Below are 71,684 nucleotides of genomic sequence, written 5' to 3'. Positions count from 1 at the left end.
AATCAGAGATGAAAAGTCGCAGAAATGTGCGACCTCTAAACACCATCAGAATGAAGTGAAATTTTACACAGAAACTTGTGAGCAGATGACATTTGAGGGGAACATCGATATGACTCGCAATATGGCACTTTGAAAATGTGAAACACCCTACCCCACACCCATTTCTCTGAGGGCCCCTATAACGGCGACTGTGAGGGCCCTCACCGGCGCCCCTGAGCGCCACACCGGCGTCTCTGAGGGCCCCACACCCCTAACTCTGAGGCCCTACACCAATGCCTTTAAAAACCCTACATGGGCGGTTCTGAGGGCCCTTGTCAGTTACCAGCGACCCTGACGGCCCCACACAGGTGACTCGGAGGGTCCCAGCGGCGTCTGAGCGCACCATGCCAGTCTCTGAGAACCCCACAAGGCTCCTGAAGGCACCGGTGACCTCTTGATATCTTCTTGTCGGCCTATGAAGGGTCCGTTCCGTAACAGCAGTTCTGAGGGCCCCACGCGCGCCTGTGATGGCCCTAAAGCAGTGTCTCAGAGAGCCCCCACAACGGCGCCTGTGAAGTGTGAGGGCCGTCATCGGCGACTGTGAAGCCCCCACACCGGCGCCTCCAGTCCGAGGGCCCCACATTGCCATATCTGAGGGCCCCACCACTAGTGCCTCTTAAGGCCCTATATCGGTGGCTCTGAGGGCCCAACATCGTAGCTTCTGAAGGTCCCACAAGTGCGTATGTGACGGCCACCCTGCCACCGGTGACATTTGAAGGCCCCACACCGGCGACTCTGAGGGCCCCATCGGCGTCTGAGTCCGTTCCGGTCTCTAAAGACGACCCCACAGGGTTTCTGAAGGTACCACCGGCCTCTGATGGCCCTTTGCTTGCTGGCCTCTGAGGGCCCGTCGCCGGTCTCTGGAGCCCCCTGCCGGCTTGTAAAGAGTACGCGCCAGCAGCTCTAAGGGTCCGACACACGTGTACGACGGACCCACACCAGTGTCTTTGCAACTTAACGTCTTTTTTCGCCCTTCTTCTTAAAACTAACTTTTCTTTTCTTTACATCTTTATTTCATGCCTTGTAAATTGCGTAATTGTTTTATTTTTAGTAGTGAAATACTGCAGAACAATTATTTTCCTCAAGCAGAGTTAGTGGGAGTTATTTAGGGACAAAATCATTGGGGGTGCCCGGAAAACCATTGGGGGTGCTCATTTGAGCATTGGGGGTGCTGCAGCACCCCCAAAGGTATACAAATCGACACCCATGCTCACTTACCTTGAACCCTGAACTGCCACGCCGATTGCGCTCAAATTTGGTACACTGTTTGGGACTGGTTGATAGGGATGTGTTTTTTTTATAACTCGCATGTGTTTTTTTATAGCGCGGAGAAAAAAGTAGGGATTGTTAGGGTTAAGCAGGGAGTCACCGATGTTAGATCCCTCTCTGGGTCTTTTCATAGGGGGTCACGGTCCTGACCCGAGATAGCTGAGCTGTGTCGCAGCCCTGACCTCAGACAGCTGAGCTGTGCACGCCGTCGGCTCGGCCGTCAGTCGCCACAGCCGCTGACGCCAGTGTCCAAATAGCTCCAAACAATATCCGGCCCTGTATAGCAGGGTAAGCCATCAGAGGCGGGAGTGATCACCGGAACGGGCTGCATGGTACAGGACGGGCTGGGAACACGTCAACTCCAGCATGACGTGTTCCCAGTGTACCTGCATGTAGTTTCTTTCTTAGGTGTTGTTTTTATCCGCTGGGACTGAGAGCGTGAGATGATGTTTTTCGTACTACGCTGGAGTACGAAAAACATCATCTCATGTAGTTTCTTTATTCCTCAGCAGTTGTCATCCCCTTGGGCGTTAGTTTTTCGCGTCCCTCCATTGATCACTCCCGCCTCTGATGGCTTATCCTGCTATACAGGGCCGGATATTGTTTGGAGCTGTTTGGACACTGGCGTCAGCGGCTGTGGCGACTGACGGCCGAGCCGACGGCGTGCACAGCTCAGCTGTCTGAGCCCTGAGGTCAGGGCTGCGACACAGCTCAGCTATCTCGGGTCAGGACCGTGACCTATGAAAGGACCCAGAGAGGGATCTAACATCGGTGACTCCCTGCCTAACCCTAACAATCCCCACTTTTTTGTCCGCGATATAAAAAACACATGCGGTTAGAGTACCTGTGTCAAATTAATTAAAGTTTATTATGTCAAAGTTTCAAAACATCAATCCGGTCTGCATGTCTGACTGCTCGCAGAACGGTTCTAGAGGCAGTGTCAGCGCGCGCGGAACGGTCCTCAGATATGTCCACTTTCAAGCGCGGAACGGTCCTTCTGCGCCACCAGACTCCTCTCCCTCTCCCCTCCCCCTGTCCGCTGGTCTATGTCAGACACCAGTACACCACTGACCTCCCCTACCCTCCCCTGACCTTCTCAGGTGCCAGCTGAGACGCTGGTCGGCCTACAGAACCTGCTCGTTCACCTGCGGGACGTCTCGGCAGAGAACGCGCACGTCTACCAGTACCGACTCTGGGACGCTAAGAGGGTCAAGGTGGAGACCGCCCAGAACAGGGTATGTAACACAGACCGTAACACAAGCCGTAACGCAGGTCGTTACACAGGGCGTAAAATAGATTGAACACAGACCGTAACATAGATCGAACACAGACCGTAACACTGGCTGCGTACGTGCGGGCACTCGGCCGGCCGGAACTGGGCTGGATCCATTGGGCAATGAACAGGTGCTTTCTGTGACAGCGTCACCGCTGCAGGTCAGTCAGGGACACACAGACACTGCACCCGGCGCCCTTGTGCATGGTACAGGGCTCGCGGGTTTTAGCGGTAGGTTTTGCACCTAGAAAATTTAGTGTACTTCAGGTTATATCTTCGTCGTCTTAAGCTTTTAAGTGTTGAAGATGCCATCGACTTGTTGGGTAACAAGCCGGCCATGATCGTGTAAAATGGCTTCATCGTAGATCGATTAGTTTCTGAGATATAACCGGAAATGTAAAAGTGCAAAACCTACCGCTTAATCTCGCGAGACCTGTACCTGAGCCCTGAGCGCGCAGATGTGTCGCCCCCAGGGCGTGTCGCCGGACGGTTCTGTGTGTCGGACTGAAACCTGAACCTGCCTGAGTGTTATGCTATGACTCCGCAGGGCGTGTCGCCGGATGGGGCGGCCGGCTACCGGGACGGGCTGCGGTGGACCACCAACGGCCACCCGCTCTCCGCCGAGGAGGCACAGAAGGTCGTCAGCCGGGTGAACCAGCTCTCCAGCTAGCGGCGATGAGGTCAGTCACCGCACCGGGCGTATTGCACGGGGACCCTAACAGACGCCTCACTCCTTTCCCTCATCTCAGTTGTTCTTTCATTTTTTATTATTATAGATAATGGAGGTAGACCAGAGCATTTTCGGTGCATTTATTAGGGTCATGTTACTCCAACGGGGTTGCGTTGTCGGCACAGTCCTGTCTGGTCTGTGTGCTGCGGCGATGCTCTGCCATCCGGTGACCCAACGCCACTGTCCGCTGACCGAGTGTCGGCTCTCTGCTGACCGTGTAACGTCTGTCCGTCAGGGTGGTGGCCGTGAACGCCTGTCGGACGGCGCCGGAGGGCAGCGCCGGCCGGCTGCTGTCACTGCTGGACCAGCTGCGGCTGCCGGACGCCGGAGCGCTGCCCGACTGGGGTCTACATCCTGGTATGTTACTGGGAGCGGCACGGTGTGTGTTGGGTGCTTCTGACGGTCAGTTGTAGTAACTGTTAGCTCCTCTACTGGCCACCAGGTGAAAAGCGTATTAGCTGTACAGCAATGTAGAGTTGCTTCAGCTTTGGCGTAAACTTTCTCCTCTTCCGCTCACCATTCACCACCAGAGTCAGCAGCGTCTCGGCTGGCGGTCCAGTCAGTCAGAGCGAGTGTCTTCACTCGCCACAGCGGGCCGGACCCATTACAGGGCAGCAGAGTTATCAGTTACCAAGCCTTGGCCTATAAAGAAAACCAGGAAATAGTAGCAATTGCATATATGTAATGATTCTACTCTATTACGTTTGAGCTAGCGAAGCGTATTCCTGTAACGTTTTTAATAGGCTTGTAAGTCAGCAACCGCTGGGCTGATTGACCTGCGTTACTCTTTGTTGCGCGTAATCCTATCCCTTCCATCTCGTTATTGACTACAACTGATGTATCTTGGTGAGTTATTGACTACAACTGATGTATCATGGTGAGCGTCGTGACACGTGCGACGTGAAGGGCCAAGAGTGTTCGTTATTCTGCTGCAGTAGCGATTTTGGGTTGCCGAACCCTGAACTGCCACGCCGATTGCGCTCAAATTTGGTACACTGTTTGGGACTGGTTGATAGGGATGCGTTTTTTATAACTCGCATGTGTTTTTTTTATAGCGCGGAGAAAAAAGTAGGGATTGTTAGGGTTAAGCAGGGACTCACCGATGTTAATCCCTCTCTGGGTTTTTTCATAGGGGGTCACGGTCCTGACCCGAGATAGCTGAGCTGTGTCGCAGCCCTGACCTCAGACAGCTGAGCTGTGCACGCCGTCGGCTCGGCCGTCAGTCGCCACAGCCGCTGACGCCAGTGTCCAAACAGCTCCCAACAATATCCGGCCCCGCGGGAGTGATCACCGGAACGGGCTGCATGGTACAGGACGGGCTAGGAACACGTCAACTCCAGCATGACGTGTTCCCAGTGTACCTGCATGTAGTTTCTTTATTCCTCAGCAGTTGTCATCCCCTTGGCGTTAGTGTTTCGCGTCCCTCCATTGATGACTCCTGCCTCTGATGGCTTATCCTGCTATACAGGGCCGGATATTGTTTGGAGCTGTTTGGACACTGGCGTCAGCGGCTGTGGCGACTGACGGCCGAGCCGACGGCGTGCACAGCTCAGCTGTCTGAGGTCAGGGCTGCGACACAGCTCAGCTATCTCGGGTCAGGACCGTGACCTATGAAAGGACCCAGAGAGGGATCTAACATCGGTGACTCCCTGCTTAACCCTAACAATCCCCACTTTTTTGTCCGCGATATAAAAAACACATGCGGTTAGGCTACCTGTGTCGAATTAATTAAAGTTTATTATGTCAAAGTTTCAAAACATCAATCCGGTCTGCATGTCTGACTGCTCGCAGAACGGTTCTAGAGGCAGTGTCAGCGCGCGCGGAACGGTCCTCAGATGTGTCCACTTTCAAGCGCGGAACGGTCCTTCTGCGCCACCAGACTCCTCTCCCTCTCCCCTCCCCCCTGTCCGCTGGTCTATGTCAGACACCAGTATACCACTGACCTCCCCTACCCTCCCCTGACCTTCTCAGGTGCCAGCTGAGACGCTGGTCGGCCTACAGAACCTGCTCGTTCACCTGCGGGACGTCTCGGCAGAGAACGCGCACGTCTACCAGTACCGACTCTGGGACGCTAGGAGGGTCAAGGTGGAGACCGCCCAGAACAGGGTATGTAACACAGACCGTAACACAAGCCGTAACGCAGGTCGTTACACAGGGCGTAAAATAGATTGAACACAGACCGTAACATAGATCGAACACAGACCGTAACACTGGCTGCGTACGTGCGGGCACTCGGCCGGCCGGAACTGGGCTGGATCCATTGGGCAATGAACAGGTGCTTTCTGTGACAGCGTCACCGCTGCAGGTCAGTCAGGGACACACAGACACTGCACCCGGCGCCCTTGTGCAATGGCATGGTACAGGGCTCGCGGGTTTTAGCGGTAGGTTTTGCACCTAGAAAATTTAGTGTACTTCAGGTTATATATCTTCGTCGTCCTGTGGTGGCGCTGGCATCGCTGCGCCTGGACGCCATGCTGCGGCGCTCCGTTATTTTAGTATTTTTATAAGTTTTTAATCGAGTGTTGGCCAAGTGATTGTTTTCAAGATGTGCATAAGTGCTCTGTGGAGGTGGTGCTTTGCTCTTCTGGTGTCTTTCCTCCCCCTCGGACTTACCAGCCCCGCTGAGGTGTCTCTGCCTGACGCGCCACAAATGTCTCGCCAGGATTTTGTTTACACGGCAGACGCGGCGGCTGGGGGTGCGGCGCCGCGAGTGACCTTGAACTTTCGGTCAGCTGATGCTCGGTCAGCCGGGGCTCTGGCGTGGGTCACGCCGGCCGAGTCGGGCCGTCTGCGAATCGGCCCCGCTACTGGTGGCGTCATCTACACACGCCAGTATCTACTAGAGCTTCGGCGGTTCACCGACACTCCACTGAGTGGCGCTACAGTCGCGCTGCTGCGTCGGCTCGGGCTGCGGAGATGTCGGCGGGGAGTTCGGGCTGGCCGCAAGTCTCGTCGCCCGATACGAGTTCGTGTCACCGAGCGACCGCCGCCCGGCCCCGCGGAGCGAGTGGGAGCTGCTGCTACTGCTGCTGGCGGCCTATGTCTCGCTCGGCCGCCGCGCCTGACGCTCCGGCAGACCCGACAGGCCGAGATCCAGGCAGTGGCGGCCGAGCGCGCCGCACTGAGCGTGGGACACCTCAACGTGCGCTCTCTGATGGCACATATCGACGATGTGAATCACCTACTGTTGTCCCAGCGACTCCACGTGCTTTGTGTCACTGAGACGTGGCTGACGGACGCAGTGGACACTCGGATGCTACAATTCCCCGGCTACGTCATCAGCCGGCGTGACAGACGGGGAGGACGGTCTGGCGGCGGCGTTGCCATCATCTACCGCAACTCCATCACTGCTGACACACTGCGTGTCCCGGCTGCATCGTCCGCCCTCGAGAGTCTCTGGCTGCGGCTCACACTCAAGTCACCGATCGTCGTCGGCGCAGTCTACCGGCCACCATCGAGTCCGATGACACCCGCCCTCGATGACATGCACATCCAGCTGACGAGCGTACTCGGCCGTGACCTGCCAGTCTACTTGCTCGGAGACACCAACATCGACGTCTCACGGCCGGAGAAGCAGGGTGTGACGTCATACCTGCAGCAGCTGAGTGACCTGTCGCTGACACAGCTCATCACCGCACCAACTCGCCCCGGACAGAATCCTACGCTGATAGACCACTTCATCACGAACAAGCCAGAACTAACTTCAAACGCGCGAGTCGTGTCGTGCAACATCAGCGACCACGACCTCATCGCCGCGACGGTCTCTGTCGTCAAGACGCGCCACGTGGTGAACACCATCAACGTGCGGTCCACCAGGCGCGTCAACACAGACGCCCTGTGTCTGGACCTGCTCCAAGCAGACTGGTCACCGCTGTACGGCGCCAACTCCACGTCTGACAAGTGGAGCTGCTTCCTGAGCACATGGAGCCCCATTATCGACGCCCATATGCCGATGCGTGTAATCAAGCTGAAGCACAGACCGTACCCGTGGTTGCAAGACGACGACGTCAGAGAGGCGATGGCTGCGCGTGACCAGGCGCGTGTGGACCGCCAGCTGACTCCATGTGACGCCACCGAGGCCGAGTTTCGGTTACGCCGAAACGCCGTCAAGGTGGTACTAAACCGGGCGTGCGCTTCATACTTCCAGACATCATTCAGGAATTCGAGATCGAAGACGTGGCGTGATATCCGTCAATTTCTCGTCTCGTCAGGGAAGGCAGCGCCCCGGGCAAGCACCGAATCGGGCAAGGACTCGGAATGGAACAGCCGTCTTAACAGCTTCTTCGCGTCAGTGGGGGGAGACGTGGCGAGGTCGCTGGCGGCCGCCGACACCGGGGAGCCGCTGCCGCCGCGCCCGCCGCGGGTTTGCAGTGACGCGTTCTCGCCGCGGCCTGCCCAGCTACCGGAACTGTCTGCCGCGCTGCGACAGATGAGCTCGTCCCGCGCGAGCGGCCCCGACGGCATAACTGTCGATATGCTGAGGAAGACGTTTGCTGTTGTGGGGCCCCATCTGCTACACCTGATTAACTCTTGCGTCACTAAATGCGACATGCCTGACCAGTGGAAGTCTGCCGTCATCATCCCGCTGTATAAGAAGGGCGACCGGCAGGACCCGAGCAACTACCGGCCGATATCTATCATTCCTGTTGTTGCCAAGTTGTGTGAGCGCGTGGTATGTTCCCAGTTGACGTCGTACCTAGACCGCAACGCTCTGCTCTGCCCGCAGCAGTATGGCTTCAGGCCCGGCATGTCCACGGGGGCGGCTATGCTTGACGTTGTCACGTATGTCACTGACAATATCGACAAAGGCCTCGTGACGTCACTCGTGACAGCCGATACGTCCAAGGCGTTCGACAGCGTCGAGCATGGCCGCCTCCTGGACAAGCTGGGCTGGTACGGGATTCGAACTGACTGGTTTTCTGACTGGTTGAGTGGGCGCAGTCAGGCTATCGGGTCGTGTCCGCTGAGCGTGACGCACGGCGTGATACAGGGGTCCATTTTGGGACCGAGCCTGTATTTGCTTTTCACCAACGACCTGGCCCAACATCTGTCAAATGTCAAACTAGTGATGTACGCTGATGATGTCCAGATCCTTGACGCTGACACTCCCAGTAACGTCTTGGCTATCAAAAACCGCATCGAAAGTGACCTATCTGTACTCGTGCAGTGGTTCACTCAGAACCGGCTGAAAATTAACCCATCCAAAACTGAAATGACCATTTTGAAATCCAGTCGTCAAAAAGCTAACACCAGTTTCTCGATCCACTTTGGCGGTGACGTAGTTTCACCTTCACCGAGCGTCAAGGTTCTGGGCATCACCATCGACTCTCACCTGACGTGGGATTCACATGTCACGTCTGTCGTCCAGCGCTGCAACATGATACTTGTTAGCCTAGCGAGAATGCGGAACAGGTTGCCGACGGAGACTAAGCGCCTGCTTATCGAAGCGTTAGTGTTTCCGCACATACAATACTGTATTAGCGTATGGGGTGCCTGCTGCATCGCTCAGAGGAAACGCATCCAAAAGGTGCTGAATTTCGGCGCACGTGTCGTGTCTGGCCTCAGCCGAAGAGGTCACGTGACTCCTGTGCTTAACGAGCTGGGTTGGAAGTGTGTGGACGACTTGATTCGTGACAGTGACGTAGCTGTGGTTAGTCGCCTACTTACTTCGGACAGTGCACCACAAATCCTGCGGAGCAAGTTGGTGCTCAGCTCCGACGAGTCAGCTCGCACCACGCGTGCGACCGAGCGGGGACAGCTGCGTCTGCCCCGGGTCCGAACCGAGTTCGGCCGTCGTGGATTTTTGTTTCGCGCCAGCCAGCACTGGAACGAGTCCTCAGGAGCGCGTCAACAGTAGGTGTGGTCGACTGGTTAGTGTACCGGAAGATGTCTTAGATGTGTATTTTACTCTGTGGTTTTACTTCTATCCGGTTTTACTGCAGTGTTTTATCCAGATGTGTTTTCGCATGTATACGACGTGGTCACCACAAAACCCATGTAATGGAGGGACCTAATAAAATTGTATTGTATTGTATTATTATATTATTGTCTTAAGCTTTTAAGTGTTGAAGATGCGATCGACTTGTTGGGTAATAAGCCGGCCATGATCGTGTAAAATGGCTTCATCGTAGATCGATTAGTTTCTGAGATATAACCGGAAATGTAAAAGTGCAAAACCTACCGCTTAATCTCGCGAGACCTGTACCTGAGCCCTGAGCGCGCCCATGTGTCGCCCCCAGGGCGTGTCGCCGGACGGTTCTGTGTGTCGGACTGAAACCTGAACCTGCCTGAGTGTTATGCTATGACTCCCCAGGGCGTGTCGCCGGATGGGGCGGCCGGCTACCGGGACGGGCTGCGGCGGGCCACCAACGGCCACCCGCTCTCCGCCGAGGAGGTACAGAAGGTCGTCAGCCGGGTGAACCAGCTCTCCAGCTAGCGGCGCAGAGGTCAGTCACCGCACCGGGCGTATTGCACGGGGACCCTAACAGACGCCTCACTCCTTTCCCTCATCTCAGTTGTTCTTTCATTTTTTTTATTATTATAAATAATGGAGATCGACCAGAGCATTTTCGGTGCATATATTAGGGTCATGTTACTCCAACGGGGTTGCGTTGTCGGCACAGTCCTGTCTGGTCTGTGTGCTGCGGCGATGCTCTGCCATCCGGTGACCCAACGCCACTGTCCGCTGACCGAGTGTCGGCTCTCTGCTGACCGTGTAACGTCTGTCCGTCAGGGTGGTGGCCGTGAACGCCTGTCGGACGGCGCCGGAGGGCAGCGCCGGCCGGCTGCTGTCACTGCTGGACCAGCTGCGGCTGCCGGACGCCGGAGCGCTGCCCGACTGGGGTCTACATCCTGGTATGTTACTGGGAGCGGCACGGTGTGTGTTGGGTGCTTCTGACGGTCAGTTGTAGTAACTGTTAGTTCCTCTACTGGCCACCAGGTGAAAAGCGTATTAGCTGTACAGCAATGTAGAGTTGCTTCAGCTTTGGCGTAAACTTTCTCCTCTTCCGCTCACCATTCACCACCAGAGTCAGCAGCGTCTCGGCTGGCGGTCCAGTCAGTCAGAGCGAGTGTCTTCACTCGCCACAGCGGGCCGGACCCATTACAGGGCAGCAGAGTTATCAGTTACCAAGCCTTGGCCTATAAAGAAAACCAGGAAATAGTAGCAATTGCATATATGTAATGATTCTACTCTATTACGTTTGAGCTAGCGAAGCGTATTCCTGTAACGTTTTTAATAGGCTTGTAAGTCAGCAACCGCTGGGCTGATTGACCTGCGTTACTCTTTGTTGCGCGTAATCCTATCCCTTCCATCTCGTTATTGACTACAACTGATGTATCTTGGTGAGTTATTGACTACAACTGATGTATCATGGTGAGCGTCGTGACACGTGCGACGTGAAGGGCCAAGAGTGTTCGTTATTCTGCTGCAGTAGCGATTTTGGGTTGCTAATATATCTTGAACCATGAACTGCCACGCCGATTGCGCTCAAATTTGGTACACTGTTTGGGACTGGTTGATAGGGATGTGTTTTTTATAACTCGCATGTGTTTTTCTATAACGCGGAGAAGAAAGTAGGGATTGTTAGGGTTAAGCAGGGACTCACCGATGTTAGATCCCTCTCTGGGTCTTTTCATAGGGGGTCACGGTCCTGACCCGAGATAGCTGAGCTGTGTCGCAGCCCTGACCTCAGACAGCTGAGCTGTGCACGCCGTCGGCTCGGCCGTCAGTCGCCACAGCCGCTGACGCCAGTGTCCAAACAGCTCCCAACAATATCCGTCCCTGCGGGAGTGATCACCGGAACTGGCTGCATGGTACAGTACGGGCTGGGAACACGTCAACTCCAGCATGACGTGTTCCCAGTGTACCTGCATGTAGTTTCTTTATTCCTCAGCAGTTGTCATCCCCTTGGCGTTAGTGTTTCGCGTCCCTCCATTGATCACTCCCGCCTCTGATGGCTTATCCTGCTATACAGGGCCGGATATTGTTTGGAGCTGTTTGGACACTGGCGTCAGCGGCTGTGGCGACTGACGGCCGAGCCGACGGCGTGCACAGCTCAGCTGTCTGAGCCCTGAGGTCAGGGCTGCGACACAGCTCAGCTATCTCGGGTCAGGACCGTGACCTATGAAAGGACCCCGAGAGAGATCTAACATCGGTGACTCCCTGCCTAACCCTAACAATCCCCACTTTTTTGTCCGCGATATAAAAAACACATGCGGTTAGAGTACCTGTGTCGAATTAATTAAAGTTTATTATGTCAAAGTTTCAAAACATCAATCCGGTCTGCATGTCTGAATGCTCGCAGAACGGTTCTAGAGGCAGTGTCAGCGCGCGCGGAACGGTCCTCAGATATGTCCACTTTCAAGCGCGGAACGGTCCTTCTGCGCCACCAGACTCCTCTCCCTCTCCCCTCCCCCTGTCCGCTGGTCTATGTCAGACACCAGTACACCACTGACCTCCCCTACCCTCCCCTGACCTTCTCAGGTGCCAGCTGAGACGCTGGTCGGCCTACAGAACCTGCTCGTTCACCTGCGGGACGTCTCGGCAGAGAACGCGCACGTCTACCAGTACCGACTCTGGGACGCTAAGAGGGTCAAGGTGGAGACCGCCCAGAACAGGGTATGTAACACAGACCGTAACACAAGCCGTAACGCAGGTCGTTACACAGGGCGTAAAATAGATTGAACACAGACCGTAACATAGATCGAACACAGACCGTAACACTGGCTGCGTACGTGCGGGCACTCGGCCGGCCGGAACTGGGCTGGATCCATTGGGCAATGAACAGGTGCTTTCTGTGACAGCGTCACCGCTGCAGGTCAGTCAGGGACACACAGACACTGCACCCGGCGCCCTTGTGCATGGTACAGGGCTCGCGGGTTTTAGCGGTAGGTTTTACACCTAGAAAATTTAGTGTACTTCAGGTTATATCTTCGTCGTCTTAAGCTTTTATGTGTTGAAGATGCGATCGACTTGTTGGGTAACAAGCCGGCCATGATCGTGTAAAATGGCTTCATCGTAGATCGATTAGTTTCTGAGATATAACCGGAAATGTAAAAGTGCAAAACCTACCGCTTAATCTCGCGAGACCTGCACCTGAGCCCTGAGCGCGCCCATGTGTCGCCCCCAAGGCGTGTCGCCGGACGGTTCTGTGTGTCGGACTGAAACCTGAACCTGCCTGAGTGTTATGCTATGACTCCCCAGGGCGTGTCGCCGGATGGGGCGGCCGGCTACCGGGACGGGCTGCGGCGGGCCACCAACGGCCACCCGCTCTCCGCCGAGGAGGTACAGAAGGTCGTCAGCCGGGTGAACCAGCTCTCCAGCTAGCGGCGCAGAGGTCAGTCACCGCACCGGGCGTATTGCACGGGGACCCTAACAGACGCCTCACTCCTTTCCCTCATGTCAGTTGTTCTTTCATTTTTTATTATTATAAGTAATGGAGACAGACCAGAGCATTTTCGGTGCATTTATTAGGGTCATGTTACTCCAACGGGGTTGCGTTGTCGGCACAGTCCTGTCTGGTCTGTGTGCTGCGGCGATGCTCTGCCATCCGATGACCCAACGCCACTGTCCGCTGACCGAGTGTCGTCTCTTTGCTGACCGTGTAACGTCTGTCCGTCAGGGTGGTGGCCGTGAACGCCTGTCGGACGGCGCCGGAGGGCAGCGCCGGCCGGCTGCTGTCACTGCTGGACCAGCTGCGGCTGCCGGACGCCGGAGCGCTGCCCGACTGGGGTCTACATCCTGGTATGTTACTGGGAGCGGCACGGTGTGTGTTGGGTGCTTCTGACGGTCAGTTGTATTAACTGTTAGTTCCTCTACTGGCCACCAGGTGAAAAGCGTATTAGCTGTACAGCAATGTAGAGTTGCTTCAGCTTTGGCGTAAACTTTCTCCTCTTCCGCTCACCATTCACCACCAGAGTCAGCAGCGTCTCGGCTGGCGGTCCAGTCAGTCAGGGCGAGTGTCTTCACTCGCCACAGCGGGCCGGACCCATTACAGGGCAGCAGAGTTATCAGTTACCAAGCCTTGGCCTATAAAGAAAACCAGGAAATAGTAGCAATTGCATATATGTAATGATTCTACTCTATTACGTTTGAGCTAGCGAAGCGTATTCCTGTAACGTTTTTAATAGGCTTGTAAGTCAGCAACCGCTGGGCTGATTGACCTGCGTTACTCTTTGTTGCGCGTAATCCTATACCTTCCATCTCGTTATTGACTGCAACTGATGTATCTTGGTGAGTTATTGACTACAACTGATGTATCATGGTGAGCGTCGTGACACGTGCGACGTGAAGGGCCAAGAGTGCTCGTTATTCTGCTGCAGTAGCGATTTTGGGTTGCTCATATATCTTGAACCCTGAACTGCCACGCCGATTGCGCTCAAATTTGGTACACTGTTTGGGACTGGTTGATAGGGATGTGTTTTTTATAACTCGCATGTGTTTTTCTATAGCGCGGAGAAAAAAGTAGGGATTGTTAGGGTTAAGCAGGGACTCACCGATGTTAGATCCCTCTCTGGGTCTTTTCATAGGGGGTCACGGTCCTGACCCGAGATAGCTGAGCTGTGTCGCAGCCCTGACCTCAGACAGCTGAGCTGTGCACGCCGTCGGCTCGGCCGTCAGTCGCCACAGCCGCTGACGCCAGTGTCCAAACAGCTCCCAACAATATCCGTTCCCTGCGGGAGTGATCACCGGAACGGGCTGCATGGTACAGGACGGGCTGGGAACACGTCAACTCCAGCATGACGTGTTCCCAGTGTACCTGCATGTAGTTTCTTTATTCCTCAGCAGTTGTCATCCCCTTGGCGTTAGTGTTTCGCGTCCCTCCATTGATCACTCCCGCCTCTGATGGCTTATCCTGCTATACAGGGCCGGATATTGTTTGGAGCTGTTTGGACACTGGCGTCAGCGGCTGTGGCGACTGACGGCCGAGCCGACGGCGTGCACAGCTCAGCTGTCTGAGCCCTGAGGTCAGGGCTGCGACACAGCTCAGCTATCTCGGGTCAGGACCGTGACCTATGAAAGGACCCAGAGAGGGATCTAACATCGGTGACTCCCTGCTTAACCCGCGCCCCGTAGGGCTACCGGCGGACCCTACCACCCGTAGGGGGGGGGGGTGTGTGTTTCGGCCCCCCCCTAAGATCTCGGAAAGTTACCGGCTGATTTTCAAAATTCAAACGGCGTTCGATAGCCCCACCCGGGAACTACCTTGTGACCAAATTTCATTGACCTAGGTCAAACCGATGACGTCACAGGTCGGGTCAAAGGTCAGATTTTCACCGTTCACAGGCAATTTTAGAAATGTGCTGTGAAAGCGAGCAAATTGGTAATTTATTGAAAACCATCGATGGTACATTGTTCGTCAAACACATACTTTGCTATCTGAGGTCACTGATACCAGGTCAGGTCACAGCGAGGTCAGGTCACCGGGGGTCACAATATGAATGTGTCGTGTGATACATGTTTTATGGTCCATTTTACATGACAAATGCGATTATGTGGGTTAGGCAGCCTTTGGGGCCAGCCTAGGTCACGTTTTTGTGAAGGTCAGGTCAAGGTCAGGTCAAATTAGGTCAAATTTCAAAGTTGATATTTTTGCATAAAATGGGTATCGATTCGATGCAGCTCGTCACGGGGAGTCTAATGGTGGTCTTCGTTTTGCTCTACAAGTTCTAGAATTGCCAAAAATTGAGTTTGAAAATTTGACGTCATCATTTTTGAACAGTTTTTTCGCTATAACTTGGCCAAAAAACGAGGTATCGATCTGAAATTTGGTATGTAGATAGAAGATGGTAGGCACTATCACATATATTCCGGTTTTTTCGAAACTCAAAAACTTTTTGGATTTTTTTGGCGAATATATCCAAAAAAATGCTTTTTTGATTTTTGGGGGTCAAAACTCAAAAATTTCAAAAATTCGAGATAGCAGTTTTGTAGCCCTGTCAATTCTACACCTTTTATGTCTTGATCATTTTTCTATATCTTCAAAGCTGTAGTCCTGACAGGTCTTCTCGCGAAGGTCTTTTTTCGGTCGAAAATGACAGAACATGACGTCACTCTGACGTCATTTGTGGCCAACCTATCATAGCCTCTAGAAAAATTTTTGGTCACAATGTGTAAAATTGATGCCGGAGGGGTCCTGAAAGTTTGGTGGCGATATCTCCAGCCGTTTAGGAGATATCGACCGAAAAGGACAGGGGGGGGGGCCGTTTCGGCCCCCCCCCCCTACGGGGCGCGGGTTAACCCTAACAATCCCCACTTTTTTGTCCGCGATATAAAAAAAACACATGCGGTAAGAGTACCTGTGTCGAATAATTAAAGTTTATTATGTCAAAGTTTCAAAACATCAATCCGGTCTGCATGTCTGACTGCTCGCAGAACGGTTCTAGAGGCAGTGTCAGCGCGCGCGGAACGGTCCTCAGATATGTCCACTTTCAAGCGCGGAACGGTCCTTCTGCGCCACCAGACTCCTCTCCCTCTCCCCTCCCCCTGTCCGCTGGTCTATGTCAGACACCAGTACACCACTGACCTCCCCTACCCTCTCCTGACCTTCTCAGGTGCCAGCTGAGACGCTGGTCGGCCTACAGAACCTGCTCGTTCACCTGTGGGACGTCTCGGCAGAGAACGCGCACGTCTACCAGTACCGACTCTGGGACGCTAAGAGGGTCAAGGTGGAGACCGCCCAGAACAGGGTATGTAACACAGACCGTAACACAAGCCGTAACGCAGGTCGTTACACAGGGCGTAAAATAGATTGAACACAGACCGTAACATAGATCGAACACAGACCGTAACACTGGCTGCGTACGTGCGGGCACTCGGGCGGCCGGAACTGGGCTGGATCCATTGGGCAATGAACAGGTGCTTTCTGTGACAGCGTCACCGCTGCAGGTCAGTCAGGGACACACAGACACTGCACCCGGCGCCCTTGTGCAATTGCATGGTACAGGGCTCGCGGGTTTTAGCGGTAGGTTTTGCACCTAGAAAATTTAGTGTACTTCAGGTTATATCTTCGTCGTCTTAAGCTTTTAAGTGTTGAAGATGCGATCGACTTGTTGGGTAATAAGCCGGCCATGATCGTGTAAAATGGCTTCATCGTAGATCGATTAGTTTCTGAGATATAACCGGAAATGTAAAAGTGCAAAACCTACCGCTTAATCTCGCGAGACCTGTACCTGAGCCCTGAGCGCGCCCATGTGTCGCCCCCAGGGCGTGTCGCCGGACGGTTCTGTGTGTCGGACTGAAAACCTGAACCTGCCTGAGTGTTATGCTATGACTCCCCAGGGCGTGTCGCCGGATGGGGCGGCCGGCTACCGGGACGGGCTGCAGCGGGCCACCAACGGCCACCCGCTCTCCGCCGAGGAGGTACAGAAGGTCGTCAGCCGGGTGAACCAGCTCTCCAGCTAGCGGCGCAGAGGTCCAGTCACCGCACCGGGCGTATTGCACGGGGACCCTAACAGACGCCTCACTCCTTTCCCTCATCTCAGTTGTTCTTTCATTTTTTTATTATTATAAATAATGGAGATAGACCAGAGCATTTTCGGTGCATATATTAGGGTCATGTTACTCCAACGGGGTTGCGTTGTCGGCACAGTCCTGTCTGGTCTGTGTGCTGCGGCGATGCTCTGCCATCCGGTGACCCAACGCCACTGTCCGCTGACCGAGTGTCGGCTCTCTGCTGACCGTGTAACGTCTGTCCGTCAGGGTGGTGGCCGTGAACGCCTGTCGGACGGCGCCGGAGGGCAGCGCCGGCCGGCTGCTGTCACTGCTGGACCAGCTGCGGCTGCCGGACGCCGGAGCGCTGCCCGACTGGGGTCTACATCCTGGTATGTTACTGGGAGCGGCACGGTGTGTGTTGGGTGCTTCTGACGGTCAGTTGTAGTAACTGTTAGTTCCTCTACTGGCCACCAGGTGAAAAGCGTATTAGCTGTACAGCAATGTAGAGTTGCTTCAGCTTTGGCGTAAACTTTCTCCTCTTCCGCTCACCATTCACCACCAGAGTCAGCAGCGTCTCGGCTGGCGGTCCAGTCAGTCAGAGCGAGTGTCTTCACTCGCCACAGCGTGCCGGACCCATTACAGGGCAGCAGAGTTATCAGTTACCAAGCCTTGGCCTATAAAGAAAACCAGGAAATAGTAGCAATTGCATATATGTAATGATTCTACTCTATTACGTTTGAGCTAGCGAAGCGTATTCCTGTAACGTTTTTAATAGGCTTGTATGTCAGCAACCGCTGGGCTGATTGACCTGCGTTACTCTTTGTTGCGCGTAATCCTATCCCTTCCATCTCGTTATTGACTACAACTGAGGTATCTTGGTGAGTTATTGACTACAACTGATGTATCATGGTGAGCGTCGTGACACGTGCGACGTGAAGGGCCAAGAGTGTTCGTTATTCTGCTGCAGTAGCGATTTTGGGTTGCTCATATATCTTGAACCCTGAACTGCCACGCCGATTGCGCTCAAATTTGGTACACTGTTTGGGACTGGTTGATAGGGATGTATTTTATAACTCGCATGTGTTTTTCTATAGCGCGGAGAAGAAAGTAGGGATTGTTAGGGTTAAGCAGGGACTCACCGATGTTAGATCCCTCTCTGGGTCTTTTCATAGGGGGTCACGGTCCTGACCCGAGATAGCTGAGCTGTGTCGCAGCCCTGACCTCAGACAGCTGAGCTGTGCACGCCGTCGGCTCGGCCGTCAGTCGCCACAGCCGCTGACGCCAGTGTCCAAACAGCTCCAAACAATATCCGGCCCTGTATAGCAGGATAAGCCATCAGAGGCGGGAGTGATCACCGGAACGGGCTGCATGGTACAGGACGGGCTGGGAACATGTCAACTCCAGCATGACGTGTTCCCAGTGTACCTGCATGTAGTTTCTTTATTCCTCAGCAGTTGTCATCCCCTTGGCGTTAGTGTTTCGCGTCTCTCCATTGATCACTCCCGCCTCTGATGGCTTATCCTGCTATACAGGGCCGGATATTGTTTGGAGCTGTTTGGACACTTGCGTCAGCGGCTGTGGCGCCTGACGGCCGAGCCGACGGCGTGCACTGCTCAGCTGTCTGAGGTCAGGGCTGCGACACAGCTCAGCTATCTCGGGTCAGGACCGTGACCTATGAAAGGACCCAGAGAGGGATCTAACATCGGTGACTCCCTGCTTAACCCTAACAATCCCCACTTTTTTGTCCGCGATATAAAAAACACATGCGGTTAGAGTACCTGTGTCGAATTAAGTAACTGGTTGATAGGGACTGGGTTGATAGGGATGTGTTTTTTTTTTATAACTCGCATGTGTTTTTTATAGCGCGGAGAAAAAAGTAGGGATTGTTAGGGTTAAGCAGGGAGTCACCGATGTTAGATCCCTCTCTGGGTCTTTTCATAGGGGTCACGGTCCTGACCCGAGATAGCTGAGCTGTGTCGCAGCCCTGACCTCAGACAGCTGAGCTGTGCACGCCGTCGGCTCGGCCGTCAGTCGCCACAGCCGCTGACGCCAGTGTCCAAATAGCTCCAAACAATATCCGGCCCTTTATAGCAGGATAAGCCATCAGAGGCGGGAGTGATCACCGGAACGGGCTGCATGGTACAGGACGGGCTGGGAACACGTCAACTCCAGCATGACGTGTTCCCAGTGTACCTGCATGTAGTTTCTTTCTTAGGTGTTGTTTTTATCCGCTGGGACTGAGAGCGTGAGATGATGTTTTTCGTACTACGCTGGAGTACGAAAAACATCATCTCATGTAGTTTCTTTATTCCTCAGCAGTTGTCATCCCCTTGGCGTTAGTGTTTCGCGTCCTTCCATTGATCACTCCCGCCTCTGATGGCTTATCCTGCTATACAGGGCCGGATATTGTTTGGAGCTGTTTGGACACTGGCGTCAGCGGCTGTGGCGACTGACGGCCGAGCCGACGGCGTGCACAGCTCAGCTGTCTGAGGTCAGGGCTGCGACACAGCTCAGCTATCTCGGGTCAGGACCGTGACCTATGAAAGGACCCAGAGAGGGATCTAACATCGGTGACTCCCTGCTTAACCCTAACAATCCCCACTTTTTTGTCCGCGATATAAAAAACACATGCGGTTAGAGTACCTGTGTCGATTTAATTAAAGTCGATTTAAGTCGATTAAAGTCGATTTAATTTTAATTATGTCAAAGTTTCAAAACATCAATCCGGTCTGCATGTCTGACTGCTCGCAGAACGGTTCTAGAGGCAGTGTCAGCGCGCGCGGAACGGTCCTCAGATATGTCCACTTTCAAGCGCGGAACGGTCCTTCTGCGCCACCAGACTCCTCTCCCTCTCCCCTCCCCCTGTCCGCTGGTATATGTCAGACACCAGTACACCACTGACCTCCCCTACCCTCTCCTGACCTTCTCAGGTGCCAGCTGAGACGCTGGTCGGCCTACAGAACCTGCTCGTTCACCTGTGGGACGTCTCGGCAGAGAACGCGCACGTCTACCAGTACCGACTCTGGGACGCTAAGAGGGTCAAGGTGGAGACCGCCCAGAACAGGGTATGTAACACAGACCGTAACACAAGCCGTAACGCAGGTCGTTACACAGGGCGTAAAATAGATTGAACACAGACCGTAACATAGATCGAACACAGACCGTAACACTGGCTGCGTACGTGCGGGCACTCGGCCGGCCGGAACTGGGCTGGATCCATTGGGCAATGAACAGGTGCTTTCTGTGACAGCGTCACCGCTGCAGGTCAGTCAGGGACACACAGACACTGCACCCGGCGCCCTTGTGCATGGTACAGGGCTCGCGGGTTTTAGCGTTAGGTTTTGCACCTAGAAAATTTAGTGTACTTCAGGCTATATCTTCGTCGTCTTAAGCTTTTAAGTGTTGAAGATGCGATCGACTTGTTGGGTAACAAGCCGGCCATGATCGTGTAAAATGGCTTCATCGTAGATCGATTAGTTTCTGAGATATAACCGGAAATGTAAAAGTGCAAAACCTACCGCTTAATCTCGCGAGACCTGTACCTGAGCCCTGAGCGCGCCCATGTGTCGCCCCCAGGGCGTGTCGCCGGACGGTTCTGTGTGTCGGACTGAAACCTGAACCTGCCTGAGTGTTATGCTATGACTCCCCAGGGCGTGTCGCCGGATGGGGCGGCCGGCTACCGGGACGGGCTGCGGTGGACCACCAACGGCCACCCGCTCTCCGCCGAGGAGGTACAGAAGGTCGTCAGCCGGGTGAACCAGCTCTCCAGCTAGCGGCGATGAGGTCATTCACCGCACCGGGCGTATTGCACGGGGACCCTAACAGACGCCTCACTCCTTTCCCTCATCTCAGTTGTTCTTTCATTTTTTTATTATTATAAATAATGGAGATAGACCAGAGCATTTTCGGTGCATTTATTAGGGTCATGTTACTCCAACGGGGTTGCGTTGTCGGCACAGTCCTGTCTGGTCTGTGTGCTGCGGCGATGCTCTGCCATCCGGTGACCCAACGCCACTGTCCGCTGACCGAGTGTCGGCTCTCTGCTGACCGTGTAACGTCTGTCCGTCAGGGTGGTGGCCGTGAACGCCTGTCGGACGGCGCCGGAGGGCAGCGCCGGCCGGCTGCTGTCACTGCTGGACCAGCTGCGGCTGCCGGACGCCGGAGCGCTGCCCGACTGGGGTCTACATCCTGGTATGTTACTGGGAGCGGCGCGGTGTGTGTTGGGTGCTTCTGACGGTCAGTTGTAGTAACTGTTAGTTCCTCTACTGGCCAACAGGTGAAAAGCGTATTAGCTGTACGGCAATGTAGAGTTGCTTCAGCTTTGGCGTAAACTTTCTCCTCTTCCGCTCACCATTCACCACCAGAGTCAGCAGCGTCTCGGCTGGCGGTCCAGTCAGTCAGAGCGAGTGTCTTCACTCGCCACAGCGGGCCGGACCCATTACAGGGCAGCAGAGTTATCAGTTACCAAGTCTTGGCCTATAAAGAAAACCAGGAAATAGTAGCAATTGCATATATGTAATGATTCTACTCTATTACGTTTGAGCTAGCGAAGCGTATTCCTGTAACGTTTTTAATAGGCTTGTAAGTCAGCAACCGCTGGGCTGATTGACCTGCGTTACTCTTTGTTGCGCGTAATCCTATCCCTTCCATCTCGTTATTGACTACAACTGATGTATCTTGGTGAGTTATTGACTACAACTGATGTATCATGGTGAGCGTCGTGACACGTGCGACGTGAAGGGCCAAGAGTGTTCGTTATTCTGCTGCAGTAGCGATTTTGGGTTGCTCATATATCTTGAACCCTGAACTGCCACGCCGATTGCGCTCAAATTTGGTACACTGTTTGGGACTGGTTGATAGGGATGTCTTTTTTTATAACTCGCATGTGTTTTTTTATAGCGCGGAGAAAAAAGTAGGGATTGTTAGGGTTAAGCAGGGACTCACCGATGTTAGATCCCTCTCTGGGTCTTTTCATAGGGGGTCACGGTCCTGACCCGAGATAGCTGAGCTGTGTCGCAGCCCTGACCTCAGACAGCTGAGCTGTGCACGCCATCGGCTCGGCCGTCAGTCGCCACAGCCGCTGACGCCAGTGTCCAAACAGCTCCCAACAATATCCGGCCCTGCGGGAGTGATCACCGGAACGGGCTGCATGGTACAGGACGGGCTGGGAACACGTCAACTCCAGCATGACGTGTTCCCAGTGTACCTGCATGTAGTTTCTTTATTCCTCAGCAGTTGTCATCCCCTTGGCGTTAGTGTTTCGCGTCCCTCCATTGATCACTCCCGCCTCTGATGGCTTATCCTGCTATACAGGGCCGGATATTGTTTGGAGCTGTTTGGACACTGGCGTCAGCGGCTGTGGCGACTGACGGCCGAGCCGACGGCGTGCACAGCTCAGCTGTCTGAGCCCTGAGGTCAGGGCTGCGACACAGCTCAGCTATCTCGGGTCAGGACCGTGACCTATGAAAGGACCCAGAGAGGGATCTAACATCGGTGACTCCCTGCTTAACCCGCGCCCCGTAGGGCTACCGGCGGACCCTACCACCCGTAGGGGGGGGGGGCCGTTTCGGCCCCCCCCTAAGATCTCGGAAAGTTACCGGCTGATTTTCAAAATTCAAACGACGTTCGATAGCCCCCCCGGGAACTACCTTGTGACCAAATTTCATTGACCTAGGTCAAACCGATGACGTCACAGGTCGGGTCAAAGGTCAGATTTTCACCGTTCACAGGCAATTCAAGAAATGTGCTGTGAAAGCGAGTAAATTGGTAATTTATTGAAAACCATCGATGGTACATTGTTCGTCAAACACATACTTTGCTTTCTGAGGTCACTGATACCAGGTCAGGTCACAGCGAGGTCAGGTCACCGGGGGTCACAATATGAATGTGTCGTGTGATACATGTTTTATGGTCCATTTTACATGACAAATGCGATTATGTGGGTTAGGCAGCCTTTGGGGCCAGCCTAGGTCACGTTTTTGTGAAGGTCAGGTCAAGGTCAGGTCAAATTAGGTCAAATTTCAAAGTTGATATTTTTGCATAAAATGGGTATCGATTCGATGCAGCTCGTCACGGGGAGTCTAATGGTGGTCTTCGTTTTGCTCTACAAGTTCTAGAATTGCCAAAAATGGAGTTTGAAAATTTGACGTCATCATTTTTGAACAATTTTTTCGCTATAACTTGGCCAAAAAACGAGGTATCGATCTGAAATTTGGTATGTAGATAGAAGATGGTAGGCACTATCACATATATTCCGGTTTTTTCGAAACTCAAAAACTTTTTGGACTTTTTTGGCGAATATATCCAAAAAAATGCTTTTTTGATTTTTGGGGGTCAAAACTCAAAAATTTCAAAAATTCGAGATAGCAGTTTTGTAGCCCTGTCAATTCTACACCTTTTATGTCTTGATCATTTTTCTATATCTTCAAAGCTGTAGTCCTGACAGGTCTTCTCGCGAAGGTCTTTTTTCGGTCGAAAATGACAGAACATGACGTCACTCTGACGTCATTTGTGGCCAACCTATCATAGCCTCTAGAAAAATTTTTGGTCACAATTTGTAACATTGATGCCCGGAGGGGTCCTGAAAGTTTGGTGGCGATATCTCCAGCCGTTTAGGAGATATCGACCGAAAAGGACAGGGGGGGGGGGCCGTTTCGGCCCCCCCCCCTACGGGGCGCGGATTAACCCTAACAATCCCCACTTTTTTGTCCGCGATATAAAAAAACACATGCGGTAAGAGTACCTGTGTCGAATTAATTAAAGTTTATTATGTCAAAGTTTCAAAACATCAATCCGGTCTGCATGTCTGACTGCTCGCAGAACGGTTCTAGAGGCAGTGTCAGCGCGCGCGGAACGGTCCTCAGATATGTCCACTTTCAAGCGCGGAACGGTCCTTCTGCGCCACCAGACTCCTCTCCCTCTCCCCTCCCCCTGTCCGCTGGTCTATGTCAGACACCAGTACACCACTGACCTCCCCTACCCTCTCCTGACCTTCTCAGGTGCCAGCTGAGACGCTGGTCGGCCTACAGAACCTGCTCGTTCACCTGTGGGACGTCTCGGCAGAGAACGCGCACGTCTACCAGTACCGACTCTGGGACGCTAAGAGGGTCAAGGTGGAGACCGCCCAGAACAGGGTATGTAACACAGACCGTAACACAAGCCGTAACGCAGGTCGTTACACAGGGCGTAAAATAGATTGAACACAGACCGTAACATAGATCGAACACAGACCGTAACACTGGCTGCGTACGTGCGGGCACTCGGCCGGCCGGAACTGGGTTGGATCCATTGGGCAATGAACAGGTGCTTTCTGTGACAGCGTCACCGCTGCAGGTCAGTCAGGGACACACAGACACTGCACCCGGCGCCCTTGTGCAATTGCATGGTACAGGGCTCGCGGGTTTTAGCGGTAGGTTTTGCACCTAGAAAATTTAGTGTACTTCAGGTTATATCTTCGTCGTCTTAAGCTTTTAAGTGTTGAAGATGCGATCGACTTGTTGGGTAATAAGCCGGCCATGATCGTGTAAAATGGCTTCATCGTAGATCGATTAGTTTCTGAGATATAACCGGAAATGTAAAAGTGCAAAACCTACCGCTTAATCTCGCGAGACCTGTACCTGAGCCCTGAGCGCGCCCATGTGTCGCCCCCAGGGCGTGTCGCCGGACGGTTCTGTGTGTCGGACTGAAACCTGAACCTGCCTGAGTGTTATGCTATGACTCCCCAGGGCGTGTCGCCGGATGGGGCGGCCGGCTACCGGGACGGGCTGCGGCGAGCCACCAACGGCCACCCGCTCTCCGCCGAGGAGGTACAGAAGGTCGTCAGCCGGGTGAACCAGCTCTCCAGCTAGCGGCGCAGAGGCCAGTCACCGCACCGGGCGTATTGCACGGGGACCCTAACAGACGCCTCACTCCTTTCCCTCATCTCAGTTGTTCTTTCATTTTTTTATTATTATAAATAATGGAGATAGACCAGAGCATTTTCGGTGCATATATTAGGGTCATGTTACTCCAACGGGGTTGCGTTGTCGGCACAGTCCTGTCTGGTCTGTGTGCTGCGGCGATGCTCTGCCATCCGGTGACCCAACGCCACTGTCCGCTGACCGAGTGTCGGCTCTCTGCTGACCGTGTAACGTCTGTCCGTCAGGGTGGTGGCCGTGTGACCATGTCCATGAAGACAGCAATGCATTCGTATTCGCTTTCAAAAACGTATTCGGCGACCCCTACGATTTCGCTCAAGTTCACACAGGACATTCCAATGGAGGCCCTCATCACACACGTGCAATATCTAAGTGGCATAATTAACCGTTAATGAGTTAGAGGTGTAAATCCAAAATACCCGATTTCCGGCGACCCCTGCGACTTCGCTCAAATTCACGCAGGGCATCCCTATGGGGGCCCTCATTACACACGTGAAATACCTAAGCGGCATAATTATCCGTTTATGAGTTAGAGGTGAAAATCCAAAATACCCGATTTCCGGCGACCTCTGCGATTTCACTCAAACTCACACAGGACATTCCAATGGCGGCCCTCATCACACACGTGAAATATCTAAGCGGCATAATTAACCGTTTATGAATTAGAGGTGTAAATCCAAAGTACCCGATTTCCGGCGACCCCTGCGATTTCGCTCAAATTCACGCAGGACATTCCAATGGGGGCCCTCATCGCACACGTGCAACATCTAAGCGGCATAATTAACCGTTTATGAGTTAGAGGTGTAAATCCAAAATACCCCATTTCCGGCGACCCCTGCGATTTCGCTCAAATTCACGCAGGGCATCCCTATGGGGGACCTCATCACACACGTGAAATATCTAAGCGGCAAAATTAACCGTTTATGAGTTAGAGGTGTAAATCCAAAACACCAGATTTCCGGCGACCCCTGCGATTTCGCTCAAATTCACGCAGGACATCCCTATGAAAGCCTTCATAACACACGTGCAATATGTAAGCGGCATAATTATCAGTTTATAAGTTAGAGGTGCAAATCCAAAATACCCGATTTCCGCGAACCCTGCGATTTCGCTCAAATTTACACAAGACATTCTAATGGGGGCCCTCATTACACACGTGCAATATCTAAGCGGCATAATTATCCGTTTATAAGTTAGGGGTGGAAATCCAAAATGCCCTATTTCAGGCGACCCCTGCGATTTCGCTAAAATTCACGCAGGGCATCCCTATGGGGGCCCTCATCACACACGTGAAATATCTAAGCGGCATAATTATCCGTTTATGAGTTAGAGGTGTAAATCCAAAGTACCCGATTTCCGGCGACCCCTGCGATTTCGCTCAAATTCACGCAGGACATTCCAATGGGGGCCCTCATCACACACGTGCAATATCTAAGCGGCATAATTAACCGTTTATGAGTTAGAGGTGTAAATCTAAAATACCCCATTTCCGGCGACCCCTGCGATTTCGCTCAAATTCACGCAGGGCATCCCTATGGGGGCCCTCATCACACACGTGATATATCTAAGCGGCATAATTAACCGTTTATGAGTTAGAGGTGTAAATCCAAAACACCCGATTTCCGGCGACCACTGCGATTTCGCTCAAATTCACGCAGGGCATCCCTATGGGGGCCCTCATCACACACGTGAAATATCTAAGCGGCATAATTAACCGTTTATGAGTTAGAGGTGTAAATCCAAAACACCCGATTTACTGCGACCCCTGCGATTTCGATCAAATTCACGCAGGACATCCCTATGAAAGCCTTCATAACACACGTGCAATATCTAAGCGGCATAATTATAAGTTTATGAGTTAGAGGTGCAAATCCAAAATACCTACCCGATTTCCGCGACCCCTGCGATTGCGCTCAAATTTACACAGGACATTCTAATGGGGGCCCTCATTACACACGTGCAATATCTAAGCGGCATAATTATCCGTTTATGAGTTAGGGGTGGAAATCCAAAATGCCCTATTTCAGGCGACCCCTGCGATTTCGCTCAAATTCACACAGGACATCCCTATGACGGCCCTCATCACACACGTGCAAGATCTATGCGGCATAAGTATCCGTTTATGAGTTAGAGGTTGAAATCCAAAATACCCAAAATACGGTTCTGGAGATCTATTGAAAAGTCTGGAGGTAGGAGGAAAAAATACCCCCCCCCCCCCACCAGGGCACGGGTTAAGGTATTTGGCTTTCCAATCTGGCTGGTTTGGTTTGGTCGGGTATTTTGGATTTTCACCTCTAACTCATAAACGGATAATTATGCCGCTTAGATATTTCACGTGTGTGATGAGGGCACCAATTGGAATGTCCTGTGTGAGTTTTAGCGAAATCGCAGGAGTCGCCGGAAACCGGGTATTTTGGATTTTCACCTCTAACTCATAAACGGATAATCATGCCGCTTAGATATTTCACGTGTGTGATGAGGGCCCCCATAAGAATGTCCTGTGTGAATTTAAGTGAAATCGCAGGGGTCGCCGGAAATCGAGTATTTAACCCGCGCCCGGCTGGGGGTCCTGGATTTCCACGCCCTGCTGGGGGGGGGGGGTGTTTGAACACCCCCCTTGTAACTCGGCTCCTGGGCCACGTAGCGATACGCGAAAGGCGGCGTTCGAAAGAGCGTCAAAAATAATGACGAAATCACTTCAGTCAATTTTTTGGTCAGGTCAAAGGTCAGGTCACCAGAGGTCATTGAAGGCACAATTTCGCCGATTTCCAGGTTGAATATCGAAAATTTCCAAGAAGCCAACGCATAACTCGGGAACCAATAGAGCTACAGCGCCGCAGAAAAGCGCATTCGATAGCCCTATTAACGCCCTTTCTGAGTAATTCTCTCAGATTTGACCTAACGTCAACGGTTTTGCCTGCAGGCCGCAGGGGGCAAAAACTGCAAAAGTAGCCGATTTTTTCGGAAACAGTTTTTCGGCAATAACTTTTGACCCAAGCCTTGTACGAGCTTACTTTTACCGGCATCGTGTTTCTCTCGTCAAGACGCATCGAATGAACTATAACTTGACCTTGAAAGGTCAACTTGAAAATTTGACCTCAGGTCAAGGTCATGACCTGACCAGAAAGGGTCATGTTGCATATCAGTCGATCCGTATCGTCGAGCTGAACACATCTAAGGCGTTTTCATCGCTCTAGCATGCCTCTATCAAAAGTTATTTGCGAAAAACTGTTAGATACCATTCGTGACCTAAGATGACCTCAGGGCATAAACAAGGGTCACGGACACCATTTTTATGTTCAGTGTGTCTAAACCACTTGTAATTCAGTGTTTGGGAGTGTTTATACTGTCTTTCGTCCAAAAGAGGCGCATTTCAATTTTCTCCCATTGACTTATAATGGGGAGGTCGCAAAATTGACCTGACCTTAGGTCACCGATATCAAAATTCCGAGATATACATTTTATATATACTGTTACCCTCATCAATCGCTGAAAGTTTCAAAGCGATCGGTCACTCGGTGTAGCTATGACGGACATTGAAACTTTTTATGAGGTGAGGTCACTTCAAGTGACCTGGTGACCTGACCTTGAATGACCTTGGTCGGAAATTTTTACAACATGTGTAGAATTGATGTATGATAAGGTGTACCAAAAACGGCGGCGCGGAGCGCCGCCGTTTTTGAGATATTCGCGAAAAACCACAAGAGGGGTGTTCAAACACCCCCCCCCCCAGCAGGGCGCGGGTTAAGATTGCACCTCTAACAGCTGACTCATAAACGGATAATTATGCCGCTTAGATATTCCACGTGTGTGATGAGGGCCCCCATTGGAATGTCCTGTGTGAATTTGAGGGAAATCGCAGGGGTCGCCAGAAATCGGGTATTTTGGATTTACACCTCTAACTCATAAACGGATAATTATGCCGCTTAGATATTGCACGTGTGTAATGACGGCCCCCATTAGAATGTCCTGTCAGAATTTCAGAGAAATCACAGGGGTCGCCGGAAATCGCGTATTTTGGATTTACACCTCTAACTCATAAACGGTTAATTATGCCGATTAGATATTGCACGTGTGTGATGAGGGCCTCCATTGGAATGTACTATGTGTTTGAGCGAAATCGCAGGGGTCGCCGGAAATCGGGTATTTTGGATTTTCAGCTCTAACTCATAAACGGTTAATTATGCCGATTAGATATTGCACGTGTGTGATGAGGGCCTCCATTGGAATGTACTAGTGTTTGAGCGAAATCGCAGGGGTCGCCGGAAATCGGGTATTTTGGATTTTCACCTCTAACTCATAAACGGCTAATCATGCCGCTTAGATATTTCACGTGTGTGATGAGGGCCCCCATAGGGATGCCCTGCGTGAATTTGAGTGAAATCGCAGGGGTCGCCGGAAATCGGGTATTTTGGTTTTACACCTCTAACTCATAAACGGATAATTATGCCGCTAAGATATTGCACATGTGTGATAAGGGTGATAAGGGCCCCTATTGGAATGTCCTGTTTGAATTTGAGCGAAATCGCAGGGGTCGCCGGAAATCGGGTATTTTGGATTTACCTACACCTCTAACTCATAAACGGTTAATTATGCCGCTTAGATATTGCACGTGTGTGATGATGGCCTTCATTGGAATGTACTGTGTGAGTTTGAGCGAAATCGCAGGGGTCGCCGGAAATCGGGTATTTTGGATTTTCACCTCCAACTCATAAACGGATAATTATGCCGCTTAGATATTGCACGTGTGCAATGAGGGCCCCCATAAGAATGTAATGTGTGAATTTGAGCGAAATCGCAGGGGTCGCCGGAAATCGGATATTTTGGATTTACACCTCTAACTCATAAACGGATAATTATGCTCGTAAGATATTGCACGTGTGTGATGAGGGCCCCCATTGGAATGTCCTGTGTGAATTTGAGCGAAATCGCAGGGGTCGCCGGAAATCGGGTATTTTGGATTTGCACCTCTAACTCATAAGCGGATAATTATGCCGCTTAGATATTTCACGTGTGTGATGAGGGCCCCCATAGGGATGTCCTGTGTGAATTTGAGCGAAGTCGCAGGGGTCGCCGGAAAGCGGGTATTTTGGATTTGCACCTCTAACTCATAAGCGGATAATTATGCCGCTTAGATATTTCACGTGTGTGATGAGGGCTCCCATAGGGATGTCCTGTATGAGCTTGAGCGAAATCGTTGGGGTCGCCGAATACGTTTTTGAAAGCGAATACGAATGCGTTGCAGTCTTCATGGACATTTGCTGGCGGAGGTCAGGGCCGCTGCAGGACGCGGGCCCAAGGAACCCAGGCCACCGCCAGCCCCCTGCGGGGCCAATCTTGCAGAAAATCCATCCGCCAATCAAATCAGAGCCGAGGTCGAACGCAAGTCAAGCTGGGGCCGAGGGGGCGCTACTCCCCTTACTGGCCGAAGTCACAGCCGCCGCGAGACCAGAGCCCAATGGTCCCGGCCAAGCAACGGCTCTGACCACGGTCAGCCCCCTGCGGGGTAGGTCACGGTCCTGACCCGAGATAGCTGAGCTGTGTCGCAGCCCTGACCTCAGACAGCTGAGCTGTGCACGCCGTCGGCTCGGCCGTCAGTCGCCACAGCCGCTGACGCCAGTGTCCAAACAGCTCCAAACAATATTCGGCCCTGTATAGCAGGATAAGCCATCAGAGGCGGGAGTGATCAATGGAGGGACGCGAAACACTAACGCCAAGGGGATGGCAACTGCTGAGGATTAAAGAAACTACATGCAGGTACACTGGGAACACGTCATGCTGGAGTTGACGTGTTCCCAGCCCGTCCTGTACCATGCAGCCCGTCCTGGTGATCACTCCCGCCTCTGATGGCTTATCCTGCTATACAGGGCCGGATATTGTTTGGAGCTGTTTGGACACTGGCGTCAGCGGCTGTGGCGACTGACGGCCGAGCCGACGGCGTGCACAGCTCAGCTGTCTGAGGTCAGGGCTGCGACACAGCTCAGCTATCTCGGGTCAGGACCGTGACCTCCTATGAAAGGACCCAGAGAGGGATCTAACATCGGTGACTCCCTGCTTAACCCTAACAATCCCTACTTTTTTCTCCGCGCTATAAAAAAACACATGCGCGCTATAAAAAAACACATCCCTATCAACCAGTCCCAAACAGTGTACCAAATTTGAGCGCAATCGGCGTGGCAGTTCAGGGTTCAAGATATATGAGCAACCCAAAATCGCTACTGCAGCAGAATAACGAACACTCTTGGCCCTTCACGTCGCACGTGTCACGACGCTCACCATGATACATCAGTTGTAGTCAGTAACTCACCAAGATACATAAGTTGTAGTCAATAACGAGATGGAAGGGATAGGATTACGCAACAAAGAGTAACGCAGGTCAATCAGCCCAGCGGTTGCTGACTTACAAGCCTATTAAAAACGTTACAGGAATACGCTCCGCTAGCTCAATCGTAATAGAGTAGAATCATTACATATATGCAATTGCTACTATTTCTTGGTTTTCTTTATAGGCCAAGGCTTGGTAACTGTTCGAGTCTTGAAGGTTGACAGGGTGTATTACCACAGACACTGGGTTACGGCAACGCCACATTCCACTCGGTGAGCACTCGACGGCCGCTGGCCGGAGACTGCCCGCCCGGCCCTGCCCGGACCGGGGCGGGGCGGCCGCTCACGCCCTATTGGCTGCGCCGGCTGCAACGGGCAGCAGCCGGCACAACCCGCACATGCCCCCTAGTCGCGCAATATTCGGAGTAGGTTGCGCGACACTAACGTCTATATTACATGGCCTCAATGAGGCGCTGCGGGCGGCGTCGGCGCCGTCGCGATCGGCGAAGCGCCGGCTGCGGCGCCGCGGGTTCGGCGGGCTCGGCTGTTGTGATTGGTGGCCGCACAGCTGACGTCGTCTGCTGCGGTGTGGCAGCACCAGCTGGAGCGGTGGCTGGTGTCCCGCTCGGCGTTGTCGTGGTCGGCAGGCCCGTGGAGCCCGGCTGACCGGTGCTGTGTCCAGACAGCTCGTCGGGGAGGACGCAGCCATACCGGCGGCGGATGTGGCGTCGGTTCCGGCTGAGGACCCGACCGCTCGGCATCCTGATGAAGTAGCGGTGGTGCCCTCCAACCTCGACCACCCGGCCGTAGCGATCCCAGCGGCCGGTCTCCCGGTTCTGGAACGCGACGTGGGCTCCGACCTTCAGCTCGGGCAAATCGGTTGCACGAGCATCATAGCGTTGCTCGACCCGCTCCTGACGGCGGGCAGCAGCGGCTTCTGCATGGTCAGCTGAGATCTGCCATTCGGCAGCGAAGTTGCGGCGGTGAGCCGGCAGCATGTCCCGTACTGGGCGTCCGTACAGAATCTCAGCCGGGCTCCGGCCGTCGGGTCCCGGGGTGTTACGGTGTTGTAGCACCCCCTGGGTCCAGAGATCGCTGTCCAGCTGCCTCTTCTGCGGGTCCCAGCAGCGACGGATGAGCTTCTTCGTGACCTTAACGGCGGCTTCAGCTCTGCCGTTCGACTGCGGGTATTCGGGTGAGGAGACGCGGTGAGTGACTCCCCACTGCTTCAGGAAGGCCTGGAACGCTTTAGCTCGGAACTGAGGCCCTCCGTCGGTCCACAGCGTGTTGAAGACGCCGGTGTGGCAGAAGATGGTCCGCGTGGCATCGATGAGTTGATGAGTCAGGGCATGCCGTCCCAGGTCCTGGACGAACTGCCATCCGGAGCAGTGGTCGACAGAGACCAGGAACTTGTGGCCTCCATAGTCGCCGAAATCCATTGACACCTCCTCGAACGGTCGGGACGGTGCTGGTCGATGGCGGCGCCGGCCGCCGCCGGACAATGGTGCAACCCGAGACGCAGACGTGACCCAGCGCCGGCACCACCCGCCTCATCCACCGGCGGCGTCAGGTGACAATGCAGTGTGCTACAACTGCAACCTGATCCACCGCACACCAGGCGTATGCCCCGCTAGTGGGAGGCATTGTTCCCGCTGCGGGAAACTGGGACACTTTCGAGCAGTGTGCCGGGACAGGGGTGACAGAGGTGACAGCGCCCGACCGACCTGTCACGCCGTCACAGCTGCCATCATCGACTCAACGACGCGTGACGGTGCTCCAAAGATTCATCTCACCGTTACAGCGGGGATGCTCCCACCGGCTGTTGGTGTCGCTGCGCTACCCGACAGTGGTGCTGACATCACAGTCGCAGGAACCGACTTCCTGGAGTCCATCGGCGGGCACGTCAACAACCTGCTGGACTCGGCGGAGCGTCCCCGGGCCGTTGACGGACGCCCGATCCGCACCCTGGGCATGCTGCCAGCACGGCTGCAGCTCGGCAATGTCACCACTACAGCCGACATTCACTTTGTGCAGGGGGTGACTGGACTTCTCCTGTCATGGAAAGCAGCCCGAGCCCTGCGAGTACTACCTGCCCTCTACCCAGCACAGATTCTTCCGGACGCCTCTGGGGAGTCCGTCGCACACCAGCGGCGCGTCGCGGCGCCGACAGTAGCGCCCGCAGCGACACCTGTCGCCACGAGTGTGGCGCCGCCCACGGCTCCGCCCGCGGTGTCGCCTGCCGTCCGACCAGAAGCAGCACCCACAGTGGCGCCAGCAGCGCCACCTGCCGTGACAAGCGCAGCCAGTCGCAGCGGGGTTGGCGACAGCGCGGCCGTCCCCGCACAGGCAGCAGCGTTCCCGGCGACAGACGATCCCGCCTCAGAAGCGATCCTCTGTGAGTTTGCCGATGTGTTTGATGGTGTTGTAGCGCGGGAGGCTGATAGAAAAGTGGGAAAAGTGATAAAGTGAAGTTGAAGTGTGAAATTATAGTTAGAAATGAAGGAAACCGCCACCTTTCCTCAATATTCCTTCGATAGACGGTCAAAGAGGAAAATGAGAAGATATAATAGAGGAAGAACAAAGATAGAGAAAAGATAGAAAGTGATGAAAGTCCTCCCTTGCAGACAATATTGCATCGGGTGAAAGTCGATGCTTTATGTTATTTGAGGCTGGCCATTCTGGTACATTGAATCGGCTTTGCTATAGGTTGAATGACATATTAATGCTTAAATTCCTGATGCCCTCGAGTGTCATTTTATCTGATCATTCCGGCTGAGTTCAACGCAACTCCTACTGGTCCTTAACCTAAGATTCGTCCATCTCCATTCATTATACCCCTTTCACGTCTTACACACTCCTATTTTGGTTTGCGTTGCCCCCGAAAATCTCCCTCCAGTAGTGCCGGTGACCAAATGAAAGATTGACCCCCAGGCGGGATAAATGTCCATTAAATTGCTTACACTTGCGCTAACAGGGTCTTAAGTGTCGTCTTCTGTCTGCTATCCGCCATATAACAAAGAAGCTAAGTAAAAACTCACCGGAGGCTACCATGCTGTCCCATCCCGGGCCTGCCTCAATTTAGGGCCCGTCGGCCTGCCGAGTTACCATTAACACCGCAGCACACGCTGCACCGACACCACGTCACTCGACGTCACTACATCTCGGCCTAACTTTTACGGGGGAGCCCGTCGACTCCGAGGACTTATCGATGCCTATCCCACCGACTAGGACTTATCAGGCCTCACTATCTTTTACAGGGGCTACTTCCTATAAGAACGTAAAACTCTCGATCTATGGACTCCTCAAATACCTTGACTACCACAATAATTCAAACTACCTGAACTCAAAAACTCGGAACTCGTACGTCTCTACTTTTCCCCATTACTTTCGATACCTCGTCTACTAACCTTTACACTGCTACTCCAACTTATCCCACCGATACTCTACCGACGTTACTACCTCACTACACTACGCTACCGGCCCCTCTCTCCGCCGAAATAAGACGTGCAGACATTGTTGACACCGCCCTGACAATACAGACCTCTCGCTGTACATACGCACTCAACTGTACAAAAGCCATGTTGGTAGAAATATCGACATAGAAGCCGGGCACACAAGCCGTCTAGCCTCGAGAGAAAAAAAAATTGCCCGTACGATAATAAAAAAAGGAAACTTCCCGCCTCAACCTACTCTCGACTCCCTTACATTTCCCGAGAAATTCCTACCCATCGCATCAATAACACCTCGCCTCGGACTACCTGCCCTATTCCTACTTCGCACTCGTATCCCTTTCCTTACGTCCCACTGTATAATCGTAATAGCGTGAAGCAACGGTTTAACTGAATTATCATTTCCTGACAAGTCTAACATCCTACCTTAACCCTGCTCAAATTAACACCTGGCGTCTCTTAACCCGTTTCCCGGAAATTACTTCGTAAAATTATATCCTCTTCTCTCACCCTAAACAACTAACGTTCTTAACTTACAAAATACAGCGTGGTCACGGCTAGCACTCACAAGTTTAGCTGCTCGTTATCATTCCTATCTTGATCTTACTCAACCCATACTTTCCTTATTCAACGGAAATCAACGACTATTAATGGGAAGACCGATGGATAATATGTTTAGAACCGGGGGTCTAGATTGGGGTTCTCCTTCGGACAGGGTACGGCGAGAACCGATCACTAGTAACTCGTCTGGGCTTTAGGATGAGCGTATGGACGGGGTACGACAAGAACTGATCACCAGTAACTCGTCGGGGCGTAGGATGAGCGAATGGACGGGGTACGACAAGAACTGATCACCAGTAACTCGTCGGGGCGTAGGATGAGCGAATGGACGGTTACGACAAGAACTGATCACCAGTAACTCGTCGGGGCTTTAGGATGAGCGAATGGACGGGGTACGACAAGAACTGATCACCAGTAACTCGTCGGGGCTTAGGATGAGCGAATGGACAAGAACTGATCACCAGTAACTCGTCGGAGCTTAGGATGAGTGAATGGACGGGGTACGACAAGAACTGATCACCAGTAACTCGTCGGGGCTTAGTTAGGATGAGCGAATGGACGGGGTACGACAAGAACTGATCACCAGTAACTCGTCGGGGCGTAGGATGAGCGAATGGACGGGGTACGACAAGAACTGATCACCAGTAACTCGTCGGGGCGTAGGATGAGCGAATGGACGGGGTACGACAAGAACTGATCACCAGTAACTCGTCGGGGCTTAGGATGAACGTATGGACGGGTACGACAAGAACTGATCACCAGTAACTCGTCGGGGCTTTAGGATGGGCGTATGAAAGGAATGCAGGGCATATTTTAGTCGTTGATCCCATAAACAAACGAACGGATGTACATCATAATATCTTTAATCGTATTGTATTGTATTGTATTGTATTACACATCATGAAGCACTTCCACACAGTTATGTGGCTATTCCGTGCCCCGTTGTCAATATGATTAAACGAATGATCATTGTGGTCATCACAAGCACGCACACGAGCACACACAATCACACACACGCATACATGCACGCTTTGCAGTCAGTCATATACAGGTAAGATATGCAAGTTCAAATGACCAGCCAGATTCTCTACATTCTCCGTTGCCTCCCTAGCAGATGTAGCCGCAGCTCCTTTTTAAACTGGGCTCCTGTTCGACATCGTATCGCGGCTGGCAAATCGTTGTATGCGACTACAATATGGTACAGGAAGCGGCGCCTGCCCGACTCGGACCGAATCGCCGGCGTGATAAGGTGGTCGGCGTTACGGGTGATACGCTGGTGGACGTCCCTGCGTGTGACCAGGCCACCAGCAATACATTCGGGTTGCGATGACAGCAGCATCCGTTTCAGCAGGGCGAGGCCGTGATAGAGGTACATGTTCTCGGCAGTAAGCCAGTCCAGTTGATAAAGTACATCGCTAATGTGCGCAGATTTCCTCCGTCCCGATAAAACGCGTGCGGCAAAGTTTAGCACTTTTTGAATACGCTTCATCTGACTGCTGCCGCACACACCATAAACCACCAGACAGTATACAAGGCGTGAGATGACGAGGCCCTGAATGAGTGTCAGCAGGGTGGACTGAGGCAGACTGTGCCTGCTGTGGCTCAGTCCGCACAACATTCCGGTACATCGCTGCACTACATTGTCCACATGAGGGGTAAAAGTCATGTGCTGGTCAAATGTGACACCCAGGTTGAGGACAGTGGCGGAAGCGGCGACATCGGCATCCATGAATTTAATGTTGACTGGTCCGAGACGTTGAATATTTTGACGCGTGCCAAGAATGATAAACTGTGTTTTCTGTGCATTGATTTTGATGCCATTTTTGCTGAACCACCGAGAGAGCAAAGCCAGGTTGTGTTCCATTTGCTGCACCAGGGAGCCGATGTCGCCGATCCCACCAGAGACCGCCACCTGAGTGTCGTCCGCATATTGTACCACGTGCGCGCCGTCCGTGTACAGAGGTAAATCGTTCGCGTAAATCGAGAATAGCAGAGGCCCGAGCGCGGAACCCTGATACGTACCAATGTGGTTCGGAAGCACAGCTGACGTCACGCTTCCACCCAAGTTATCCTGTATTTGAACTTGCTGGTAGTGGCCGTCGAGATAACTAGTGAACCAGCGTGTATCTACCCCATAGAGTTCAAGTTTTCGGAGCAAAGAGTCATGCGGTATTACATCAAAGCACTTCGAACAGTCGAGGAGGCACAAAAGCGTGATTTTGCTCCGGTCCATGGCAGTAAACACATGGTCGGTAACAGATAAAAGTGCTGTGTCAGTCGAATGGTAGGACCTGAAACCATGCTGATTTGACGAGAACAGGTGATGAGCCGTGAAGAAGTAAAACAGTTGCTCGTAGACAACACGTTCGACTATCTTTGCTATTGTGGGTAAGATAGAGATGGGCCGGTAGTTAGTTGTGTCTGTGGACTTGGACGACTTTTGAATCGGATGAACGAGAGCTAGTTTCCATGAGCCTGGAACATGTTGTGACACGAGGCTACTGTTGACTATATGTGTAAGAACATGACAAAGTGATGGCAGACCTATCTTGATAAAACGTATACAAAGTCCGTCGGCGCCACACGCAGCAGAGTTACGCATCCGGGAGATAACACGGCACAGGTCGTCTGGCGAGATGGGCGCCACCTGGAACCGGCCGGTGGCCACCCGAGGTAGGCGGACCGGCAGCTCTGGCCCGGACGTGTCCACCTGACGGGCCGTATCGGGACCAACACTCACAAAGTAGCGGTTGAGCGCGTCTGCGTCCGCGCTGGGGGTGGATCGTGTTGGCCGTTTCGACCCGATGACAGGCCGGACCACGCGCCACATACCGCTCGGCCCCGCCTCACGCAGCCGCCGGTCCAGCTCCTCACGGGTGTCCCGCCGAATCGCCGACCGTACCTGTCGGTTTAGGCACTTGTAGCTGTCATCGCGTGCTCGGAGAGCCGCACGACGTCTCGCCATTAGGTCTCTGGTGTCACTGGTAGTAAAAGGCGCTGTCGGGTTAAACACTTTGCGCCGCTTGATAGGTGCTACAGTGTCAAGTAAGGGTCGTGTCACAGCTAAAAAGTAGTCCCACTGCACCTCTGGGTTATCACTGGTGAACACCGGGCTCCAGTCCACCGCAGCCAACAGCCGGTTCACTTCGTCCCTGTCCAACCGCGACCAGCAGCGCGCCGTCACTGCACTCTCCCGTGGCCTGTAGTTGGGTAGAGGCAGGAGCGCGCGGGTCCAGTTGTGCGGGCTGTAGGTACAGTTCAGTGTGCCGGCCCGGGCCGCGCCGTGAGTGGTGCAGATCAGGTCTATTGTTGAGCCGGACGATGGATAGGTGGGGCCGGTCACGTGCTGCTTGAAGGAGTAGGCGGTCAGCAGCTGACGCAGTCTGGTGCTAGCGGTCGTGTCACCGCTGATGTTAATGTTGAGGTCCCCGGCTATCACGATCGGCCCGCTGTGACGGGTCAGCACGTGCTGGATCTGCTCCTCCAGCTCGTCCAGGTCAGCCGACACCTGGGTCTGGGTCTGTACCGGCGGCCGGTACGCCGCGCAGACCATCACTCGGTGGGAGCCGGCTCGGAGCTGCACCCAGAGCGACTCCAGCTTAGAGCCAGCCACAGGTGGGCCGGGCCGCTCCATGGTAGTCAGCTCGAGCGACTCCCTGGCTGCTATGGCTACGCCGCCGTATCCTCTGTTGTCGGGTCGGTCTCGCCGGACAAGCTGGTAGCCAGGGATGGGCACAAGTCGGTTGGGTGTTGTAGGTCGCATCCATGTCTCGTTGAGTACAATGACGTCATACCCGTGCTCCTCGATGTCATGTCGAAGTTCGAGTAGCTTCGGTTTCAGGCTCTGGATGTTGATCTGGCCGATGTATAGCTCCCCCGGCCGCGGCGCGGTCCGCCAGATGCGGCCGCCCCGGGAGCCCCGCCGCCTGCTCCTCGCTCCCCTCCGCCGCGGCCGGCCAGCCGCACCCCTGTCGGGGTCGGTCACAGGCACAGCCGCAGGCGGGGTCGCGACCTCCGGTGGCGCGGGAGCGCGGGCAGACTCAGCTGGGGCGGCCCGGACCCGGGCAGGTCGGGTGGTTATCACGCGGTTTCTCAGCTGATCGGTGACCGGGCCGCTCAGGGCGCCGCCGGGTCGCCTACACCGAGCATAAGGCGGGGCCGGGGCCGGAGCAGCGGCTAGCACCAGCAGACGGGCGACGGCCAGCACGGCCAGGCACCGGAGCAGCTCCGGATGCATCTCGACAGGTGAGCTGATCTGGAAGGGCTTGTCTAGGCCGCAAACGTCTCGTCGGCAGCAGGCATCGGCGAGCCGACAGGCCGACAGCGCATCCCACCCGCTACGCCACGATCCGTCACCGAGACACCGTCCAAACGCGACCCGTCCTAGGTCACCACGCCGATGCACGTTCACGGTCCACGCACGCAGTCGCTCATGCACTCACGCAATCAATCATGCAATCACTCAGAGCAATCGTTCGGAGAAAGGCACTCTGTCACACTACGGCCCCACGCGGAACGTAGGTGCTGTGGAGGTAGGCGGGAGAGCCGCCCGGCGCGTCCGGCCGCTGGCGCCGCGCCAGGTCAACTGGCGCGGCTGGCCAATCCCACTTCCCGAATCCTATCCTGATATCTATGCACTTGGACAACCTTCGGAGAATTTACAGAAAACCTTCTACTGATTTCGGAACACCGTAACATAACAATGAAAGAAAATCACTCACCTTTCTGGAACCTCTCCGGGCCAGCTCCTCAGCCTCCGACCAGCAGGGCTGGGAAAATGCTGAATCTGCTACATACCAGATATTACGAGAAACTCTTATTAGCTACATTGCCACAAATGTTCCTTACATCATTTCTGGTAAAGAAAATGGTTTTATATGTTAATTAAAATTCTGGACAGAGCTTTCCACTTCCATTTTCTATCTTTTCTCAAAGTGAGCTTCAAATGTTTTGATTCAGTTGGTTGCACGCACAAAAAAAAGTTACAGTGTCTTGCTCATGGCCCCTGTGAATGTTCCTTTTCTTATTTCTTACTCTTTGTAGGTACTCAGGTTTAGAAAAAGAAAACAAATATCAATAAGGTGCTGTCTGTGAGGCTTTCTCAGGGCAAGTTTCAGCACCACCCGAGCGCAACAGAAAGCTCCAGTGAGCCCTAGAATTTTCCTATCAGCATTCCAGCACATTCAGGAATAAGAAGGTATCAGCCTACTCAGGCAGAAAGTATTTGGAAGAAATCAGGTTGATTTGGCTACTCAGTCTGGTCAACAGTTTACAATCATTGTGCCATGCCGAACCCGCTGTACAAATGTTGCCAGTTGCCACCTATCAAGGTTTAGAGTTAATATAATAATTGGACATGCAAAGAGGTATGTAAATAAAATATTCTTTTCTAGGCGTTACTTGATCAATATTTCAATCAGATCTCACCTTCTGCGCAAATTCGATCATATCTCCCTATATCTTCATAACTTGCTTTGCGTGCTGGGGGGCTATCTTGCTCTTTAACCCTATTCCTGGCGGGCTCCGCCGGGACAAGAAACTGGCGGGGGGGGGGGCCGATTCGGCCCCCCCCTGAGATCTCGAGAACGAAGCAAGATAGCGACAAGCGGTAAACGGCATCGGATACGCATGGACAAGGTCTACCATTTTTACTAAGGTCATTTTCAGGTCAGGTCAAAGATGACGTCACAGGGGTCGAAAAAGTCAAAATGGCGGCGCTAGATATGGAGAGAGTTTTTCTCGAATAACTTTCGAATTAGTCAAGATAGGAACAAACTAAGGGCATCATCGTGATCCTCTCGTCAATCCGCATCGAATAATATATATGTTGACCTCGAAAGGTCAAGGTCAAAGGTTCACCTCAGGTCACGTGACCTCGAGGTCATCATGTATATCATTCGATGCGTCTTGACGAGCTGAACACAATGAGACCATCCACGCGTCTGTATCTTGTTCCTGTACGGAGTTATTGGCCAAAAACCTTTGGTGACCTTTGATGACGTCACATGACCTCACAGCTGCCCAACAGCAAAACAGACCTCAAGGTAGTGAAGGTTGATCGTATATGAAGTCATGTATGGTATATGGGGCCATTCCGACCCGTTTTAGTGGTAAAAACAGGGAGTTGATTTTTCCCCCATTGACTTATACTGGGGAGGTCGCGAAACTGACCTGACCTTAGGTCACCGATATCAAAATTCCGAGATAAACAAATTGCACATACTGGTACCCTAACTAAAGCCTGAAGAGAAGAAATTGATCGGTCAAAAACTCTAGCTCTGGCGTGATTGCAAACTTTTCTGAGGTAGGGTCACCAAACCGCCTCTGGTGACCTGACCTGAGGTCAGATCAACTCAAAATTTTCAGACATGTTGCGTAGAAGCCTTATAGGAAAAGTCAGAAAATTTGAGCTTCCTAGCTCAACGCGTTTGGGAGAAATAACCAAAAAACCTCAGGGGGGGGGGGCTCCTGAGGCCCCCCCCCGCCAGGAATAGGGTTAACTGTGTACTGCACGCCGCTATACCGACAGTTGTCATTACAACATTTGAAATTAGGCCTGAAATATCCCACTTCCCAAAAACAGATGCAAAATAAAAGATAAAATTGCTGAAATAATGCAAAAACACCCAGAACGCCCATTAAACATCAAACTACCCACGCGAAACAACAACTAGAATCGTCTCTAATGCGCCAGAAATAACGCATCAACCAAACACACAAACTATAATGATGTAATTTTTATATTTTTGTTGAGTGTTTTTATTTGACTGATAAAAACATAATAAATACTGTTTATTAATTTAGGTTTTATTCATTTTATTATGAATGAAACAGAACATACACTTAAAATTAATTAACATTTTGTATTACGTCATCAAAAAGAATTTAAGACGCTGCAGGACACTGTTTCATAAAACATGGCTTTTTAGAGCTGTCATGGGCATAATGAGTTGATTCTTTTAGTATTTTCATTGTTCATTCAACAATGCCCTTTTAAATACAATCTGTTTCCTTTTGTAGATATTTCTATGGAATATTTCAAAAATTATTAAAGTCCTTTTTGCAATATTTATAAGAAAGATAGCGCATAAAAAGGCGTAGCAGATACCTTTAGCTACACGACTCAGAGTATGAAGAATTAGTGATGGCTATAATGGAAACTGCTACAAAGAGCTGCCAGATTCTTCATAAAATGGAGCACTTCAAGCTGAAGTTTTGAACTTGTGTTGGTTTTACAGATGTTTTGTTCTTATTCGCCGACGAGATCACTGAACGGTGGAACCTCTATTCTAAAAATGTGCGAATTTTCATGTTTTTATTGTACTTTTCTGTATGATGTACGGAAGAGAGAAATGCTGATTTTGCTACAATTGATGGAGCAACAAAGCGATATCTGCTACCTACTGGGGTATGAAAGTATGAGAGATTTCCCAGCCCTGCGGCGACCAGTGCGCGGATGAGTCAGTGTTCGCAGCTACCGTCTTTCTCTGATGCCGCCCATAATTCTCCCTTTTCCCGATCGTCCCGATTTACCCTCGTGTTCTCCCTCTCTTTCCGTCCCTTCATTTCGTACTGATAACTTCCTACCCTTTCCCGAAATTTCCCTCAAGACTCTTTATGAAAATAACAGATTGATATATTTGTGAAGCGAAGCAAAGCGAGCAAGCGTTAACAATAAAACAGTAAAGAAATGGTACGCCTCTCCGCCAGCGACGATAAGTCAATAGTGAGCATTTTCCTTTACAACTGATTTCATACTCTGGTTTGGTAATGGTTACCTAACATTTAATCATATTCAGATTTCCTAACCAACAAAGCTAAACAGATCTAATCTTATTACACGTTTTGGAAACTAAGCGAATTCACTCACTGAAACAAAATATTACGCTGTCTGCGCCAGTTTTCTCGCCAACCCACTAAGGTCCTGATTCCTACGTAAAGTCCTGCCTTTTCCGCAGCTTCTTCCATAGATTAAATCATTTCCCAAGTTACAACGCATTTTCCGAATAATAACCAATCAGGTAAAATCCACACACAATATTCCTAAATAAGCTTTGGTAACCTGCGTCCAGCCTGCACGGTATTGAAATTTAACTGTATTCGTTACGTTGTTAATTCATAATATAAATTTCTTCAACCCCGTTTAATTTACCCCACCCAGCCGCCAGGATAATTTCAGGGAAGTTACATGGTGGGATCGGGCGTGTGTCACTCGGCCGGAGTCCCCCGGGGATCTGTCTGTCAGCCTCCGGCGGCGAGCGCTCCTCTGCCGCTCTGATGCGTCATTGCCAACTCTTCTCTGATTGGTCCATTTTCCAGGGTACCGTCTGGGATGCAATTTTTGTCTTGAAATTTTACTGGTTTCTTGTAGTTCTCTTGTACATTAGCTACGACTTGACATCCAGTGTTTGTTGTAACCTTTTACTTGAGTGTTTTCAACGTCCCCTTCCATTGCTGATGGATTTTGCGACTTCGGTCCTGTGCTGTCCCCTGGTGACCATTTGGGGCTCTTCGGGGAGGGGTTGGTGACGTACCCTCGCGGCTCCGCCCCTGGGTCGTTGGAGAGTCACCCGACTCGGATGGGACTGCTGACTCTGCGGCGACGGCGGCCGGTGCTCGGTCCCGACGGTGCTGGCTCAGCTGTGGCTGAGTCGCAGTGAGGGCAGGCAGGTGCCGACGGGCTGTAGCCACTACGCTCCAGTGGGCTGAGGGCTCAGTCGGGGCTTGTGATGTGCCCCCGTCGCTCCAACGTGCGGGGTCGTTGAAGACAGTCAATTGTTTGAGATGAGAATGCTGACGCTGCGGCGGCGGCGGCCAGCCGGCCGGCTCTCTGTCCTGACGGCGCTGACACTGGTGGGGATGAGGGGCGGGGATTGAAGGCATGTGACCAGTGCGCCACGGTATGATGACTGCTGCTGCTGAGTATGGGGAGGGGAGTACGGCGGGCGGCTGGGTCCCGATCTGAAAATGTTAAGACGTCCCAAGATGTAGCCTTGCTACAGTGTCATTAAAGTGATGCCTGGAGAAGAGTTCGAAATTCGTCTCCGCCCAGATGCCACCCCGCTGGCCATCTCAGCACCCCGCCGGGTGCCGTTCGCTCTGCAAGAACCCCTACTCAAGGAGGTGCAGAAGCTGGAGGCGGACGACATAATCACGCCGGTGACTGAGCCCACTTCCTGGTGCGCGCCGATCGTAGTCAGCGAAAAGAAAAACGGCGCCGGCGTGCGTCTCTGCGTGGACCTGTCGCAGCTGAATAACTCTGTCCAGAGAGAGTTGTATCAGTCGTCCACACCGCTTGAATGCGTCACCTCCATCGCGTCAGAGGAAGCACGCTTCTTCGCCGTCTTTGACGCTCTGAAGGGCTACCACCAGTGCCCGCTGAAGCCGTAGAGCCAGCCGCTAACTACATTTATCACCCCGTTTGGCAGATACATGTACAAGCGTGCTCCGTATGACATCTCTTCAATCAGCGAGCACTACAACCGCCGCATGGACCAGTGCCTCCACGGTCTACCTGGCATGAAGCGCCTCGTGGATGACGTCATCATCTACGGCCGGACTCGCGAAGAGTTCGTGCAGCGTGTGCGACTCTTCCTGCAGCGGTGCCGCGAGCAGAGTCTCACTAAACCGCGCCAAGGTTCAGTTCATGCAGCCGTCTGTGAAGTTCGCCGGGTTCGTCGTCACGCGGACCGGCTACCGCCCCGACCCGGCGCTCGCCGACGCCATCCGGAGCTTCCCCGCTCCGCAGGAGATCAGCAGCCTCCGCGGCTTCTTCGGGCTGGTCAACCAGATCGCACCGTTCTCAGAAAGCGTCTCCCGACACATGCAGCCGCTGAGAGGGCTGCTCAGCGCCAAGCGCGACTTCTGCTGGGACGCCACCCACCAAGAGGCGTTTCTAAAGGCAAGGGAGCTCCTCTCGTCAACGGCTACCCTCGCCTTCTACGACCCCAGCCTGCCGACTCGCCTCTCAACAGACGCGAGCCGCCTACACGGCTTCGGGTTCCTGCTGGAACAGAAGCAACAGGACGACACCTGGCGGCTGGTGCAGGCGGGCTCCCGCTTAGTCACTGACACTGAATCTCGATACGCCGCTATCGAGCTGGAGCTCGCCGCCGTCGCCTGGGCATTCGCCAAATGCCGCCTGTTTCTGGCAGGGCTGCCACAATTCGACCTATTTGTGGACCACCGCCCGCTGGTGCCCATCCTCAACTCCAAGATGCTGGATGAGCTGGAGAACCCTCGTCTTCAGCGGCTGAAGCTGAAGCTGGCTGAGCTCGGTCCGTTCACCGCTCACTGGGTGAAGGGCACGCAGCACCTCGCCGCTGACGCCCTGTCCCGCAGCCCAGTCACCGCCCCGACGGCGGAGGATGAGGTGGACAGGCTGAACCCGGAGGAGGACTTCACCTCCAGCATCGCCCAGATCCAAGCAGTCGCCGCCGACGATCTACAAGTGGACAAAGTCCGCGCAGCTGCTGATCAGGACGGCGTATATCAACTGCTGCGTCAAACGGTCCTCGACGGCTTCCCCAGCCGTAAGGCTGACCTCCCAGTGGAGCTGAGACCGTACTGGCCCGTCCATGAGTATCTCTCTGTGGATGATGGCCTAATTGTGTACGGCCGTCGTCTCATCATCCCTGCTGCACTTCGGAAGGAGATACTTCATCACCTTCACGGCAGTCACATGGGCAAAGAAAAGACGAAACAGCGCACTCGTCAAATCGTCTACTGGCCCGGTGTCGATAACGACATTGAAAACGTCGTCCGTCGCTGCCAGCCGTGCCAGAGGGACCTACCGTCGCTGCCCCGAGAAACGCTCCGTCATCGACCAGCACCGTCCCGACCGTTCGCGCTCTGGTAGGTCGAGGTTTCGCACGATACGAAGCGTGTCGTCACCGAGGCAGGACCGCAGCCTCGCCATCTGGAAAGCCTCGGTAGCAGTATCGAGGCCCGTCAGCATGACGAAATCGTCCCATCGCTGCTTCCATGCCAGCCATGCATCGACCCCGCGGTCCACGCCGACCTCCAGCCTGCCCGGAGGCGAGGGGCGGTCAGCGCACCCGGACCCGGCCCGCGGCGGTGCGAGCGGCGGCGGCAGCGCGGCCGTGCCGGCGGGCGGGGCGAGCAGGGGCGGGGCGGGGCGGCGGCGGCGGCGGTGGTGGCGGTCTGCTGCTGTATGTGCTCCAGCTGCTCTCGAAGTGAGATGTTCTCTTCCGACAGAGCCGCTATCTCCTCCGCTGATAATCCTGTCGGCTGCGCCATGTTCGAGTCTTGAAGGTTGACAGGGTGTATTACCACAGAGACTGGGTTACGGCAACGTCACATTCCACTCGGTGAGCACTCGACGGCCGCTCGCCGGAGACTGCCCGCCCGGCCCTGCCCGGACCGGGGCGGGGCGGCCGCTCAAGCCCTATTGGCTGCGCCGGCTGCAACGGGCAGCAGCCGGCACAACCCGCACAGTAACTGATAACTCTGCTGCCCTGTAATGGGTCCGGCCCGCTGTGGCGAGTGAAGACACTCGCCCTGACCGACTGGACCGCCAGCCGAGACGCTGCTGACTCTGGTGGTGAATGGTGAGCGGAAGAGGAGAAAGTTTACGCCAAAGCTGAAGCAACTCTACATTGCTGTACAGCTATTACGCTTTTCACCTGGTGGCCAGTAGAGGAACTAACAGTTACTACAACTGACCGTCAGAAGCACCCAACACACACCGTGCCGCTCCCAGTAACGTACCAGGATGTAGACCCCAGTCGGGCAGCGCTCCGGCGTCCGGCGGCCGCAGCTGGTCCAGCAGTGACAGCAGCCGGCCGGCGCTGACCTCCGGCGCCGTCAGACAGGCGTTCACGGCCACCACCCTGACGGACAGACGTTACACGGTCAGCAGAGAGCCGACATTCGGTGGGCGGACAGTGGCATTGGGTCACCGGATAGCAGAGCACCGCCGCAGCACACAGACCAGACAGGACTGTGCCGACAACGCAACCCCGTTGGAGTAACATGACCCTAATAAATGCATCGAAAATGCTCTGGTCTGTCTCCATTATTTATAAAAAAATGAAAGAACAGCTGAGATGAGGGAAAGGAGTGATGCGTCAGTTAGGGTCCCCGTGCAATACGCCCGGTGCGGTGACTGACCTCTGCGCCGCTAGCTGGAGAGCTGGTTCACCCGGCTGACGACCTTCTGTACCTCCTCGGCGGAGAGCGGGTGGCCGTTGGTGGCCCGCCGCAGCCCGTCCCGGTGATCACTCCCGCCTCTGATGGCTTATCCTGCTATACAGGGCCGGATATTGTTTGGAGCTGTTTGGACACTGGCGTCAGCGGCTGTGGCGACTGACGGCCGAGCCGACGGCGTGCACAGCTCAGCTGTCTGAGGTCAGGGCTGCGACACAGCTCAGCTATCTCGGGTCAGGACCGTGACCTCCTATGAAAGGACCCAGAGAGGGATCTAACATCGGTGACTCCCTGCTTAACCCTAACAATCCCTACTTTTTCTCCGCGCTATAAAAAAACACATGCGCGCTATAAAAAAAACACATCCCTATTAACCAGTCCCAAACAGTGTACCAAATTTGAGCGCAATCGGCGTGGCAGTTCAGGGTTCAAGATATATGACCAACCCAAAATCGCTACTGCAGCAGAATAACGAACACTCTTGGCCCTTCACGTCGCACGTGTCACGACGCTCACCATGATAAATCAGTTGTAGTCAATAACTCACCAAGATACATCAGTTGTAGTCAATAACGAGATGGAAGGGATAGGATTACGCAACAAAGAGTAACGCAGGTCAATCAGCCCAGCGGTTGCTGACTTACAAGCCTATTAAAAACGTCACAGGAATACGCTTCGCTAGCTCAATCGTAATAGAGTAGAATCATTACATATATGCAATTGCTACTATTTCTTGGTTTTCTTTATAGGCCAAGGCTTGGTAACTGATAACTCTGCTGTCCTGTAATGGGTCCGGCCCGCCTGTGGCGAGTGAAGACACTCGCCCTGACTGACTGGACCGCCAGCCGAGACGCTGCTGACTCTGGTGGTGAATGGTGAGCGGAAGAGGAGAAAGTTTACGCCAAAGCTGAAGCAACTCTACATTGCTGTACAGCTATTACGCTTTTCACCTGGTGGCCAGTAGAGGAACTAACAGTTACTACAACTGACCGTCAGAAGCACCCAACACACACCGTGCCGCTCCCAGTAACGTACTAGGATGTAGACCCCAGTCGGGCAGCGCTCCGGCGTCCGGCGGCCGCAGCTGGTCCAGCAGTGACAGCAGCCGGCCGGCGCTGGCCTCCGGCGCCGTCAGACAGGCGTTCACGGCCACCACCCTGACGGACAGACGTTACACGGTCAGCAGAGAGCCGACACCCGGTCAGCAGACAGTGGCATTGGGTCCCCGGATAGCAGAGCATCGCCGCAGCACACAGACCAGACAGGACTGCGCCGACAACGCAACCCCGTTGGAGTAACATGACCCTAATAAATGCACCGAAAATGCTCTGGTCTATCTCCATTATTAATAAAAAAAAAAAAATGAAAGAACAACTGAGATGAGGGAAAGGAGTGAGGCGTCTGTTAGGGTCCCCGTGCAATACGCCCGGTGCGGTGACTGACCTCTGCGCCGCTAGCTGGAGAGCTGGTTTACCCGGCTGACGACCTTCTGTACCTCCTCGGCGGAGAGCGGGTGGCCGTTGGTGGCCCGCCGCAGCCCGTCCCGGTAGCCGGCCGCCCCATCCGGCGACACGCCCTGGGGAGTCATAGCATAACACTCAGGCAGGTTCAGGTTTCAGTCCGACATACAGAACCGTCCGGCGACACGCCCTGGAGGCGACACATGGGCGCGCTCAGGGCTCAAGTACAGGTCTCGCGAGATTAAGCGGTAGGTTTTGCACTTGTACATTTCCGGTTATATCTCAGAAACTAATCGATCTACGATGAAGCCATTTTACACGATCATGGCCGGCTTGTTACCCAACAAGTCGATCGCATCTTCAACACTTATAAGCTTAAGACGACGAAGATATAGCCTGAAGTACACTAAATTTTCTAGGTGCAAAACCTACCGCTAAAACCCGCGAGACCTGTACCATGCACAAGGGCGCCGGGTGCAGTGTCTGTGTGTCCCTGACTGACCTGCAGCGGTGACGCTGTCACAGAAAGCACCTGTTCATTGCCCAATGGGTCCAGCCCAGTTCCGGCCGGCCGAGTGCCCGCACGTACGCAGCCAGTGTTACTGTCTGTGTTCGATCGTAGTTGCGGCACTCGGTCGCCAGGGGCGCTAGTCCCGCGAGCGGCCTTGACCGCTCGCGGGCCGGCAGTTCGGTCCCGCTCTCCGATCGGTGCGCGCGCTCCGCTGTGCTGGGGTGTGGCTGTGGGTAGTAGCCGGTATTTTAGGCGACTGCCAACCCCGCCTGTTCGTATGGCGGATGACAAGAGTGACCGTGGCGACAGTGTGGCAGACCTGTCAGCCAGGTTCGATCGCTTAGAAGAGATCGTGGCACGGTTAGCGAGTGACAGACCCGCACTTGGGCATTCCGCCGCGTCAGCTGCATGCGAAAACGACAGCGCCGGTCGTCGGCAAGTCGTGCCAGAACAAGTGTTGCCAGCGCCGGGCGCTGCCTTCAGCTCTTACAGTGAGCTACAGAGTGAGTTTCGCGCTATAAAAGAGAGTGTCGCCAAGATCAAGCTACCAGCTGATTTGGTGTTCGGAGACAGCCGTGCTGGCATCGGTCGAGCTGATCTCCCGAGGTTTACCCTCATCCAGAAATCGGCGAGATTCCAAGAAACCATCCTCAAGCTCTTGGCAGCTGAAGTTACCGAGGCTTCTCTTTCGAGCGTCACAACGGTGGCACTTGCCCACCTCCGTTTCCTCCAAGAGGAGTACACGAACCTTCTCGTGAGCAGTCAGTTTGACGAGGGCACTTCCAAGCTGTTCACCACCCTGCAGCAAAACCCAGCCGCCTTCCCACCGAGTGCCTTGGAAAATCTCCAACGGGCAGTTTCCATCGCCGGTGCCCGCTCATCTCGGCAGGTCAGTACGGCGGTGCCGCCCCGCGGCCGGGGGCCACGCCAGCCGTTCGGCTTCGGGCGGGACGGCGGCGGCGGCGGCTTCGGCTTTGGACGGTCTCGCCGGTTCGGCCCTGGCACGCTGCCAGCTGACTGGACTGGCGCCCGTGACCGCTCTGACCCAGCCGGGTCACGTGACCTGGCCCTGCCGCGGCGCGCGGGCGGCGCGAGGGACGTGCCGGAGTGATTCAGAGTGACAAGACGGACGTGCACGTAACAGGTAACGTGACCACAGACGTGAGTGATGCCGCTGTGTCCAGCCTTTTGGGAGCGCATTGGAGCTTCTGATGTGGTGATTGACTGGGTGACACATGGCATTACCATTCCCTTCGCTCGTGTGCCGGAACCCTCGGTGTTCAATAATCCACCCTTTAAAGGTAACGAAAACAGTTTCATTCGTTCTGAACTTCACAAGTTGCTGTCAAACGGTGTTGTGGAATGTGTAAGTGAAATGCCGCGATGTGTGTCGCCGTTGAAAGTCGTGCCAAAAAAGAGTGGCAACTTTCGCCTTATCTGTGATCTGCGCTACGTCAATGAACATTGTGTCATACCTCACTTCTCGTCAGAGGATGTCTCTGTCCTCCCACAAATCATGGGCACTCATGATTGTGCGGTTACCCTCGACCTGCGTGATGGTTTTTACCACTTCTCTATCCACCCCGATTTTCGCACTTACCTGGGGTTCCAGTTCGAGGGACGCTGGTACGTCTGGTGCAGACTTCCCTTTGGATGGTCGGGATCGCCATACTACTTTCATAAATGCATCCGCGTCATCATTGAGTACTTGCGTGGCGTTCATCAAATGTCTCTCATGGCGTTTGTCGATGACTTTCTTCTCACTGGATATCAGTCTGACATTTTACCCAAGCTTCAAATTCTTCTCGACACCCTGTCTCAACTTGGTCTTACCGTAAATCACGAAAAATCTGTTCTTCGTCCTTCAGATGTTGTTACGTACCTTGGCTTTGTCGTCCGCTGTGCTGGACCGGACGGACCTCCCGTCATTACCGTGCCGAAATCCAAGGTATCCAAGTTGAAACAGGATATAACACGCGCCCTCAAACGCTCACGCATTTCAGCGCGGCTTCTGGCACGCTTTGCAGGCCGTTGCATTAGCATGCTTGCCGCCGTCTTCCCGTGCAAGCTCAAACTTCGAAACGTTTACCGACTTCTCAACTCTAGGCACTCGTGGGAGGCCTCGCTGGAGTGGTCGGCAGGAGCAGTGGAGGATCTGACCTGGTGGGTTCGGTCCCTCGACAGCTGGAACGGGAGGCTCCTGCTGCCACCCGCGCAGTTCGACTTACAACTGCTGACGGACGCCTCGGAGTCCGGCTGGGGCGCTGTGCTGAGTCCACCAGCCGGTCGTACCGCCTCGGGCTTCTGGTGTCCCACGGTGAGCAGCGAGTCGTCCAACTTCCGTGAGCTTTTTGCTGTATATCTTGCACTTCTCTCCTTTCAGTCGTCACTTGCAGGCAACAAAGTAGAGATTTTATCCGACAATGTTACCGCCGTAGCGTTAATTAACAAGTTTGGCTCGTCTGATCCACGTCTTGATGCCATAGCTCAGGCAATTTGGTCGTTTGCATTGCAGCACAATGTGATGCTTGCAGCTCATCACATCAGCGGGATTTGTAACGTGGAATCCGATGCCCTGTCCCGGCAGCCGCTGCGGCACGAGTGGTGCTTACACCCCGCGGTGTTTCGGCAACTGGAGCGCATGTTCGGACCGCACTCCATAGATCGGTTCGCGTCGTTTACGACGGCGCTCCTACCGGTCTACAACAGCCGCTTCGACGACCCGGGATCGGTTGGCGTGGATGCCCTCGGCCAATCCGACTGGGGCCAACACATGAACTTCGTCAATCCGCCATTCCGGCTCATTCCGCGCGTGCTGGATCTTGTAGAGGCGCAGCGGGCGGAGGCGACTCTCATCGCCCCGCTCTGGCCAGGGCAGCCGTGGATGACCAGGCTGAGGCGGCTGTGTGTCGCACCTCCCATCCGCCTGCCGCCGGTGAAGCGTACGTGTATGCCGGTGCTGCCGCTGCAGGTGATCGAGCCGCACCGGAACACCGCCTGGACCCTCTGTGCCTGGCGGATATCTGGCGCTCTCAGCTAGTCGAGCGCGGTTGGTCACCGGCTGCCAGCGATCAGCTGACTCTCTGCCTGGCAGAGTCGACACACGCAACATACGATCGCTATATTCGGGAGTGTTCCGATTTCTGCGCGTCTCGCGGTGTGCCTTTTCCGCCTACGGATTCCGCCCTTCTGGCCGATTTTTTGATGCAGCAAAGTCGTGCTTCCGACCGTCCTCAGTCCATGTTACGATGTTTGTCCGCGGCTTTGTCTTCCGTTTACGAGGCGTGTAACCTGCCTGTCCTGACCTCTGATCCATTCATTGTGCGTTTGTCAAATGCTATCGTGAAAAGTCGCACTCGTCTGCCCATGCAGCGCTCTCGTGTGATGGATGTCTCGGCGTTCACACGCATGTTCCGGGCGTGGCCAGCGAACAATGCTTTGTCTGTTAAACAGTTAAGGATGAAAACAATTACGTTGCTGGCTATCGCTCTGATGCTTCGACCCTCTGATATCGCCCCTCAGGCGCGCACTTTTCACGCGGATTCCGCGGAGTGTCCTCGCGTTTCGTGATGTCTACTGACCAGATTACCTTTTGTTCGGACGGCTCGGTCAAAGTTTCGTTTTTAGGGATTAACCCTCGCCCTGGCAGGGGGGGGGGTCGATGCGACCCCCCTAAGGTTTTTCGAAGATAGCGTAAAAACGGCGGCGCGCAGCACCGCCAAATTTGGCACAGCCTATGGGGCAACCTTTTTACATATGACCTGAAAATTTCAGGTCCGGGTGACCTTGGGTCAGGTCACCAGGTCAGAAAAACCGGTACAAGGTCATGGTCAAATTTCAATTTTCTTTTTGCACCTGTCCAACTCACAGTTTTGCACTGATTTCCTTCAAACTTTCAGGATGTGCTAAGTTCACCGAGTTGTATAACATATAGTTCGGGTTTTTTGAGGTCACTGACCTGAGGTCAGTTAGAGGTCATTACGTCGTAATGTTAAGCCTATGGGAAAATACTAAATTCGGAAAATACTGGAGATATCCGCTTCGTTCTATCACTTTTGTGCTTTGAAACCACAGTACTTAACAGCAGGTCACTTGATGCTTCTTTGTTTGGTGTACTTATCCATGGGTCAGGTCAAATGAGGTCAACTGAGGTCAAATGACGTTTTTGCCAATAACTTGGCACATAATGACGCTAGAGCTTAAAAAATGGTGTCATTGTGTTCCTGGTGATCAGCCGAATCGAATGATATGCGATATGATGCAATTTGGTTAACTTGAACTTAACTGATAAATTAAAGTTTACTTAAAAATTTAGAAAAAACTTTAAGTACACTTAAGCAAGCTAAAAAGTATATCATTCGACGTGCCTTGACGTGCTGAGTTCACTGGTGCTTTTCTTTTTGCTCTATCTTAATTAGATCAAAAGTTATAAGCGAAAAACCTTTGACCTGTTTTTAGCGAAATTTTTACATTTATACCCCCCAAAACCCCCCTAAATATTGACCTAGAGCAACCAAATTTTCACAGGGGCGAGAACTCCAGGGGGCCCACCTACCTACCAAATTTGGTGTTTCTAGGTGCCATAGGAGCCAATCGCGAGGGGGGGTCGCATCGACCCCCCCCCCTTGCCAGGCCGTGTTATGAAAAATGCCCTGCCAGGGCGAGGGTTAAGAACGATTTACACAGAACTGGTTTTGTTGTTACACTGCCGCCCGGAGCGGATGTATTCACTGACCCTGTAGACGCTCTGCGCTCGTACATAGCGAGCACTGACCGGTGGCGGTGCCCGGTCACGAAACCGCTGTTCATCGGGCTGCACCGCCCGTATGCGGCCATCTCTGCCAGCTCCGTCGCCCAAATTTTGGAGACATCGATTAAGGCCGCTGAGTCCTTCGGCCTTCAGCCTGGACACCGGCCGAAAGATTTTCGTCCGACGGGGGCGACGGAGGCGATCAGACTTGGTGTCGCCGCCGACACAGTTCAGCAGCTCGGCCGATGGAAGACGAGATCGGTGTTTTTGAACCACTATGTTCACAGTCAGGTGCCAGGGTCGTTCACGGACGATCTTCTTCAGTAATTCTGATCTTGGTCTGATGTCTCGACTCCACATGGTTTTCTCTCTATGCGATTGCGTTCTGTTCATTGTGTATCAATAAACATTCCTGGCGCCGAGTGCCTGCAACGTTGGTTTGTACAAATATATGTTACGGTCTGTGTTCAATCTATTTTACGCCCTGTGTAACGACCTGCGTTACGGTTTGTGTTACGGTCTGTGTTACATACCCTTCTGGGCGGTCTCCACCTTGACCCTCTTAGCGTCCCAGAGTCGGTACTGGTAGAGGTGCGCGTTCTCTGCCGAGACGTCCCGCAGGTGAACGAGCAGGTTCTGTAGGCCGACCAGCGTCTCAGCTGGCACCTGAGAAGGTCAGGGGAGGGTAGGGGAGGTCAGTGGTGTACTGGTGTCTGACATAGACCAGCGGACAGGGGGGAGGGGAGAGGGAGAGGAGTCTGGTGGCGCAGTAGGACCGTTCCGCGCTTGAAAGTGGACACATCTGAGGACCGTTCCGCGCGCGCTGACACTGCCTCTAGAACCGTTCTGCGAGCAGTCAGACATGCAGACCGGATTGATATTTTGAAACTTTGACATAATAAACTTTAATTAATTCGACACAGGTAGCCTAACCGCATGTGTTTTTTATATCGCGGTCCGCGGACAAAAAAGTGGGGATTGTTAGGGTTAAGCAGGGAGACACCGATGTTAGATCCCTCTCTGGGTCCTTTCATAGGTCACGGTCCTGACCCGAGATAGCTGAGCTGTGTCGCAGCCCTGACCTCAGACAGCTGAGCTGTGCACGCCGTCGGCTCGGCCGTCAGTCGCCACAGCCGCCGACGCCAGTGTCCAAACAGCTCCAAACAATATCCGGCCCTGTATAGCAGGATAAGCCATCAGAGGCGGGAGTGATCAATGGAGGGACGCGAAACACTAACGCCAAGGGGATGACAACTGCTGAGGAATAAAGAAACTACATGCAGGTACACTGGGAACACGTCATGCTGGAGTTGACGTGTTCCCAGCCCGTCCTGTACCATGCAGCCCGTTCCGGTGATCACTCCCGCCTCTGATGGCTTATCCTGCTATACAGGGCCGGATATTGTTTGGAGCTGTTTGGACACTGGCGTCAGCGGCTGTGGCGACTGACGGCCGAGCCGACGGCGTGCACAGCTCAGCTGTCTGAGGTCAGGGCTGCGACACAGCTCAGCTATCTCGGGTCAGGACCGTGACCTCCTATGAAAGGACCCAGAGAGGGATCTAACATCGGTGACTCCCTGCTTAACCCTAACAATCCCTACTTTTTCTCCGCGCTATAAAAACACATGCGCGCTATAAAAAAAACATATCCCTATCAACCAGTCACAAACAGTGTACCAAATTTGAGCGCAATCGGCGTGGCAGTTCAGGGTTCAAGATATATGAGCAACCCAAAATCGCTACTGCAGCAGAATAACGAACACTCTTGGCCCTTCACGTCGCACGTGTCACGACGCTCACCATGATACATCAGTTGTAGTCAATAACTCACCAAGATACATCAGTTGTAGTCAATAACGAGATGGAAGGGATAGGATTACGCAACAAAGAGTAACGCAGGTCAATCAGCCCAGCGGTTGCTGACTTACAAGCCTATTAAAAACGTTACAGGAATACGCTTCGCTAGCTCAATCGTAATAGAGTAGAATCATTACATATATGCAATTGCTACTATTTCTTGGTTTTCTTTATAGGCCAAGGCTTGGTAACTGATAACTCTGCTGCCCTGTAATGGGTCCGGCCCGCTGTGGCGAGTGAAGACACTCGCCCTGACTGACTGGACCGCCAGCCGAGACGCTGCTGACTCTGGTGGTGAATGGTGAGCGGAAGAGGAGAAAGTTTACGCCAAAGCTGAAGCAACTCTACATTGCTGTACAGCTATTACGCTTTTCACCTGGTGGCCAGTAGAGGAACTAACAGTTACTACAACTGACCGTCAGAAGCACCCAACACACACCGTGCCGCTCCCAGTAACGTACCAGGATGTAGACCCCAGTCGGGCAGCGCTCCGGCGTCCGGCGGCCGCAGCTGGTCCAGCAGTGACAGCAGCCGGCCGGCGCTGGCCTCCGGCGCCGTCAGACAGGCGTTCACAGCCACCACCCTGACGGACAGACGTTACACGGTCAGCAGAGAGCCGACACTCGGTCAGCGGACAGTGGCATTGGGTCACCGGATAGCAGAGCATCGCCGCAGCACACAGACCAGACAGGACTGTGCCGACAACGCAACCCCGTTGGAGTAACATGACCCTAATAAATGCACCGAAAATGCTGTGGTCTATCTCCATTATTTATTTTAAAAAAATGAAAGAACAACTGAGATGAGGGAAATGAGTGAGGCGTCTGTTAGGGTCCCCGTGCAATACGCCCGGTGCGGTGACTGACCTCTGCGCCGCTAGCTGGAGAGCTGGTTTACCCGGCTGACGACCTTCTGTACCTCCTCGGCGGAGAGCGGGTAGCCGTTGGTGGCCCGCCGCAGCCCGTCCCGGTAGCCGGCCGCCCCATCCGGCGACACGCCCTGGGGAGTCATAGCATAACACTCAGGCAGGTTAAGGCTTCAGTCCGACACACAGAACCGTCCGGCGACACGCCCTGGAGGCGACACATGGGCGCGCTCAGGGCTCAAGTACAGGTCTCGCGAGATTACGCGGTAGGTTTTGCACTTTTACATTTCCGGTTATATCTCAGAAACTAATCGATCTACGATGAAGCCATTTCACACGATCATGGCCGGCTTGTTACCCAACAAGTCGATCGCATCTTCAACACTTAAAAGCTTAAGACGACGAAGATATAGCCTGAAGTGCACTAAATTTTCTAGGTGCAAAACCTACCGCTAAAACCCGCGAGACCTGTACCATGCACAAGGGCGCCGGGTGCAGTGTCTGTGTGTCCCTGACTGACCTGCAGCGGTGACGCTGTCACAGAAAGCACCTGTTCATTGCCCAATGGGTCCAGCCCAGTTCCGGCCGGCCGAGTGCCCGCACGTACGCAGCCAGTGTTACGGTCTGTGTTCGATCTATGTTACGGTCTGTGTTCAATCTATTTTACGCCCTGTGTAACGACCTGCGTTACGGTTTGTGTTACGGTCTGTGTTACATACCCTGTTCTGGGCGGTCTCCACCTTGACCCTCTTAGCGTCCCAGAGTCGGTACTGGTAGAGGTGCGCGTTCTCTGCCGAGACGTCCCGCAGGTGAACGAGCAGGTTCTGTAGGCCGACCAGCGTCTCAGCTGGCACCTGAGGTCAGGGGAGGGTAGGGGAAGTCAGTGGTGTACTGGTGTCTGACATAGACCAGCGGACAGGGGGAGGGGAGAGGGAGAGGAGTCTGTTGGCGCAGTAGGACCGTTCCGCGCTTGAAAGTGGACACATCTGAGGACCGTTCCGCGCGCGCTGACACTGCCTCTAGAACCGTTCTGCGAGCAGTCAGACATGCAGACCGGATTGATGTTTTGAAACTTTGACATAATAAACTTTAATTAATTCGACACAGGTATCCTAACCGCATGTGTTTTTTATATCGCGGACAAAAAAAGTGGGGATTGTTAGGGTTAAGCAGGGAGTCACCGATGTTAGATCCCTCTCTGGGTCCTTTCATAGGTCACGGTCCTGACCCGAGATAGCTGAGCTGTGTCGCAGCCCTGACCTCAGACAGCTGAGCTGTGCACGCCGTCGGCTCGGCCATCAGTCACCACAGCCGCTGACGCCAGTGTCCAAACAGCTCCAAACAATATCCGGCCCTGTATAGCAGGATAAGCCATCAGAGGCGGGAGTGATCAATGGAGGGACGCGAAACACTAACGCCAAGGGGATGACAACTGCTGAGGAATAAAGAAACTACATGCAGGTACACTGGGAACACGTCATGCTGGAGTTGACGTGTTCCCAGCCCGTCCTGTACCATGCAGCCCGTCCCGGTGGCGAGTTTCCTAAGTGTGGAACTACCGTCTACCGAACTACCGAACTACCGTTCATACCGTCGCCCGTTCGAGTGACGTCATCAGTTGGCGCTGGCGGCTAGGTGCATGGATTGGCGGGTCCTTAAGTTGGCGAAGAGGCGGAGCCAGTTATCCTGCGTAAATATTTAGCCAGTCTTAATTTTAGCGAGTTCCCTAGTTAGGAAAAAAGCAACTTGTTCTACGTGAATATATAACCGGTGTTATTTCAGTTGTCGTTCGTGCATTCGCCCACCTTGGAAGCATATCTCATACGAGGTGCTTGAGTTTTGACGGTGGGCTTTGTGCACTGCGTTTCGCTTCAGCATTGAGTAAATGTCTTCAGTATTACGGCTGGTGATACTGCCTGTCGGCGTTGAATGATGTTTGACACCAATAGGACACAGATTAGCAGGTAGTGCGGATTTACGAGTATTATTAGCAGATTTATTAGCGAGATTATTAGCGGATTTGTTATTTATTTTATTAGCAGGTTGTGCGGATCTATAGTGCGGATAGTGAGTGACGCCATCTGGACCGATGCTGGAGATGGTAGCGCCACCTGCCGCCACTTTGCTGCTCGCTACTTGTAACAGTGCCTGGCTGGTGCTGTGTGCTGATTGTTTGAAGCGTAGTACCCAGTGGCGTACGCACATACAAGACATTCCGTGCATGCCCTGTCCCTTTGGCTCATCGTCCCCGGCGCCCTCAGTGACTGGCGCCCCTCTGTCCAGTGTTGGCGCTCCTCCAGTCGATAGCGGCGCGCTTCTAGTTGATGGCGAAGCCCCTCTGTCCAGTATTGGCGCTCCTCTGGTGATAGTGGCGCCCTCCTAGACGATATGGTGGGCCGGTGGCGCCCCTTTGTCCAGTATTGGCGCCCCTCGAATCGATAGCGTCGCGCTCCTAGATGATGGTGGGTGGCGCCCCTCTGTCCAGTGTTGGCGCCCCTCCAGTCGACAGTGTCGCGCTCTTATGTAGATGATGGCGGCGCCCCTCTGTCCAGAGTTAGCGCTCCTCCAGTCGATAGCAGCGCGCTCCTAGATTATGGCGGCGCCCCTCTGTCCAGTATTGGCGCCCCTCCAGTCGACAGTGTCGCGCTCCTAGATGATGGTGGCGCCCCTCTGTCCTGTGTTGGCGCCCCTCCAGTCGACAGCGACGAGCTCCTAGATGATGACGGCGAACCCTCTGTCCAGTCTTGGTGCTCCTCCAGTGATAGTGGTGCCCTCCTAGATGATGGTGGCGCCCTTCTGTCCAGTGTTGGCGCTCCGGCTCCTCTGGTGATAACGGCGCCCTCCTAGACGATGGTGGCGCCCCTCTGTCCAGTGTTGGCGCCCCTCCAGTCGATAGCGGTGCGCTCCTAGATGATGGCGGCGCCCCTCTGTCCAGAGTTGGCGCTCCTGCAGTCGGTAGCGGCGCGCTTCTAGATGATGGCGGCGCCCCTCTGTCCAGAGTTAGCGCTCCTCCAGTCGATAGCAGCGCGCTCCTAGATGATGGGGCGCCCCTCTGTCCAGTGTTGGCGCCCCTCCAGTTGACAGCGACGAGCTCCTAGATGATGACGGCGAACCCTCTGTCCAGTCTTGGCACTCCTGCAGAGATAGGGTGCCCTCCTAGACGAAGGTGGCGCCCGTCTGTCCAGTGTTGGCGCTCCTCTGGTGATAACGGCGCTCTCCTAGATGATGGCGGCGCCCCTCTGTCCAGTGTTGGCGCCCCTCCAGTCGATAGCGGTGCGCTCCTAGATGATGGCGGCGCCCCTCTGTCCAGAGTTGGCGCTCCTCCAGTCGATAGCGGCGCGCTTCTAGATGATTGGGCGCCCCTCTGTCCAGTGTTGGCGCCCCTCCAGTCGACAGCGACGAGCTCCTAGATGATGACGGCGACGCCCCTTTGTCCAGTCTTGGCGCTCCTTCAGTGATAGCGGTGCCCTCCTAGACGATGGTGGTGACCCTCTGTCCAGTGTTGGAGCTCCTCCAGTCGATAAAGGCGCGCTCCTAGATTATGGCGGCGCCCCTCTGTCCAGTGTTTGCGCTCCTCCAGTCGATAGCAGCGCTCTCCTAGATGATGGCACCTTCCCGGCTCACTGGTGTCCTTCTGATCAGAGGGCGCCCTCCCGGCTCACTGACGTGCTTCTGACCAGAAGGCGCCCTCCAACTCACTAGCATGCTTCTTATCAGAAGGCGCCCTCACGGCTAATTGGAATGCATCTCCTCAGAGGGCGCCCTCTCGACTTACCGGCATGGTTCTGTTCAGAAGGCGCCCTCTCCACTCACCGGCGTGCTTCTGATCGTAAGGCTCCCTCCTGACCCACTGGCGTGCTTCTGATCGTAAGGCGCCCTTCCGGCTCACCGGTGAGGTACTTGTTATCAGAGGTCGCCCCACCGACACACTGACGTGCTTCTGATCAGAGGGCGCCCTCCCGGCTCACTGGCGTGCTTCTGGTCAGAAGGCGCCCTCCGACTTCATGAGTATGGTGTCAGTCATGGGATATGTAGAAATGCTGCAGCTCTAGTCTCTGAATAGCTCCCATGGCCATGTTCCTAATCTTATAGCTTGATGATAAAGTTATTTTATTATTATAGTATTATAACATTCTTATAGTTATAAGACTTGAACCTATCTGTATTTTTTCTTTTAAATCCAACATTTATTTTCTATAGCCAATAAACCAGGGTGTATTAAGAACAATAAACATCGTTAATTTTTATTATAGTACTTGTAGTTGTCTGATATTTCGGCTGTTTTCTGCTTTCCTAACAAAAACCGTTAACGGCTGACGCTTTCCGAGACGCTGGGTCTGGCTCAAAATTCAAATTTAGGCATAGAAGTTAGAACTCCGTTCATATTAAAAATTATATGTAAAGTACTGTAGCACGGTCCTTTGTATTGGATGACTAAACAGCAGTGAGCAAAAAATGAATTCAGGCAACAAAAGAACGCGAAAGAAATCTGGAGGGGCGATGGGGGCCATGGCCCCTCCCTTGAGCGATATTTTAGTCTTAAAAAATAAAATTAATGAAGAAAAAAAAAACTGAAAAGAGGGCCTCCATGAAGTGAGTGAAATCCGATGAGTTTTTCGAAAAAGTAGGACTTTTAGGGACCTCCGAAGCTGAGAAAGGGGCCTCGTGAATATAAAGTGGGTTAACCCGCGCCCTGCTGGGGGGGGGGGTGTTTGAACACCCCCCCTTGTGGTTTTTCGCGAATATCTCAAAAACGGCGGCGCGGAGCGCCGCCGTTTTTGGTACACCTTATCATACATCAATTCTACACATGTTGTGAAAATTTCAGACCAAGGTCATTCAAGGTCAGGTCACCAGGTCACTTGAAGTGACCTCACCTCATAAAAAGTTTCAATGTCTGTCATAGCTACACCGAGTGACCGATCGCTTTGAAACTTTCAGCGATTGCTAAGAGCAATAGCATGTACAAAATGTATATCTCAGAATTTTGATATCGATGACCTAAGGTCAGGTCAATTTTGCGACCTCCCCATTATAAGTCAATGGGAGAAAATTGAAATGCGCCTCTTTTGGACGAAAGACATTAGAAACACTTCCAAACACTGAATTACAAGTGTTTTAGACACACTGAACATGAAAATGGTGTCCGTGACCCTTGTTAATGCCCTGAGGTCATCTTAGGTCACGAATGGTATCTAACAGTTTTTCGCAAATAACTTTTGATAGAGGCATGCTAGAGCGATGAACACGCCTTAGATGTGTTCAGCTAGACGATACGGATCGACTGATATGCAACATGACCCTTTCCGGTCAGGTCATGACCTTGACCTGAGGTCAAATTTTCAAGTTGACCTTTCAAGGTCAAGTTATAGTTCATTCGATGCGTCTTGACGAGAGGAACACGATGCCGGTAAAAGTAAGTCCGTACAAGGCTTGGGTCAAAAGTTATTGCAGAAAAACTGTTTCCGAAAAAATCGGCTATTTTTGCAGTTTTTGCCCCCTGCAGGCAAAACCGTTGACGTTAGGTCAAATCTGAGAGAATTACTCAGAAAGGGCGTTAATAGGGCTATCGAATGCGCTTTTCCGCGGCGCTGTAGCTCTATTGGTTCCCGAGTTATGCGTTGGCTTCTTGGAAATTTTCGACATTCGACCTGGAAATCGGCGAAATTTTGCCTTCAATGACCTCTGGTGACCTGACCTTTGACCTGACCAAAAAATTGACCGAAGTGATTTCCTCATTATTTTTGACGCTCTTTCGAACGCCGCCTTCCGCGTATCGCTACGTGGCCCAGGAGCCGAGTTAGAAGGGGGGGTGTTCAAACACCCCCCCCCCAGCAGGGCGTGGAAATCCAGGACCCCCAGCAGGGCGCGGGTTAACCCTCGCCGGCACAGGCCATTTTGCGTCCTTCGACGGCACAAGGGGGGGGGGGGGTTGGTACGACCCCCCCCCCTCGCGTTTGGCCCCTGATTGAGCTAGAGTTTCGCGGAAAAAACGAGCGTGTTGCCCGTCACGAGAGGAAGCCGATGATATCCAATTTTAAGGTCCCAGGTCATTGGGTGACCTTCCAGGTCAGGTCAATGACCCGAAAACCGGGAAAATCGGGACCTGTTAGAAAGTCGTAAAGTGTGGCTGCTATGTGGTTTTCCGGGGTGCTGATCACGAATATCGTGTTAGTTTTGATCAAAGATGATGTTTTTAAGCATTTAGACCAGGTCGGGTCAGGTCAGGTCAGGTCAACCGGTAGGGGTTGTGACGGGTATTCGTAATACGTGTCAACCGCCTCTGGCAGCTTCGTAACATGTTACGAAGGCACCAAAACTACTTCGTAAATGTTCAAATGGTTGCTAAATTCGAATTCAGCTCCAAAAACTAGCCTAGAAACATGTAAAACTCGAAAAAGTGAACCGAGGTCACCCGAGGTCACCAAAGGTCAATGACCTGACCTGACCTTCAGGTGACCTTGACACCCACCCTAATGTATGGGAGCAACATCAACTCACATGTTTGAACGTTTGAAACCACGAAAAGCTTGCAAACGCGCGGCTTATGCGAGCCGACATACGCCGAATCGCGATTTCGGCCAAACATGGTCACGGAAAAGAGGTCACAGGTCAAAGGTCATTGGGGTCAGGGTCATGAAATTTTCAGGGAACGTGTAAAATTGATCAATGCGAGGGTACTGAAAGTTTCGTCGCGATCGGCCGCTTTTTACGCGAGTTATTCGCGAAAAACCTTAGGGGGGGGGGGGTTGCATCAACCCCCCCCCTGTGCCGGCGAGGGTTAAATCCGATGAGCTTTTTTTCGAGAAAAAAAAGATTATTTAGGGGCCTCCAGAAGTGGGAAAATGGGGCCTCCAACAGGTGGGGCCTCCTGGGTTCTAATAGCCCCTCCCTTGGAGATTTTCTAGATCCGCCCCTGAATCATATACCCTCCGTTTGGACAGCCTGAGAGGCTGGATCCGACCCCTCCGTTTTTCCTGAAAGCAAAAAAAAAAAACTGATCTGAACCGTTGGCGTTGGCAAGGTCGCATTCAGCAATTTCCAAAGGTTTCCAGCATTTTTCCAAAAAAACTGATCTGAACCGTTGGCGTTGGCAAGGTCGCATTCAGCAATTTCCAAAGGTCCAATCAGGGCTAATATTTTGTCTCTTCGTTAACTGCACTGATATTATATCTACTTACCTACCTGCTGACTGCTGTGCTAACCTCGTTTTGAAAGGGAGGGGCCAAAATTGGTCTTGGCCCCGTGTTGCCCGATTTAGGCCATGGAACCGATATAATTGCGCAGCACGCGTTTGTGTGGAGTGATTCCGATTTATTCGGCTCTAGACTCTGCCGTCTTTAAACTAGATGCCGGCATCACTACCGTGTTGCCTTGGACCAGAATCGGAGACGAAAATGTTTGGAGTGAGTGAGATTCGAACCCGCGACCTTTCGGTTACAAAATGTTTTTTTTGTGATAGCACGTGCTACGTTTATGCTAGAGCGCTCATTCTTTCAGCAGATCTTGTAGCGCTTGTCGAGTTCTATCAGTGTGCCAAGTTTCGTGGTGCTATACTCCGTTTATTTTCAGTTGGCGTACGTCCCGAAGAATGGTTTAATCGATATCACGTGTAAACACCAATCCACCTGTATTCAAATGTAGTCAAAATTCAACGACTTTCTTGACAAATATAATGGTGAGTTTCTTAAAAGCCTAGTTTTCACGTGACGTCTGTAAAATCGTTCTTCGGGCCGTACGCCAACTGAAAATTAACGAAGTATAACTCAACAGATGACGGTTTTAGAGCGTTTTCCGTGAAAACGTTTTTCCGAAAACATTTCCGCAGCGACCTCCCAATGGGAACCTTCGTTCGCTCAGCCGCGCAGCGCGGCTTCGCTCTCCGATTCTGGACAAGCGTATATCCAAATGAGACACATCACATTGAACATGACATGCGTTGTGCTATCCCAAATCGGTAACAGCAAAAGAAGCAATCCAGTCACTGCAGCGGTGTATGGTATCCATGTTGGTCCTAACCTATTCCTAACGATTTCCACAGTACCGCTCCTCCGTCCTTGTTCGTACCGCACGTGTACCGCTGCCTGAGGCTGATCAATGTGATTGTGTACGCATGTACAATGTCAGTTATGTTCGTTCCGCACGTGTACGAACATAACTGACACATTCAAGTTTCATATATGTGGCGCCCTCCTTGTTGACTGTCCGGAAAAGAGGAAGAGGATGATGAATGAACTGGTTTATGTGGTACACACAGAGTTTTGGAGATGTTTCAATTTTGTGAAAATGTAGCATGATTTTCAAATCCATTTTTGAACCAAATCACTTGCATGAAAAACCATGCCATTTTGTCCTATGGTCAAGAACAAAACAGTGTCATCTACCTTACTGAAGTTTTTATTGAACTGTGACGGTCCGCCCCACTCACCGGTCACTACTGATGCTCCGCCGCCGCGCTGACCCGTGGGTCAGCTGATGTCCGACCCAGGCGCGGATACAAGGGGGGGGGGCCATGGGGGCCATGCCCCCCCCCCTTGGCCGATTTTTTTCAAAAATAAAATAAAAAGTTAAAAAGCTGAAAAGGGGCCTCCTGAAAATAAAGTGGCCGAAATCCGATGAGTTTTTTTTTAACCTACCCACTTAGTTATTTCTTAGAAGACTAGCTGAGAAGACTTCTTTGTTAGAAGATTGGTAAAGCTTTTCATAACTTGGAGGTCTCTTATACTCACAGAGATGACCACTTTTACAGGGCCTCCTAACCTGCACAGAGGGCCTCCAAGCCTGCACAGATGTCCTAACAAACGCAAAATCTCTTAGCCTACACAGAGGCCTCCACTCGCATCCGAACAAAGGGCCTCCTAGCCAACACAGAGGGCCTCCTAACTCACACAGAAGGTCTCCTATCCTGCACAGAAGGACTCCAAGCCTGCACAGATATCCTCTTCGCCAACACAGGACCTCTTAATCTCCACAGAGGGCCTCCACTCGCATCCACACAAAGGGTCTCCAAGTCTGTACTGAGGGCCTGCGCTCGCATCTGCACAGAGGGCCTCCTAGCTATCACAGAGGGCTTCCTAGTTCACATACAAGGCCTCCTAGCAGGGGCGGATCCAGGGGGGCGATAGGGACTATAGCGCCCCCCCCCCGGGCGACTTTCTCATTTTCTTTTTTTTTTTGCAAAAAAAGCATGATAGGGGGCTCCCAAAAATAAAGTGGACGAAATCCAGGCTTAAACTTTTGGGGGTAGGTAGGGCCCCCATCGATGGGGGGCCCCCGATTCGGAATAGCCCCTCCCTTGGCAAAATGCTGGATCCGCCCCTGGTCCGACCCGTCCACCAGAGGCGCGCCAGTCGCCCATAGGCGCGCTCAGGTATCCCAGAACCCCACACAACACCACACTACTCCTCCCCCACTTCAGCCCCCCACTCCCCACATCTGTCTGCCAGTTTATACTGTCCACTCCCCCAGCCGGTCCGGCGGCTTCCGCTCCCTTGCACTCCGCCGCAGTTCCCGAGCTGGTACATCCGCTGGGTGGGGAACCGGCTCTCCCTCTTCGCTGTCATCTTCCCCATCATCTTCACCTTCAGCATCGTCAACGTCCTCTTCTTCCGATTCGAATATCAGCTCCCTTTGGGCAGTTGCTGGACCTGGGTGCTGACTCTTCCCTTGTGACTGACCCTCAGCCGGTGAAGGTCGACGGCCTTGCAGTTTTGCCCCATCTGCGGCGCGATCGGAAGCCTGTAGGTGCTCTTTCCGTGGCTCTACCGGCTTAAGTTGGTCATGATGCCTCAGAAAACGTTGCCTGAAGTTCTCCTCTCGCTTGATCCAGTAAGTATTACCCTGGCGACATTGAACCACGATGAACGGACCACTCCAACGGGCCTGAAGCTTTGCAGGAGTTCCCGGTTTGGGTGGAATTTTCATGAATACACGGTCACCAACCTGATATTGGACAGCATTCCCAGACCCCCGGCTTTTTCTTACTCTCGCTTCTTTCATTTGTTGCTCCCTGGCAACTACTTCCTCATGAGCGCTGTTGAGGTCTCTCACGAGATTCTTCGCCCAGCTTGCCTCTGTGGTACGACCAGCCGTGTTGTTCTCCAATCTAATGAGCTCCGGAGTGCGTGGTTCACGTCCATATTGGAGGTAGAATGGGGATCTGCCCGTTGTGGAGTGAGGTGAACTCATGTACTGGAAACGAACGATATTGAGCTGAGTATCCCAGTCTACGGCACGCTCTTGAGAACGTTTCCGCAATAAGGACCCGATAGTCTGATTGACTCTCTCTACCGCCCCATTCGCCTGGGGGTGGAAGCTGCTGATTCTTTTCTTGTCGATTCCTAACTTCGAGGCCAGAAGCTTGAAGTGACCGTTCTCAAATTCTAGCCCTCTGTCAGTCAGCAATGACTCTGGAATGCCATGGCGATACACAAGTACTTCCACCAGCGCTTGAGAAACAGCTTCAGCGGACTTACACGGGAGTGCTGCCAGCTCCACACTCTTGGTAAGCAAGTCCAGCACGACCAGGACGAATCGGTTACCACGCTGTGTCGGACAGCGCCCAAACGGACCCATGAGATCTACAGCCACGTGTTGCCATGGCGAGGTAGCCTGCGTAGTGAGCTGTAGTGGTGCCTTGAATCGCCGAGGTGGGTCATTTGATCGGGCGCACACCTCACAGCTACGACAGTAGTTCCTGACATCAGCCGACATCCCCTGCCACATGTATCCTGCTTGGATCACCTTCTGCCTCGTTTACTTTGAACCGAAGTGCGCAAGTTTGTCATGCTTGAGCTCCAGTATCCGTGGAATGAGATCCTGAGGAATCATCACGAACTGCTTTCTTCCTTTCCTGGCCAACACTAACCCATTACCCGGGTCAAACACTGGCTCGTAACCAGCAGCACGCCACTGTGTAGACATCTGTCCGTCCCTCCTGCGGAGACGTAGTTCGCTGCTCAGGGCGCCGAGCCGCTCATCTTGTTGCTGAGCTCTGCGCAGCTCTTCGAGGGACGGCACATCCGCCTCTGGGCAAGTATCGACTGGCTCATGAACGGGAACCGATAGCTCAGCAGTGGTACACACTTGAGCCCGAGACAGCGCGTCAGCCGGCGCATTTTCCTCCGCCTTCCGGAAATGAATGGAAAACTGAAACTCTTCTAGCTCTTCAATCCACCTAGCGTACCTGCCTCGTGGATCTTTGGTGTTCTTTAACCACTGTAAACCAAAGTGATCGGTGTACCAGCGAAACGGCCTCCCAAGAAGATAATGACGAAACTTGCGAACAGCAAAAATCAAAGCGAAGACCTCCTTATCCCTGATGTGCCAATTTCTTTCACAATCAGTAAACGATTTGGACGCAAAGCAGATTGGCCTTTCAACTCCAGCATCATCTCGTTGAGAAAGAATACACCCTAATCCAGTATCACTTGCATCCGTGCTCACCTCGAAGTCCCGTTGTAGGTCTGGTAGCTGCAACGCTGTAGCTTCACAGAGGGCCTGCTTCATCCGTTGGAACGCGAGTTCTTTGCCTTCGTCCCAATAAAAACGAGACTTTCCGGAGAGCTGGTGGAGAGGCGCCGCCAGGAGTTGCAGTTGTGGAACAGTCATTGTAATAGGTGCACATCCCCAAAAACTGCCGCACCTGTTTTGTCGTTGTTGGACTTGGCCAGCCCCTGATTGCCTCTACACGCTCCGGATCTGGCTGTACTGCAGAGCCAGAAACAACGTGACCGAGAACGCGTATGCGGCGACGGCAAGCCACTACTTTTCTACTCTTCACAGTTAGACCTGCTTTCCGCAATCTCTCAAGCACTGCTCGTAGCAGAGTGAGGTGTTCCGTTACCGTCCTTCCTCCCACGACGACATCATCCATGTATGCTGTAACACCGTTACCGAGAAGGCCCCTCAGCACGACGGACATGAGGCGGGTAAAACAGCTCGGCGCACCCTTGGCTCCATAAGGCATCACCAGAAATTCCCATTTTGAATCTTCTGTACAAAACGCTGTTTTATGCCGATCTTCCTGCGCAACGGGTACCTGCCAGTAAGCAGAATTAAGGTCGAGCGTCGAGAACAAGGTCGAACCGGACAAACTGTCCAGGCATTCCTTCACCGTCGGCAGGTACATAACCTCTTCAACTGTCCTTTCATTCAGACCTCTATAATCAATCGCAAACCTATATGAGTTGTCAGCTTTCCTAACCATCAGGATTGGCGCTGACCACGGCGAAACAGACGGCCGAATGATGCCCCGTGCCTCCATCGACGCAACTTGCCGCCTGACTTCATCCCGTAAGTGGTACGGCGTCCGGCGCGGGCGCACCGCCACCGGCGGCCCGTCAGTAGTGGTGATTTTGAACGTTGCCATGTGTGTGCGGCCCAACTCATCCTCGTTATTCGCGAATACATCTCTGAATTCATTCAAAAGACTCTGCAACTTCTTCCGGTCAGCATCCCCAATATCCGCTTCCGAAATATCCACTTCTGCCGGACCCGTACGCAGGAGCTTGTCCCTTTCCGCGTCTTCCTCCACACTTGCAGCCGTAACCTGGCCCATGACGGAGTTCCCATACATTTTGACAGATTCTGCGCCAGGATTGTGAATCAGAATAGGCATCCTATTCCCCGCGTCAGAGCGAACGAAACAGGGAACTGATGCTACCCCGTGACGAGTAGCTTTCTCAGGATCAGGATCGAATAGTACCTCCCTGGGAAGACGGCCAAAATCGTCCGCGCCTACATACACGACTCGCTCAGAGTGAGGCTCCACGACGCAGTCTTGCAGCAAACGAACCGAGACTGGCTGCGTAGGGACACCGCAGTGTCTGGCCTCCAACTGCATACGGTGACCACCGAGGTGCAACAACTGTGCGTTAAGGTCGACAAAAAAAAAAACTAGGAAATCGGCGGAGAACGTCCATACCAAGAATTGCAGGCGCAGATAATTCTTTCACGACAATGATTGGCACGTGGCTTACTTGCGTCGGGCCAATGCCAACGTTCGCTGTGATGGCACCAATACAATTTAAAGGCAGTCCATTAGCGCCAATCGGTTTCCGAGCAGTCGGGCTCATTTTCAAACCATTTATCCCAGGTACCGAGGCTGAAATGCACGTGACCGCCGCCCCTGTGTCTACCAGCCAGGAACAGGGAATCTTGTCTACTGTCCCGCCCACATGCAGCGATTGATTTCCCGGCTGGCCCGCACTCAGCAGAGAGGGACCAGCCGCCTTCAGTTTAAAGACAGCGGACAGTCGTGCTGCGTATGTCCAAACTCACGACAGCGCCAGCACATGACCGGGCTGGCCCGTCCCCGGCCGCGCGCCAGAGGTGCGCGTGTGCAAAACCGCTGAATATGCCCAGCTTCTCCACAAGTCCAGCAGACGACGCGGCTCATCGCTCCATGCTCCATACCAGGATCAGCGTGCCCCCAATGTGGCTCCTGGCTCCGTCCCTGCCCACCCGGCGGGCCGGCGCCGGTCGCCGAGTCACGTGCTGGGGTCATGCTGCCACGACCCGCTCGCGGCCCCGGGGCGCCTGCAGCCCCGCCCCGCCGCCACGCGGCGCCCACCCGGCCGCGACCGACCGGCCCGCGGGATGGAAAAATACGCGCAACATGCTCCTCCCCGGGCTGCTGCACCCGCCAGCAGCTCCTGTTATGACATCACGAATTGCCAGAACGGAACGGGACAGTTCAGCGACCTCCGTTCTCAACTTTGTGATGCTGTCTGGCTCACGCACAGTCTGACCCGCCGGCTCCAGACTGCCAGCAGAGTTCCCTATGATCCCCACAACGGGGGACCATCAAAGCGTCCAAAACCGCAGCATCCAAGGTACGCAACATCCAAAACCGCAGCGTCCAAAGTACGCAACGTCCAAAATACGTCCAAAATCGGGTATATAGGGAGCATTCATAGCGTCCAAAACCGAAACATCCAAAACCGCAACATCCAAAACGTATCATCCAAAAACGCAACATCCAAGGACGCATCATCCAAAGTACGCAACATCCAAAGTACGCAACATCGAAAGTACGCAACATCCAAAACCGTTAGGTTAGGTTACGTTAGGCTAGGTTAGGTTAGGTTAGGTTTCCTTATGCCCGGTAGGCATAAATCAGTAGGTTAGGTTAGGTTAGGTTAGGTTAGGTTAGGTTTCCTTATCCCCGGTAGGCAAAAATCAGTAGGTTAGGTTAGGTTAAGTTAGGTTGGGTTAGGGATAGGCAAAAACCAGTAGGTTAGGTTAGGTTAGGTTAGGTTGGTTTTGGATGTTGCGTGCCTTGGATGTCGTGGTCTTGGACGTTGTGGTTTTGGAGGTTACGTACTTTGGATGTTGCGTCTCTGGATGTTGCGTTTTTTGGATGATACGTTTTTGGACGGTATCCCCACAACACAGGCAGGTTTGGATTTGCCGTCTGCGCCCGCCATTGCCTCGTCAATCTGTTTTGCACGGGCTGGAAGGGGGGGACTCTTAAAGCATCCAAGAGCGCAGCATCCAAAATACGCAACAACCAAAACCGCAGCATCCAGTGATCAAAACCTCCAAATAACATCCAAAATCGGCCCTTTTGGGAGCATTCAGAGCATCCAAGAGCGAAACATCCAAGGATGCAGAATCCAAAATCGTATCATCCAAAATGGCAGCACGAGAATATCTGAGAATCTTATCATCCAAAGACGGTTCATCCAAGAGCGAAACATCCAAGAATGCAACATCCAGAATCGTATTATCCAAAACAATACAGAAAAGATGGATCCACTCAAGAGACTCAGTAGCGCCACCTGGCATATTTGCTATAAACTTTTAGTTTTAGGCTCGCTTGACAGGTGGCGAATGCGTCGTGTTTAGCGGCACATCTTCACGATGTGACGTCACTATAGTCTGTTTTTTTAGCAGCTGCCGGTCGTTTAAAGCGCCTGTCTGATAAGTGCGCGAGGAGCGAAAGCAAAAATGCTATGGAAATCCTGCAAATCCTGAAACTTTGCACATCCGTAACTTTTCTTCGACATGAACTAAAAAGAAGGAAAAGATGTCTTTTTCGAAGCTAAAATGTTCCCCAATCGATCGCCAGACCA

At 53.2% G+C, this 71,684-nt stretch overlaps 2 protein-coding genes across 2 annotated transcripts; both read left to right on the top strand.

Annotated features, from left to right (window-relative positions):
• The first annotated feature begins 44,011 nt into the window (after positions 1-44,011).
• Positions 44,012-44,386, top strand: LOC122392590 (uncharacterized protein K02A2.6-like). Its single transcript, XM_043387644.1, has one exon. It carries the CDS (start codon positions 44,012-44,014, stop codon positions 44,384-44,386), a length of 375 nt encoding a protein of 124 aa, XP_043243579.1.
• A 6,406-nt stretch (positions 44,387-50,792) lies between these two features.
• Positions 50,793-52,763, top strand: LOC122392599. Its single transcript, XM_043387654.1, has 2 exons — positions 50,793-51,452; positions 51,723-52,763. The coding sequence occupies exons 1-2, from the start codon at positions 50,862-50,864 to the stop codon at positions 52,173-52,175; spliced, it is 1,044 nt and encodes a 347-aa protein (XP_043243589.1). The 5' UTR covers positions 50,793-50,861; the 3' UTR covers positions 52,176-52,763.
• The last annotated feature ends 18,921 nt before the right edge of the window (positions 52,764-71,684 follow it).

The sequence above is a fragment of the Amphibalanus amphitrite genome, unplaced genomic scaffold, assembly GCF_019059575.1.
Source record: "Amphibalanus amphitrite isolate SeventyFive unplaced genomic scaffold, NRLGWU_Aamphi_draft 000023F_arrow, whole genome shotgun sequence".
Lineage (NCBI taxonomy): Eukaryota > Metazoa > Arthropoda > Thecostraca > Balanomorpha > Balanidae > Amphibalanus > Amphibalanus amphitrite.
The sequence above is the reverse complement of the archived record's forward strand: the minus strand, read 5'-3'. Positions and strand labels throughout refer to the sequence as shown.

What these genes read in the sequence shown, in the direction of transcription:
- LOC122392590 (XM_043387644.1), top strand. Translation starts at nt 44,012, where the DNA reads ATGCCTGGAGAAGAGTTCGAAATTCGTCTCCGCCCAGATGCCACCCCG.
- LOC122392599 (XM_043387654.1), top strand. Translation starts at nt 50,862, where the DNA reads ATGTCTCTCATGGCGTTTGTCGATGACTTTCTTCTCACTGGATATCAG. An exon ending in CGGGCTTCTGGTGTCCCACG is followed by an intron (nt 51,453 to 51,722) that starts GTGAGCAGCGAG and finishes CTGTCCCGGCAG; the next exon opens with CCGCTGCGGCACGAGTGGTG.